The sequence below is a fragment of the Monodelphis domestica genome, chromosome 6 (genome assembly GCF_027887165.1).
Source record: "Monodelphis domestica isolate mMonDom1 chromosome 6, mMonDom1.pri, whole genome shotgun sequence".
Classification (NCBI taxonomy): Eukaryota; Metazoa; Chordata; class Mammalia; order Didelphimorphia; family Didelphidae; genus Monodelphis; species Monodelphis domestica.
Window position 1 is genome coordinate 162490687 of NC_077232.1, and position 72089 is coordinate 162562775.

The following is a 72089-nucleotide window of genomic DNA, read 5'->3' on the forward strand; positions in this document are numbered from 1 at the left end:
CAGCCTTGGAAGTTCAGCAAGGAGCTGCCCAGCCTTGGAAGTTCAGCAAGGAGCTGCCCAGCCTTGGAAGTTCAGCAAGGAGCTGCCCAGCCTTGGAAGTTTAGCTAGGACTATAAAAATGCCAAGGTCCCAGCTACAGTGGGTAACAGATAAAAACTTCGAGGGTGGGAAAACCCTAGTAACATAAAAAATGCCAAGATCCCAGCTTCACTGGGCACCAGATAAGAAAGGGCCAAGAAGACCCAGTAACATAAAAAATGCCAAGGTTCCAAGAATAGTATGTAACAGATAAGGGCTGAAGGGAGCCATACATGCCAGAAACAATGGTAGGGGGGGTTTGGGGGGGGAGGAAGCCTACATGCTGAAAGATACTTAAGGTCCAGCCTTAAGGAGGGAACTCAGAACTCTGATGGCAGAAGTTCCCACTGGTGCATACCAGTTCCATAATAAATGACCCTTTGCCCTTGTCTATGGGTCTTCCTTGGTGGTGGGCGAAATCCTGGACCCCAACAGCAAAAGATATCCTTCCCAAACCCCAGGGGTTCACATCTACACCACACAACAATGAGAAGAATGATTATTTTCTAATTATTAAAGGCTTTCTTTATTATCCTTCTCCTTAAATCACATCAAATTTTAATTCCCTACACTCAACAAGACAATTTTTTAAAAGTGCAATCTCTTTAACTTTGGTATGTCCAAAGTTTCCCCCAATATATTAGAACCTTCTTAAAGTTATCTTTTGTTCTTATTCACTAAATAACTGAAGCAAATGGCTACAAAAATCCCAGAAACAATTTGGTCATTCAGTTCCAAATTCATCTTGTGATATGTTTATTTGTTTTAACAAGCCCAGTGTGACTTGAAACAAAAATGAGTTCAGAGAAGAATAATCACAGAAAATGTCAACTGGTACTTCTGGAGGTGACTCAACAGTAAAAGTGCAGTTCAGATAAATAATCATTATTTACTCCAGGAACTGGAGTTTCTCTGCAGCTGAAACAGGAATGATACTGAGCTTTATACTTAGGATCCACTGCTTACCATGACTTGTCATATATGTGGTAAAGGGAAGGAGATACATTATGATAAAATGGGGAGAGGGTATGTCATGGTATGTGTGTATATTTCTCATGTAAAGTCAAAGCTGACACCTTGTTAGTAAAGCAATCTGGCTTCAACACTTTATGGAAGCATAGGAAAGAAAAGCCCAGAAATCATTTACTAAAAAGTGCTTCATCCAAGTCCCTGCTTCCTATTCTTCCAAGTATTTGGCAAGCTAAACTCTGCAAGCTGTTTTCAATTAATGATAAGCAATCAAAAATCAGTGTGAATATTAATCAGATATCATGTAACCTAGTCAAAGGCATTGCTCCTGATGCTTTAAGTTGATGTATGGGCTTTCTCAAATTCCTTATGGAAAATGCAAAATGACTGTTTGCCCCATCTCTGAAAAGTTTGTTATTTTTTACCTTTTTTCCATTTTACATAGTCAAGTGAAATATCACAGACTATATACTCTATTTGCAAATTTGTGTGTGAGAGACAGAGATAGATATACACAGAGAGAGATCATTTGAATATGTGTGTAAATTAGCAAGTGATAGTACAAAATGTTGGATGTTCACATTTTAAGGGATGTTTATTGAAAAAGAAATACAACTCATTGAGTATTTTCCAAGTATGTAAAAGACTTGGTTTATTTGGAGAGAATATATGATATAGAAACAAGGACAGTGGATTTAGGATTAAGAATTCTGAGTTTGAATCTTTTGCCCTATATCTTCTAGATGTGTAATCTTTAACAAATCTTCAAAACACACCGAGCCTCAGTTTCAACATAAATAAAATGGAACCAAAATTTTGATTTGATAAGATTGCTATGAGGAAACTGCTTAAAAAGTAATGAAGAAGAAACATTTCTTCATGACTTCTTAAACACTGAGAATGCCCATACATTAACTTAAAGCATCAGGAGCAATGCCTTTGACTAGGTTGCATGATACCTGATTAATATTCACACTGAATTTTGATTGCTTATCATTAATTGAAAACAGCTTGCAGAGTTTAGCTTGCCAAATACATGGAAGAATAGGAAGCAGGGGCTTAGAGGAAGCACTTTTTAGTAAATGATTTCTGGGCTTTTCTTTCCTATGCTTCCATAAAGTGTTGAAGTCAGATTATTTTTTTCTAGTCTCTTCACTTAAATATAGGTTATTTAAGTGAAGAGACTAGAAAAAATAATTTTGATTCAAATGGAAATTCACAAAAAACAATATTTTTATGAACATCAAGGAGAACTTTTACTTAGCCCTTCCTTTAAAAAAAGCAAAGAAGGCTTTTAGAGGTAAAATAGGCTGCTGGTTCTCAGGCAAAAACAATGTTAGGAGAGAGATAAACAGAGAGAAAGAGACAAAGACAGATAGATACACACATAGTTCTGGAGATGCAGAGAAACAATGACAGAGAGACAGAAAGCATATGATGATTTACAAAATTCTCTTCACAAGGACCCTTAGAAGTATGTAATATAGATATTATAGCTCATCTTTTTTAGAGGAAAAATCTAGACACAGAGAGACAATTTTCCTTGATCATCCAGCTAGTAATTGGCTTCATCTCCATAGCAAATTTTACAGTGTCTTGTGTTTAGTAGGTTCTTTAAAAATATTAAATAGGGTTATCTTCCACTGCTTGGACATTTCTCACATAATCTCCTTAAACTTAAGCATAAATCAAAGCTAAGGAAATGACTTAATGGGTTTTCTATCTTTTATGCCCAGGAGAACAGAATATGTGTACATATGAAGGAAGAAAAAAACCACCAAAGTAATTTGAAAATACCTATTTACTCCCCAGTCTCTTTGTTGAAATCTGAATCAGAACTGGAATTATGATATTCTATATAAAGCTTCCAGTGCTATTTTTTAACCTTAATTTTTACATATGTCTACAAACCTTATTTTATATTCGTAAAAACAAACTCTCTAATCTATCAGTTATGAGAAGAAACGAAATGGGTTCTATAGTTTGCATACTAATGACTTTCCTTTAAAGGTATGTAGTTAATATCTGTAATAATGAGAAACAAGGATTGCTCCTTGTATAGAGGCTATATTCTGTATGACATACCATTACTATTAGGTCATAGTCCGTTTATCAAGACATGTTTACTTAATAGGTTCATTCTAATCTTGATGTTGTTAAGATAGCTACTAGTTTGAAAGACATTTGGACTCTTTTATAAGCAGCATTTTCCAAACACTGTGGAATTTTCTTAGAATATGACAAAAAGGGAAAATAAACATTGGTGACATGTGGGGAAATTAGAACATTGATATACTGTTAGTGAACCTCTGAAGTGATGCAACCATGGTAGGCAGGAATATGGAACCATGCCCAAAAGGCTATAAAACTATGCATTCCCCATTTTTTTTTGCTTCCAAAATAATGTTTTATTTGTTTCTTCACACATATTTGCTTCTACTTTTTGGCAAGCAAAAACAGTGTTCTGAAATATCATTATTTATAATGTGATAATTAATCTTTTCAAAAAAGTAAATACATTTTTCATAAGTATGACAAACGATGTAAAACTGACCAAGTACTTTTAATGTAGAAAATGCTAACTTAGTAATGCTGATATTTTATGATTTAAGATTTAATCTCACACACTGGTCTAATTACAGTTAAAGAAAATTAAAACCACAGATTCTCTAGTTAAATTATAACACACATGACTTTGTTTAACTTTAATGCATATGAAGTGTGAAATGTGCCTGGATAGAATATAATTAAAATGTTATGAATTTTTTTTCAGATTTTATCTTAATGTTTTAAAGACAGTAATAATAGCTTTTTCCCTTTTAAGAATATTTTAGGACAAAAAAGTTTAGAATTAAGTCTGTTGTTTTCAATATACAATGAATCCATTTTGTACCATATAAATTTTGGAGTGCTTTATTATTTTGGAAGTATGACTGAATCTGTAAACCAGGTAAATTAGTTTATTCAATCTAATACTAGCTAGCATTTATGTACTTTCATATTTGCAAAGCACTTTACAGGTGTTATTTCATTTGATCCTCAACAACCCTATGAGGTAGGTGTTATTATCTCTATTTAACAAATGAGAAAATGGAGGGAGAGGTTATACAAGTTGCTTATGGTCATATAACTAGTATGTGGCTAGACAGGTTTCAAACTCCTGTCTGCCTGTCTTCAAATCCAGCACTTGAATCAGCTATACCAACCACCTAGCTGCCCCTAGAAAAAGGTTTTAAAGGGTATAATAATTCTGTTAATTTACTTATGCATTGGTATAGCTAATTTGTAAAAGCTTCTAATACAAATTCAATTTTCCCTTTACTCTGTATCTTTCTGCAAACCCCATTGTTGTTTTTAAGGAAGGTTTTCTAATACGTTTTTCCACTGCTTTAGAAAATTGTGTTGGGTCAGGTTCACATAAAAAAACCCTGTTACATTATCTACAATAGCTTTCAGAGGTCCAGCTGAATTGACTACAATGGCAGGACACTGCATATACATGGTTTCCAGAGGAACTATACCAAAATGCTCATTGCTTGGTGTGGAAAGCACACAAGCACAATTATGGAGAAGAGAGAGACTGTCTGTGTGTTTGAAAAAGACTTCAGGAATGTAACATGGCGGCTAAGGTTAAATTGGTTAGCTGAATTTTTAAATAGTATTCTACATTTTCCAGGAAGCATTCATCATAACCACCAGCCATTATTAGATGAACCTTTTCCCATTCCTGAAGATCTAATCTCCCATGGAGTACTGCATCTAAAGCTAGAGTTCAGTTTTTCTTTCTTTCATATCTGTTGATTGAACGAAACATAAACTTCTTCCTTTTGGGAATTAAATTTTCAAGATCTGAAGGCACTGTGTTGTCAAAGCTGCTGACATTCAAAGAAGGGTAGAGGACATCTGGATTGATGTGCGCCAGGGACTTGCAAGTATTTAAAAACAAAACAAAAACATTCACAGTAAAGCAGCTGTTGACCACAATGCAGTCCGTCATGCCAGTAGTATATTGGGAGTATTATGTATAGTATAGTATTATGGGAGCTCTATAGAGTCATTTAAGAAAAGAATTTCTCTGAGTGAGAAGTAAATCAGGAAAATGACAGTAAAATAGTATCTTCTTCCAATGTCTGGCCTGTTTAAACACTGATCTCAGGGTTTAAATACAAGCAGATACCTGTTTGCACAGGATTAAGTTCATCTCCTTGCTCCTCAGTAGCAGCATGTAGAGGTTCAGGTAGACCACATGGAGGTAGGCACACAGGGAGGTGCCGCGGCAGCCCCAGCCCAGGCTGTGGGGCAGTCAGTCTTGGGCACAGTGTGCCTGCAGCTGGCGGCTGTTTGAGAAGCAGTGGGCTGGGTCATAGTGTGCCATCCACACCTGGACACCACAGCCAAGAGACTGCCAACCCCGCCTCCAGCACCAGCAGCCTAAGCCAAAGTCTAGGTTTAAGAATATCACTGAGGAAACCCGAGGGCAGCCCTCCAGCCTCCCTTTGCATTCTAGCTCTTTTCATAGTGATTGATATTTATATATTGAGCCTCTTGAACTAGATGAGACATTTAATTAAGAAATGCAAAGGGTTTGGCCTGTTTTTTTTTTTTTTTACTTCAAGACATTCTTATTAAGTACATAGTATGTGCCCAGGTATTGTTATACAATCTTAGGTTACAAAGAAAGACAAAAATAAAGAAATAAACAAAAAGTCAGCATTGCAAGGAGTATATATAAATTGTTGTTCAGTCATTTCAGTAACAACTGATTTTTTGGCACATTTGAAGTTTTCTTGGCAAAGATACTGAAATGGTCTACCATTTCCTTTTGCAGCTGATTTTACAGATGAAAAACTGAGGCAGATAGATAAGTGACTTAGACAGGATCACAAAGCTGGGAAGCATCTAGACAAGAATTCAAATCAGGAAATTGTCTTCCAGACTCCATGTGCAGCAGTGTAACCATTGTGTCACCTAGCTTTGTCAATATGTAAATAACTAGGTATATTTAAGGAATGTGTATAAATCAGTTGAAGTTAATTTGAAATGGGAGGACCTTAGCAACTGGAGGATAACAAATCTCAAGGAAAGTGGAATTTAATCTAAAATTTGAGAAGAAAAGAAAATTGAGAGGTGAAGTTAAAGCACCATATTATTTAGGCATGCTGGCCCCAATGCAAAATCTCAAAGTCAGGAGATGAAGTAATATGTTTGACAAACATCAAGGTGGCCAGTATAACTGTATAGTAGAGTTGGTAGAGAAGACTAAGCAATAAGAAGTTCAGAAAAGTAGGAAAAGGCAAGATTATGAAGAGCTTTATGGACCAAAAAGAGGATTTTGTGTTTTAACCTAGACATAATAAAAAGCCCCTGAAGTTCATGGGGGTACAGGTTAGCTGCTCACACATCAACTTTAGAAAAATCACCTTAGAAGTGAAAATTGTATTAGACAGAGAATACCTGTGAGGCAAGAGATTGATTGCAGCAAATGAGGCAAAAGGTGAAATTTTAAAGAAAGAAACAAACATTCTATTAAAATGCAAAATATTATATTTTTGTAGATAAGGTAACTTCTTCAGTCAGCTAGGTGTTAGGGTGGATAGAACTGTAAGTGTGGGGTCAGGGAAACTTACATTCAAAGAGAGCCTCAGTCACTTACTAACCAAGTCCCTTGATCTCTGTCTTTCTCAGTTTCTGCAACTGTAGCTGAGAATGACTATAGCATGTCCTCCATAGGGTTGTTGTCAAGATAATGTAAGGTAGTATTTATAAGTGCTTGGCACATAGTAGGTGCTATCAATTATTATCATTAGGCATAATCTTGGTTGTGATTGGTAAGAGTCTTCAATATTTCATTTCAGAAATGTAGTTTAGGAGTCAACGAACTCTATTACTCAGTTAAATCTTTCACTTAATATTTGCTTGCCAATATTATTGCCAATATTATATAATTGTCAATATATAAATGCCAATATAAATGCCAATATAAATATATAATGTAATAATATATAAAATATAATTATATAATTTCTTTTATATGATTTCTTATAGTAAGGTAATATTTTGATGAGATCAATCTTTAACAGAGACAATACAAAGTTTCTCTTTGCCTTGCCATCTGTCCTTCTGTCCTCCAACTCTCTACCTATAATAACATATCTGGAGGCACTTCAACATATTTCAGGCCAGCTAAAGTCTAAGTGTAGTCCAAATTTACAGATGGGATAGTTATGAGTATACAAATTACAGCTGTGACTAAATACATCAGTACACACTGTTGATGAGACTCTTTTGTTCAGGCTTGATGATGATATGATGAAACAGGATAGAGATAATGGAATAAAATTATACTCACATATGCCTAATTCAGGAAAATATATCTCTGTAATCAGAAATACCAGAGCAGAAAATGGTCATATTCAAAGGCTACATTAGTTACCAAATGGAAGAATTTGGTCACCAAGGGACTGTACTAGAACTATTGAGTGAAAAAAAAAAAAGATTATTCATAACAATTAGCAAGAATTCATATATCTATATAGATAAGTATGTATCTAGGAACATAGATACATACACTTTCCCTCTACCTATATATGATGTATATATGTGTATGTATATGATATGTTCATATGTATAAGATACATCATATTTAACATATATATCTTCATATTTTACTGTCAGTGTCTTATATTTTGTGTCTTTCTGTGCAGATTAATACCACCATTATTAAGAAACTCCATAAAAAGTTTAATTTTGTCAATTCTTTTTGAAATTCTTCAGATCAATAATATTTGGGAAATTATGAGTTATTTTTATGTAAAATAAAGGATCTTCATCTTTTCTATTTTTGAAATTTTTAATTATTTTATATTTATATATATTTATATTTATATATATTTATATTTATATATATTATAGAAGGAATTCATAATTTTATTTCAAATATATATCCTTTTCTCTCCTATCAACATGACGGTATACCGAAGTCAGGGTTAATAGAGACATAACAATTGGCCCCAAATATCGAGTTTCAAAAAATATATATTTTAACTATAGATGTATAATTTTTATTCTTTATATGAATATGTGCAATATAGCATGAAATTATCATTGATCAATCAAAAAATTTAATATCTATTGGTTTTAAATATTGTATAAATGGATATTACTAGTAAGGTGATGGCATGAGTCTGTGCAGCATCCCTTCAAAACAACACAAAAAATATACAAGGTATAAAATTACACAAATTGTAAGAAAAACATGAAGTATCAAATAATCCCATACAATGTATAGCCTTAACTAAAAGCAAATACTTTAACTATATGTACTATCTCCAGTATGTTGGGGACCCATTCCAGAAAACTTTAACAAGGCTTCTTTTAGAGTAGAGTTTCTTAATCTGGCTCCCTGGACACTATTAAGTTTTCCATGGAGATATCTGAGAGTAAAATAGAGTAAAACAAAGTTCCTAGTCAATTGTTAAAGGTAGTAATCAATACAATATATTTTACCTTATAAAAAGCAGGCTTAAGGAATGTACTTTCCCAGACTATAACAACAGATGGTCAGGGGAACTAGGGGATGTCCCCTCACGGATGGGATAAACCAGGTGCAGGATAAGATATACAAAGGAAGGTTCATCTTCCCAATTTATGGTACATCTAGTCTGTGTCCAAAAAGGCATGATTGCCCTGGTCAGTTTCCTCCAGTCATTAAGGCCTTATTTCACTTATTTTAAACTTAAAGCCATATATCCTTCATTAGCTTTGTATGAGTTCATTTTATCTTTTCACCTTTCTCACACATGTAAACCTATAAAAACTGTAACTTTGCCTCAAGGTGGGTTTCACTAGGAAAGGTGCCCTGGCCAGTTAGGTACATATTATTATTAATCAATATATTAATAAGCAAATATTGGTTCCATTAATTGAACTTCTGGGTGTCCAGACTCAGTTAATGAAGTGCCCCAATTCAAGAGGGCATATGAACTTGGATGGGGAAAATAATCAACTTTATATTCTTTAACTTCTAACTGAATTTTATAATTTTTCAGGCATTTTTAAATATTCTGAAAAAGGAGTCCATGGAACAGATTTCAAAAGTTTCTATGGCATAAAATGTTAAAGAAAAATCATGAAACCCTGTCTTACAGTTTTGACTGTTGTGACATTTATCTGTCACTTCTGGACAATGATTTAGCACCTCTCCTTTTTGCTCCTCATCAAAGAAGTGGCATTATCACATTCATTTTTAGATATCTGTGTGGGGAATATCCAACATTTTAGGACTAAATAAAAGGAGGGGTTCCAAGGCTGAGTGGACAAGAATTATAAATCCATGTTTGCCACTCCCCCTTAATATGACACAAAATGGAGATTTAGCCAACACTTTTCTAAAACTCTTTCCCTTCCCCTCTCCATGTGAAAAGGAGAGTGGAACCATTCATTCTAAGTGGCTTGTTAATGAGAAACCTATAGCAGTGGTTTAAAGAAAAGGCCTCAGGTTATGCAAATGCCTAAAATAATTTTTTTCAAGAATATATGTGAATACAAAGAAAACTGAGAGTGAAACATTAGACATAAAATTCATAGATACATACATACATAGACTGATAGATAAGTACATTGACAGATAAAATATTTTAAGTACTTATTTGCCACAAACTATGCAACAACTTAGGGATAATAATATAACATAAAAATCTTTCCTCAAGCGTCCTAAACTCTTATATGTGAAAACAACATGTAAAAAGAAACTGAATGGGGGAAGGCAACAGGGAGTATTGGACTGATTCAGATTTGAAATTATCTGGCATGGGTACTTCCTGAAAGTATTTATTCTTTTGGAAGAACATACCAGTGTAAAGAGGAAGCTGTATGGGATTGGAATATCCCAAGAGCATGAGGAAATCCCAAATAGCTCCAAAGCAGGGAAGTTTCTAAAAAAAGAGAAGGGAAGTTTGGAACATTAAAAAGTAAAGAAATTGAAAAAAATTAATAGGACAAAATCCTTAAATTAAAAAGATTAGAAAAAGTAACACATCAGTTCTATATTTGTCAAGGGTTTGAACTTAAAGAAAGGACACCAAATGATTTAATGATCCAGGATGATACTAAATTAGTGAGTCTATATGCCAAATTATTACTAACAATAATCTTGGTTATTGAAAACATAGGGAAATTTTTCATTGAAATATGTTATAGAACACCAACATTGAGAAAGTCCAAGCATTTGTTTCAATAAAATGTAATGTATATATTTTAAAATACCAATGTTAGACCAAGAGTATTGCCAAAGATCAATAATTGTCAATGAAATCCAAGTTAAATACCTAATATTAGATACTCAGTTCTGAGAAATGAAATAAAAGGAAATTACAGTTTGACTCAGTGCAAACACACTCTGAGAAATTTGACTATTTACCCAGTGCATACACTCTAAAGGAAACCCTCAACAGAAAGAAAAACCCCCGTGCTTTCAAAATCTGTGGAAACTGGCTGTTGAGAATTGAAATGTAGCTAAATCCACTGCATATGGCACCTTGGAGAAGTCAGGCACAGTATTCCCACTACCCCAAAGATAGAACTGAAACCCAACATATAAACAAAATCATGAAAAGGCCACCACTTCCTCCCTGCCACATGAGGAATAGAGAAAGAAAAGGCCTGACCCCAGAAAGCTATTTCAATTAAATGAAAGATGAAAAATATAAGATCAGAGGAAGACAGCAGTGCCAGAATGGAAATGTGCAAATACTCAAAGGCAAATATGAAAAGATGTCTTGATGAACTCCTAGAAGTGATCTAGAAGAGAATAAAAAAGAAGCTTATCAGAAAAATTAGAAAAGTAAATGAATGATAAGAAAATTCAACAGCTTTCAGCAAAAATTTACTGAAGAAAAGAGTACACACAACTTCTAATAGTGTCATTTCAGACAATCTGAAAGCCTGACAGCCTAGTATAATGTCTTCACAGAAGGTCAGATAACATGATGTTTAAAAGTAATTGACAAGCTAAAGGAAGAGGTGTGGCAGGGTTTGAAAAGTGAGGGCAGGGAATGAAGTCATCTGCTTTGCTTCCCTACCTGTCTCTAGGCTGGTGTTTTGCTTTGAGCTTCTCCTTATCTCATTTGGTCATCTCTGGCATGCCTCAGCCTGAGCCATGTAAATGGAGAATCAGATCTATCCCTAAAGTAAGAAGGGCTGAGATCTCTCTTTCTCTACCCCTGTTGGTTTCTCTCTTTACTAATAAATGCTTATAATCTGGTAATATGTCTTCAGGTCTTTTTTTTTGTTTGTTTCTAACAATGCTCTAGGGGAAGAAACATGCATTTAGTGAAACAGAAGACTTCTAGGTATTCCCCACAAATGACCAGAGGTAAAAAGAAAATTTGATGATCAAATTTTATATTCAAGTAAAGCATAGAAATGTAAAAAGAAAGGAAAAAATCTCAGTAATTCAACAGTAGTAAACAAATCACATTCCTATGTTGGAAAGCATTTACTAGGATACGTAAAATATTATGATATAAGAAATTTTCATGGCATTTAGTATACTTAATATAATCAAAGAGAACAATGGGGTTAAAGTGCTTGCATCATAAGATTAGACTATAATTAATATATTTAAGATATCAAAGATAAAAGAGACAAGACAATCAAGGGATGCAATGAGAATAAACTCATAGAATTATTGGATAAGGTGATAAATAAGATAACTAAGATATTTATGATACGTGAAGTACCTAAGGTACTTAAATCACTTAAGATACTTAAGGCATGAAAATGCTTAAGAACTCTATCACTGTTAGGATAATGAATAGGAGAATAGGAGCATACATAGACAGAGAGCATGGAATAAGTTGAAAAAGATGAGATGATATTGCAAAATGAAAGCAAAACATAATCAAGAGTTTATAAAAAGATATAAACTTGGAGAAGAGAAAAATAGTTAAATTTGAGGGTAAATTATCTCACATAAGTACGCATGTATAAGAATCAATGCAGTAGAATGGAAGATGCAGGTTGGTAGGCAATATTTGAACTTTACTCTCATCAGAATTGACAAAAAGTCCAAATACCTGTATGAACATGGCTAGCTATAGAAATCTATCTTGTATTATATGGAAGTAAGAAGGGGAAGGGGAATAAGAAAAGGATGGGATAGATAAATTGGAGGGTGAACTCAGGGACATGGTAATCAGAAGCAAAATATTTGTGATCAGGGAAAGACTGAAAGGACAGGAGGAGGTGAATAAATAGGAGGAAAATAAGATGGAGTTAAACAAACTAATAACTGTGAGCATGAATGAGATTAACTCACCCAGAGAAAGAAAGAAAGAGGATAGCACAGTGAATTAAAAGTAATAGTACCACATTATGTTGTCTACAAAAAAGGCAGTTAAAAGTAGGAAGACACATATAGAGTTCAGGTATAAAAGCTAGGACAGAATCTATTATTCTTCAGGCAAGATTAAAGAAGCTAGGGTAGCAATTATGATCTCAGACTGGTTATATGGGAATATTATTGTACCATAAGAAATGACAAACAAGATCATCACAAAAAAAGTCTGAAAAGACTTATATGAAATGTTAGGAAGTGAAATGCGGAGAACCAGGAGAATGTTATACATAGTAACAGCAATAAAATATAATGATCAAATGTGAATGATAACAATTATCAGCAATGCAAGGATCTCGTATAAGTCCAAGGGACTCATGATGAAAAAGACATATCAACTGCTCTAGAAAGAAATGATGAAATTAGAATGTACATTGAAGCAGGACATTATTTACTTCATTTGTTCTATGAGTTTCTTCTCAAGTATAGTCAATAGGTGATTTTTTTTTTTACATTATGGCCATGGCACTATGCATTGTATAGTAACACTTATACAACCTATATCATATTTCCTGTCTTCTTCAGGAAGATGAGTGGAGAGAGAACATGAAACTCCAAATGTCAGAAGCCAATCATAGAAAATTATACCAACATATCTAGAGAAAACCTTGGAAATTACTATTGCTAAAAAATCAAAGAAAAGATAAGAATATGAAGTTGAAAAAAATAAATATACTGGAATGCATCTAAGAAATCATGTCCTGAAAAGATCACTTGAATCAACAATGAAAATTCATGTACTTAACAATAAAATAAAACTGTTTTAACAATTTCTCCAAAATAAACCTTTGTCATCCTGGTCAAATCTATTCTGAACTCAGAATTTTTAAACTGCATCTTTTTAAATGCATAAAATGTAATGCACAGGATTAGAATTGGAATCATTTACATTGAAATAGTCTTATTATTTTAAATATCATTTAACCCAAGTAAAAACTTTTAAAATAGAGACATAAGAACATATGACATTAAAGATTTAAAAGATAAATAGGGAGGAAAATGGACCCAGAAAGAACAGCTTAGAAAACATACATTGTAAAAATATTCTTTTAAAATGTATACATTCATATGTTACTCATGTGTAGATATGTAAATGTGTTTATATGTTTATAGACATTGACAGAGAGAAAGTGAGAGGGATGAAAAATAGTGTCTGAAGAAAAATTTAATATTTCCCAGGTGATTCAAAAAAACATTATTTGCAATAATGATTTCAATCATTGTCAAAAGAGATAAGCTGTAGAACATTATTATTAAAGAAACCAGAGAAACAGTATCATTAATATATATTTTGTTTGTGTCCCCTCTAGCATTTAATAGAATGTTCAACTTCAACTCCAAATAATATAGGTATGAATTTTTTAAGAATTTAAGAATCCTGAATATTACCTTCAAGTAATTACTGTTTAAGGATATACTTTTCAAAAACAAGTTTTCCAAATGAACTCTTCAACTGTTTATTACTCAATTACTTTAAAAGAAGTTGCCAACCTATAAGTCCATGTATCTAACAATATTTTCTATTTGATTGGAGTAGGGTTTTCAAGCTTGTGGCTCAAAAACAAAGTTAGAATATATATATATATATATATATATATATATATATATATGTGTGTGTGTGTGTGTATTTCTTCTTCATTTCAAATCAAACCACCTAGGGCAATTCATTTCTGGTTGAGAATAATTAAAAACAGTAAAAAATGAATATGCTCAAAGATCCAAAATTGAAATTGAATTTAGTGGGAACTCTTTCATTTATTCAAAAATCAACATCTCTAACTTGGTATGCTATCTTTTTGAAATAGTGTGTTCAGAATTATTTAAGACCTGTTTATTCAACCAATAAATCTTTATAGAGTGATTATTATATACAAGTACTAGGGATAGAAAAACAAAATTGAGAAGAATTCTTGCCTTCAAGTAGCTTACAGAATAATTTGGAAAGACCACAAGTAGATGTTGTAAAAGGGAATTCTTTGTTTTCTTCATCTATTCAAGTTTACACTTGTGAAAGAGAATCCTTTATTCCCTTTCTCTGTTTTGAGTTAACACTTGTTTAATAATAACTTAAGTACTGCTACTTAATACCTCACCAGATTGTGGACACAGGATTAACTCTCCTTTGTCTAATTTTGAATGCAATCAACAAAAGCTTGAACACCCTATTTAGCACTATGTGGAATAACTCAAAAAACACTTAGTGAATTCATACCCTCAGATTATCAGTCAATCAGGAAACTGTGAACTCTTTTTTGATAAATATTCACCTTTCCAGAAGGTGAGAAGTGATTCCCACCAACTCTGCCCCCCTGGGAAGAACTGGGCAATTTGGAAGCTGTGATTGGCCATTGTGAAGAGGGGAAGAGACCAGGAGCCACTATAAAAGATCCTGAATTTTGGAGGCTAGGGAAATTGACTTCAAGAAGGAGTTGGACATCAAGAAGGAAGTTGACTTCAAGAAGAAGGTTGGCTCTCATGTTAAAGTCTCATGTTAAAGATAGTGTTTTAGCTCATCACTGAAGAAACATAGGAATTATAATATACAGAACTTCATTTTATGATGCCTTCCTCATTATGTTGGACTACTCTTACACATTAGACATTATAATACCAAGTTGTATATTCAAAAACTTTTCCCCTAATTTGGTAAAACTGGAGAATTTGAGTTCTACTACATTAGCTTCCAAAATTCCAAGGACACTTTCATGTTCAGGTGAAGAATATGTTAGTGGAGAACTTAGAGTATATACTAGTCACATTCAATTATGAAGGTACTAATTAAACTTTCTAGACCTAAAGTTGATTCTGTAAGCTACAATAATAACTCATCAAATCTCTCATTAGTCTAACCATTAGGATATTTCAACTATTACCCTAAGAAGTAATATGATTAATAATTTAAACAAGCCTTTTTATACATTTTCAAGATTTTCAAACTCCTCTATCTAATATAATGTGATCATTATATAAATTATGAGTGAAATAAGATGACTGCAATTATAATATTAATCTCATTTTATAAATGAAGATACTGACACTGAGAGGATAAATGACTTCATCAGGATCACACAGGTAGTAAGTGTTGAGATAAAATTTTATCTCAGGTCTTCCATATTTAATGTGCAGCAATCTTATACCATGAACTATCTAGCAGACCATTGAGATAGTGAAGTAGTTAAATAAAAAAGAGATAGGAATCTAAAGAGATGCCTTTGCAAAAACAAAAGATGAGAAGTAGCCATATTAATAAAGATCCTTTGTCAACCTTTATCAATGGGGGTAGAGGGAACAAATGGAAATTATAATAGGACAGTATCACATATCACATATATAAAAAGCAAAAGGTTCAGCAAGTATGAGATGATCAAAAATACCATTAGGTTTGTCAAATATAAACTTTAATGAAAGCAGTTTCCATAAAGTAATATGTTAGCAGCTAGGTAAGGGAGAAAATGAGTAAAGGCTGATTATGCATGGAATGCACTGAATAAACCTAACAGCAAAAAGAAAGGTAGTCACTGAAGCTGAGGAGCATGTTCAGAAAAAAATATATATATATATAAATTAAATAACATAGATTGAAAGGTGAGAGAGGTGAGGATGTTAGCATGAAGAGAATAGGAGATTGTGATGGGAAATAAGAATGGCATTGCCAAAGTCAAACAGCAAAGGTTGTGAAAGAGCAGATGAAGGAAATTCCATTCTATTTAAAGCTTATTAGAAATCAGGTTATAAGATTAGAATGTGAGAGAGATAATTCTAGGAAAGAGTTAATCAGTCACTCAATAACATTCATTAAACGCCTACTATATGCTAGGCACTGTGTGACATGCCAGGAATTCAAACACTAAAAAAAGACAATTTCTATCCTTGATGAATTTATAATCTGAAGAGTTCAGAAACCATATATCTCAAATTAGAAGACACAGGTTCAAATTCTGTCTTTTTTGCTCATTACTTATGCATATGACTATGGATCCCTTCATTTGTCTGGCCAAACTTTTCTTCTCCATTTTAATATAAGGTTGTATTAAATGGTCTTCTGAATTCAAGTGCCATAGTGCTTTCTCATTGAAGGTTGCCTTCCATCTAGTTTACATACATATATACGTATATACGGACATATAGATGTGTGTATGTGTATTTACATATATGTCTGTATATCTGTCTATGTATATGTATACTGTAAAAAATAGACTTGAATACAGGACTACAATCCCCATAAGCCTTTGCTCCACTTCCCCAAAATGCTTTGTAATCTCAGGGAAATTCTCAGGTGGGCCAAGATCGAGAAGGTATTTAACCTAGTGGCAAAGGTTTTTGGGTCTCTTTTTGGACTTCCGTTTTGGAGCAGACATGGCTCTTTCCATAATGTAGGTGAGGTCTTACCTAGGCCTCTGGCCTAGGCATGTTTACTTATCCTGTATTTTCTTTAATCCTTAATCCTTAATAAACCTCTAAAAATTATAATACTCCTTGCAGAGAGAAACTAATTTCTACCTGCCTCAGTCTCCCCTAAATTTTAATCATTACAATACACATATGTATATATGGGTATTTATCTTGTATGCACTGATTTATGTGCATTATGTCTCACATATCAGAAGGTAAGTTCATGAGGGCAAGGAATAATAATGTTTTTTATATTTTTTTACAGAGTCTAGAACCATGCCCTAATTACAGCAAGCACTTCATTAATGCTTATTGATTTATTGGCTGGTCCTCTTTAAACATATAAGTACATAAAAAGGCAAAGAATTGAATCAATATAAATAAATTAATAAACAAAGTAATAACTACAATGTATTATAAGTTCATGGGGGAAAAAGCACAAGTACTGATGGAGGAAACTGAATGTTTCCTCCTGAATGTTATGTAGGAGATAGAATTTAAGTTAATCTTTGAAGGAAACTGAATTCCAAGAGGCAATGGTTAAGTGGAATGCATTCCAATCATCTTGATCAATTGTGAAATGCCAAGGAAATAGGGATGGCATGTTGTGTATTAGTAACAACAAAAGAAACAATATGAGTATATCGTAGAACCCTATAAAGAGGAGTAAAGTATAATGTGCTAAATATAAACATATGGAAATATATCTAAAAAGAGCAAGAAAATAATACTGTTTGACCAGATAGAAGTCTAAATGATGGAAAATGCACAGAATTTATAAGGAAAGAAGATAGATGTCTTTTCAAAGGCATTTAGTTATTCCAGATACAATGTTATTCCACAGAGGAAAATGACCTTAAAGTGAATATGAATGCCATCTGTACAGTATCTATAAATATCCTTAAATAGCTTGCTCAATTTTATTTGACATGGTAGAGTTTTAGGTGTGCATAAATAATATGTATGAATTTATTCCTCATAAGTACCTATGAGCTTTTAAAATATTTATCTCCAAAGATTTTCATTTTATAATCTTGATAACATTTTCTTTTAAAATGTTGAAAATAGATGTTCATTCAAAGCATTTTGAATTATGCCCCATCTGGAAACTATTTAAAATCTATCTTAAGTGTTCTTAACACCAAGAAATATTTACATACATTTGTTATACTGAATAGAATCTGTATTTTACAATTATTTTCCACCTTATGACATTTAGCTTTTTTCCCTTTAATTCATAATATCTATTTGATAATATAAAGCAAATGACTTACAGATCTCTACCACAGAAATATTGCTACTTCAGTCAAACTATTTCTTCTTTCCCCTCTTTTTGTTCACTTTTATTCTGATGCTTGGGGGTGTATGGGGTGCTCAGGGAGGGGTAGTATCTCTGGTATGGAGGCCTTGTCGTGCCCTCCTAGGGCAGCTCTCCGGCCTCTGACCCCCACCTGACACCCAGCTCTCACTTGTGCCTCCCAGTAGCTGCTAGCATGTGGCAGTGGCCACACCCCGGGCAATGGCTTCGCCAGGCCGGCCAAACCTTGTGAGGGTAGCCATCGGGTCATCGACCCATGGTGAACCAGGGCTTTGCTCACCCAGCATGTGAAGACTGCTTCGATTGAACAGATGGAAGAAACCAATAAGAAGGTTCAATGGCTGAGAGGGCGACTTAGTGAAGCACTGTGGAGTGCTTAGGGCGTGTTGGAGCACAAAGGACAACACGGCCATCCACATCAGGACATTACTTGATAGAGAGAACACCCCAAGACCTGAGAGAAGAATAGCTCTAATCGGTAAAGAACTGGCATGATATAACATCGACATCACAGCCTTAAGCGAAACATGCTTACCAGAAGAGGGATCACTCAGCGAACCCACCACTGGATACCCCATCTTCTGGAAAGGTAGAGCCTCAAATGAAGACAGAATCCACAGTGTTGGCCTGGCCATCAAGACCAGTTTGCTCAAACAGCTGCCAGACTTGTCTGTGGGCATCAGCGAGAGGCTCATGAAGATCCTTTTGCCTCTCAGCAAAGACCGATATGCCATCAGCACATATGCCCCAACACTGACCAGCACAAAGGAGACCATCGAGCAGTTCTACTCTGACCTGAGTACCATCCTGCACTCAGTGCCCACCAATGACAAGCTGATACTACTGGGAGACTTCAACGCCTGCATTGGCCAGGACCATGAAAGATGGAAAGGAGGGCTCGGCAAACACGGCGTGGGTAAAATGAACAACAACGGCCTACTGCTACTCAGCAAATGCTCAGAGTTCGAACTCACCATCACGGACACTGTGTTCAGAATGGCGAACAAATATAAAACAACATGGATGCACCCACGATCAAAACAGTGGCATCTCATTGACTACATCATTGTACGCTGGCTAGACATCCAGGATGTACAGATCACCAGAGCCATGAGAGGAGCTGAATGCTGGACAGACCACCGATTGGTTAGAGCAACTCTTCAAATGCGCATTCCACCTCACCATCCAAAACGCACCCAGACAGTTCGTGCATTTTACAACATGAGTTGTCTTACAGGTCCCTCTTATTTGCAAACATTCCAGTCCTGCCTGGACGACAAGTTGTCTGCCAAGGGACCACTCACTGGAAGCTCAACTGAGAAATGGAACCAGTTCAGAGACACAATGAAGGAAACATCAAAGGCAGTTCTAGGCCCCAAACAACGCAACCACCAGGACTGGTTCCACGAGAACAATACTGCTATTGAAGACCTATTGAGCAAGAGGAACAAAGCCTTTATGGAGTGGCAAAATAACCCAAACTCTGCTACTAAAAAGGACAGATTCAAGTCTCTCCTAGCCACGGCGCAGCGTGAGATCAGGAAGATGCAAGACTGATGGTGGGAAAAAAAGGCAGAAGAAATCCAGTGGTTTCCTGATATGAAAAACTACAAAAAATTTTACAGTGCCCTCAAGACTGTCTATGGGCCATTAAAACCCACCACCACTCCCTTGCTATCCTCTGACGGTGACACTCTCATAAAAGATAAAAAAGGCATCAGCAACAGGTGGAAAGAACACTTCAGTCAGCTTCTCAACTGACCCTCTTCAGTCGACCAAAGAGCCCTTGACCAGATCCCCCAAAACCGCTCCATTGAACAACTTGACATCCCTCCTTCAATAGAGGAAGTCTAAAAAGCCATTGAACAAATGAGTGCAGGCAAGGCACCCAGTAAAGACGGGATCCCAACCGAGGTGTACAAGACCTTAAATGGAAATGTGCTCCAGGCATTCCATATAGTGCTAACCAGCATATGGGAAGAGGAAGACATGCCCCCAGAACTCAGAGATGCCTCCATCATAGCCCTATACAAGAACAAAGGCTCACGAGCAGCCTGTGACAACTACAGAGACATTTCACTACTCTGCACTGCAGGAAAGATCCTCGCCCGTGTTATACTCAACAGACTCCTGTCATCTGTTTCAGAGCAGAACCTGCCTGAATCACAATGTGGCTTCTGATCAGATTGCAGCACCATCGACATGGTCTTCACGGTGAAGCAAATGCAGGAAAAATGCCTTGAGCAGAACCTGAGTCTCTACATTGTCTTCATAGACCTGACAAAGGTGTTCAACACAGTGAACAGGGAAACATTGTGGGTGATCCTCAGCAAGCTCGGTTGCCCAGCAAAATTTGTCAAATTGATCCAGCTCTTTCATGTCGACATGACAGGGGAAGTCCTATCTGGTGGAGAGACTTCCGATCGCTTCAACATCTCCAATGGCGTGAAACAAGGCTACGTCCTTGCTCTGGTGCTATTCAACCACCACCTATTTTTCACCCAAGTATTATGACATGCTGTGATGGATCTAGATCTGGGCTTCTACATCAAATACCAACTGGATGGCTCACTATTTGACCTTTGCCCCCTGACTGCAAAAACAAAGACAACAGAGAGACTCATCCTGGAAGCTCTCTTTGCAGGTGACTGTACTCTCATGGCCCATCAAGAAAATCATCTCCAAACCATTGTAGACAGATTCTCCACCGCAACAAAACTGTTTGGCCTGACTATCAGCCTCAGCAAAACAGAGGTGCTATTCCAACCTGCATCAGGGAGGCCAACTAACCAGCTGTGCATTAAAATCGACAGCCCTAAGCTTTCTAATGTCAACACTTTCAAGTACCTGGGCAGCACCATCACCAACGACAGGTCCCTAGACCACGAGATTAATGCCAGGATCCAAAAGGCCAGCCAGGCACTTGGGAGGCTGCAAAGTCCTCCAACACAGAGGTGTAAGCACTGCGACGAAGCTCAAAGTGTATAATGCAGTGGTCCTCAGCTCGCTCCCATACTGTTGTGAAACATGGACACTGTACCAGAAGCACATGAAACAGCTGGAGCAATTGCACCAACGCTCCCTCCGGTCAATCATGAGGATCCAATGGCAGGACCAAATCACCAATCAGGAAGTCCTCGACAGAGCCAACTCCCCCAGCATCGAAGTCATGGTCCTCAAAACTCAGCTACAATGGTCTGGACATGTCATCCGCATGGACCCACAGCGAATACCAAGACAGGTATTCTATGGTCAACTGTCAGCTGGACTCAGGAAACAAGGCCGACCAAAGAAAAGATTCAAGGATCAGCTAAAGTCCAACTTGAAGTGGGCTGGCATTTTACACCAAAGCAACTAGAACTCGCAGCCTCTGACAGAAGCAGCTGGCGAACCATATTAACCATGTCGCCACCACCTTTGAAGATGAGCGACGTCGACATCTTGCCTCTGTGTGTGAACGCCGACACCAGACAACAACCACACCTCCCATAACAACTGGAGTCCCATGCCCCATGTGCCACAAAATTTGCACCTCAGCCTTTGGACTCCAAAGCCACATGAGGGTACACCATAGATGAAACTGCACAAAGACGATAGTCATTCTCGATCACGGAGAGACTACCACTACCATTCTGATGCTTGATATTCTCTTCTTCCCTTTTTCAAGATGAGTTAAATTCTTATTCATTCTTTAATGTCCAATAGTAATTTAAATTGATACTTTCTCCAAGAAGGCTTTTTTGATATCTGTTGTTGCATCTTCCCTTTCAAGTGTCCAACAGAAGTTTGCTTTGGAATTCTCTAACAAATGTACCATGGAATAGTGTGGATCACTATTAAAAAAAGTATAAGATGTATGAGAGCAAATAAGTGAGTGCTTTATCTGAAATTCTTATCTACTGTTAAACTTTAGTTTTATTTAGTGTTATATAGAACAAATGGTTCTAGTTAAGGGAAGGTCTAATTTAATGCTTGTGGAATAAATTCTAATATTAAGGGAATTGTGGATTGGTTTCAAACACTGAATCTATTTTCTTCCTCACAATGGACTCCTATGCTCTAGAGCAGTATTGACAAATGTTTTCAAGATTACATGCCCAAAGTACAACTTCAAGCTGTGAACCTGCCGCATTATCCTAGACAGCAAAGGAAGGAAGTGCTCACATTTGGATGACTGGACAGAGGGATGGAGCATGCAAAAATGTCCTCAGAAATAGTAAAGAGGGGGAATGGAGCAGCCCTCCTCATGTTACCTTGTCGCCCATGCCAGGGCTTCACCAACATGGCTATAGAATCATGATGGTACTCTGGATTGGATTGATCCACAAGCTGCCTGGCCTATTGTGGAAGGAGTTATGCTCTCTTTCCTTATATCATTTGACTAGTTCAGCCCTTGCTTCATCACTCCAGTGGTAAAACATATATAAAACATATTGTTTTGATACATATCATATCCCTATCCAAAAGCAGGGCTATATAAAAAAAAAATACCCATTTTATAATATGAATTCAGAGTGGAAGAGATGTGTTTTCTATACAAAAATGCTAAATCACAAATCTTGTCAGAATGATTTAAGAATTAGTCTTTTAACTTATAATGAATTTTATAATGACTCTGTGAGATCTAACAGTTAGAACTCATGTATGTACATACTATATTTGGCACTTCACTATCCAAACAACCTTTAGGACATGTCTCAATAAAATGGTCTAGACTTTCGCTTGTTATTTTTTTTCCCCAAGGTTTCTTTTTTTGATGCACAAACACATTTTGTTACTAGTAGACTCTGCTCTTTCTACTATATGCCTTTTATTCTCTACAACTCATAATCTTTTTCAAACATTGATATGTACATTTCAAAGATTATGTTATCTACCATAAAAGAGAAAGAAAAAATAGAAAAGACAGTTATACTGTTGTTTTTAAGCAAGATAAACCAAGGGAGAAGCAGTCTTTTTTAATAGTGGAAGGAATAGATACATCAATGAATACAAATTATATATGTATACCCAGATATATGTGTATATACATATATTCACCATTAAAATACATTTTTCTTTAAATTTTACCTTTTTTACTTTCATTAAGTAGATTTTTAAAATCTGCTTTCTCAATTTATGTTTCTTGATATTTTAAAATATTCTTAGATTTTTGTACTTTTTTGATGCTCTATTATGCACCCCCTCTTCAACCCTACCACTATTTTGTAGAGTGATGTATGGAGAGAGAAAAGGAACCACTAAGATTTTTTCACATATTATTGAAATGCAAATTTTTTTACATCCTCTGAGTTACCACATGTGCAGAAGTAATCATAATTATCAAGGACTACCACAGACAATTTTTATAACTTTTGTAGATGTGAATAAGGAAAAATATATATGCATATATACACATACATGTTATATTTGTGTATATGTAAATATTAACCCCTTCCAATTCTCCATAAAACATTTTACCTCAGATTTGCCTCTCTCAGATTCTAGCATTTTGTCAATTTTTTCTTCACCATCTTCAAATTCAATTAATATTAAGCATGGAAGGTATATTCCCCAAAGGACAAGAAAGAGGTGAAACTAACGACTTGGTTAATTCATCGATTGGATAATCACTATGGATTAAATCAAAACCTTTACCTTTCCTTTCTGCATTAAAGTCACACGATAGATCATAGGGGACTTTAGGCTCTAGAAATTTATGCCAGTGGAGTAAAAGCTTTGGCACATTCTTTCCAGTTGGAAAGGCTTGAAATTCAGGCACAGAGATAAACTTTGTTTCTTATCCAAGGATCAACCTAACTAAATAAAAAAATCATCTTTAGAAATCTGGGCAGCAGATGTATTTTTTCCCTTCTAGAGCAACACATGTAGAACATCTATAAAGGCAATGAGTATGCTGAGTTGAATTGGTGTAGGGAAAACTAATGATGATGTTGCAAAAGTATTGACATGTATCATCACTTTTTTTATTTAAAAGCATGCTATAATTAGACAATATACCTAAAAATGTATCTGACGAATTGATACTTCAATGCTATGACAGGCTTAGAAAATAGATATTGGTTAAACAACTTTAAAAGATATAATATTACACAGATAATTTAATTTTCTGTTCTAAGATACTTCATTTTTAGAGATCTGTTAATCAACAGTCAATCAACAAGTATTTATTAAGCACTTATGTGTCAAGAACAGTTACAGATTGTCTGTCAGTTTCCATCTATAATTTGCCAACATTTCTGGGCAGACACGTATATCTATTCAGCTGTCTATCCAAATGTGGTCCTCAATATAATTCATTCACTCAAGCTCTCTGGTCATTCTGGAACAGTTTCTTGAATGTACTAGGGATTATATTAATAGCCTGTCCTTTTACAGAGGTGGTCTTCACCTATCTTGTATAGATGTCATACCCTTAGCCAGGATTAATAGAGTTAATGTAGCTATTGGAAACTTGATTAAATATTTAACAACACTGGGAAAGTTTATATTTTAATATGTATAATTTTAAAAGATTATTATAAAAGAAGCCAGGACTGCCAGTATACTGCCCAAGTTTAGCTTTCTTTCCAGATGGATGTTTCAGTAACTGGACTACATGACAAAAAATGCCATTTGGCATCATTGCAGAGAGTTGGCATCAGGTTGACTCAGGGTTGGATTAAAAGATGGAAATCATCAAGGATTTAGCTAAACCACTAGGCAGGAATCTCATATTTTTTCTCCTTTTTTGTCATTATGCAATGGGTAGTCTGACCCTTATATAAATCATCTGCAAAGATAAGAAAGAAAAATCTTTGGGATAATTTTTAAGTTATTACTTTATAAAATCAGCCTATGCTTATTGGACATTTACTCTATAAGAAGCCCAATCATAGGCACAAATTAACCAGATAAAAATTTCCCTTTTGTTATCAACTCATTGGTAACACTAATAACCAATGTACTTGGTCATCACTTTCAAAAATATAGCACACCAAATATATTGTACAAGTTAAAGCATCCTATAATTTTACCCTTTGGAATTAATTCTCATTACATCATTAATGACTTTGATTCCTTTCACCCTTCACCTAATTCTAGATTTTTGCAGAAGTTTCTTAGAAGGTTAATTTGTCTTCTTTCTCTATGACTCTCTTTCGATCTATATTATTATACCATGGCCACTCTGGCCTCTTTCTTGCTTAGGGATGATCATTTCATCACATACCCAAAAAGACCTCCAATGAAGAGTTCTGTCTGCTAAATTAATGGAAAGCATTTTATTCTCATTTAAAAAAACCTCCACAACATGAATATAAGTCACTTTTTAAATATTTTGCTCAGCCCAATCACCTCATGTCTTCCATGTAGTAGTCAGACTGAATTTCATTTACAATCCTTTGTTGTTCTGACTTTGTATTGTTTCTCATGCACTATGTTATCCAGTCTTCTTGTCAATCTTTATAACCACAAACTACCTTCTTCATAAGGTCTTCCAAGAAGTTTTATCTAAAAAACTGCTATTCTAACATGCAAAATGTTTTTGTTATCTGATATCATTATGTTTATTTTCTTCTTATCCATTCATCACATCCAAATTACATCATATTTATCTGTTTTATATTGTTATTTGCACCAGAGAAAAGACATCATATATTTTTACATTTATATTTTATACAGATGTAATATAGTAAGAAAGTAACAGAATATTTGTAGAATGGATTAGGGATTGGATAGGAGAGAATGGAAAAGACATTTTTTTGGCCCCAAATGTCTGCTTTATAATGAAAGAATTCCCCAAAGTGCCAGTTTTAATGTATTTGGATGAAATACAAGTATATGCCATTGGTGGCAAGAACCCAAGTCAATATGCTTCTAAATCTGTTTTGATTTCATTAAAGAATGACTAGGCACATATTTAAGAAGAAGAAATATTATTAAGCTCCTACTATGTGCCAGGTACTATGCTAATATGATAATCTTATTTGATATTCTATTTAAGGCTTATCAAAATATTTATTTTGGTTTGTCATTAAATTCAAAAATTTTATGTGAGCTGAAAATAATGGATTTATCTTTTTCTGAGAGGTTGGATTTCCATATTTTTCTTGTTTGGGGGATAGTTAATGATAAAGGGGAAAATGTTTTATATTTCCTTATAAGGATCTTTTAACAGTATTTCTATAACTGGATGTAGTTGTGAGCCTAGTTTAAAAAATATTTAAGAAGAATTGATTGTCACTGGAACCCATGGTTGGATAACTAAGCTAGTCTTATGAAAGACATATAAGAACCATTTTCTGATGAAGTTTATTGGCAGATGCTAATTCCTTCAAATGGCAGGTGAAGCTTTCCAGAGAAACAGCAAGCAATATCTGTGGAGGTAGAGAACAACAACAGTATAAAAAATGGTGAGGGGGACATCTGGGTGTCTCAGTGGATTGAGAGTCAGGCCTAGAAATGGGAGGTCCTAGGTTCAAATCTGACCTCAGACACTTCCCAGCTGTGTGACCCTGGGGAAGTTACTTAACCCTCATTGCCTAGCCCTTAATACTCTTTTACCTTGGAGTCAATACATAGTATTGACTCTAAGATAGAAGGTAAGGGTTTTTTAAAAATAGTGAGAAATAATCAGGTGTTGGAAATGCAGGTCCATCTGTGATAGAACCCAGAGAGAGTTTTTCCTTTTCTTTTTGAGACGGTGTTCCCCAGAATTTTGTAAATAATAATAATAATTTGATAATAATTAATATATTTAACATTTAGATAGTGTTCACTACTTGTTAGATGGTACACTAATTGCTTTACAATTATTATTTTATCTGATCATCCCAATCACCCTGGGAGATAGGTTATTATCCCAACTTTATCAGTGGCAAAACTGAGACTCATTGACATGCCCAGGATCACATAGCTACTACATGTATAAAACATGTTTTGAACTAACATCTTCCAGAATTCAGGCTCAAGGCTCTATTGATCACTCCATATAATATTTTAAATATATATTTATTAATATTAGCATTCACTGGGTTATTATATATAATTATTTAATTTATATATATACATGCATATATACACATACATACATAGATACATAACTACTTGATTGCCTCTTGTTTAATTTGCTCTACTGACCTGATTAAAATATATTTGATGTATGTTTTCTTCACAATGTATTGTTAGAAGATGCACTGGATAAGGTCTTACATCATATTTGCCTAACTATGATTAACCAAAATACTATATACTGGAAATGCTATATTGTGTCTATCAAGTTCCAGAGTCATATAATAGCAATACTGATAATAGGAAAGCATGGTGGAAAGAACACTGGTTGAAGAGTTAGAAGGCAGCAGTATCACATCATGCCAATAAAACTGGTTAACATGATTAAAATGATAAATGTTGGAAAAGATATAGAAAAATTGGGACATCAATACACTATTGGTGGAAATGTAAAACTAATATACCCTTTCTGGAATGTAATCTGGAACTAAGACCAAAAGTCATAAAAATGTGCATGTCCTATAACAAAGAAATACCACTACTAGATCTGTATCCCCCCCCAAAATAATTCAAAGATAGGAGAAAAAGACCTATTGATGCAAAAATATTTATAACACAATTATTATGGTGGCAAAGACATGGAAAAGGAAGGTACATCCATCAATTGGGAGATGATGGAACAAATTATGGTATATGCTTTTGTTATCCTATTGTGCCATAAGAAATGAGAAACAAGATGATCACAAAAACCTGAAAAGATTTATATGTAGTTATAAGAAGTGAAGTGAGCAGAACCAGGAGAGCATTTTACACAGAAATAACACTATATGGTGATCAACTGTTAATGACAGCTATTATCACCAAGGAAAGGGGAGGATCAAAAATAACTCCAAGAAATTCATGATGAAAAAGACCATCCAGCACCACAGAAGGAATTGACAGCATCTAAATGCATATTGAAATATATCATTCATCACTTTATTTCCTTCATTACTTTTTTCCTCTAAGCTAAGCAATATGGATCTTGTTTCACATTATGATGAACATAGAAATATGTATTCCATGATAACATATATTTAGTGTATATCGTATTACTTGCCTTCTTGTAGAGGAAGAATAGGAGTAGGACAGAAAAACCATGGATTGCAAAATGTCAGAAAATCATTGTTAGAATTATATCATTATGTAAAAATAAGTTACAAGATTTAAATTCTAATCTCATTTCTTCAAGTGTGGGTTTTGGGGAAAAATTAATTTCACTAAGCTTCAATTCCCTGAACTAAAAAATTAAAATGTTAGAAAGTTGGCCTCTGAATTTCCAAGCTATATTTCAGTTGTTCATTTTTTTAAATTGTCATGCTTATTTTTGATTATATACTGCTCTTATTATCAGTGTAGTAGTGTCATCTGGATGCCACGTGAATACAGTTGGTTCAAATTATGAAATATAAATTAAAAGTAATGTTATAAAATATGAATTTTAAAGAATCCAATACAACATAGTATGTGCAAGATATATTGATATTAAGTCTACATTCAATCAAAATAGAAATAATTTTAATATGACACCTAAATATATATATATATATATATATATCCATATGTAGGTATAAGATGTTGTTGATTTATCTTTAAATTGACTTTCTTCTTGCTTTCCACTTCTTTGTGCCTTTAAACAAAACATATCAGTGTAATCGTCAATTTGGCCCATCACCATCCACTTGAAGCAATGGACAGATTAATGAAGGCCAGATTTCTGTCTTCTTTAGTGGAGAATATAAAACTTTGAAGGGAAAATTTAGTTGCTATTCACTTCATTTTTCTTTTATGCAATAGAAATTCTCTTCCACCACTATTATTAAACCTAATTCTATTGAATTCAACAAACATTTACTATTTGCATGCAATTAATACCTTTAAATAGGTTCAACACACACACACACACACACACACACACACATATATATATATATATATATATATATATATATGCAGCATGCAAATGAGGTATGATAGACTTTCCTCCAAAACTCTTTTTCTTGACTTGGTCTTAACTTATGCCAAACGATCCCATCCTGGAAGATAAGGGTAAATCAAAGGGGCAGTCATGTGGCTTTAAGTTCCCCTCAGATTCCTCCTTAATGTAGAGATCCAGCTCATACAAATATTTCTCTTGTGGGTTTGAATCACCTATGGAGGAAAGCTGGAACCTGGAAAGCAAAGGGCTAAGATTAGACTAGAGAAAATCAGACATAAAAGGAACAGAGAAGGAACATGGGGACAAAATTTTAGTGTGGTCTCAGCATATCAGAAAGTCAGCTCTTCCTCTTCATATATATATATATATATATATATAAATATATATATATATATATATATATATATATATATATATATGAGAGAGAGAGAGAGAGAGAGAGAGAGAGAGAGAGAGAGAGAGAGAGAGAGACTGAGCCGAACTGATTTTATTGAGGTTTGTAGAAATGGGAGCTGCAGGATGTCAGTCAAAAATAGTCGGCACATCAGAAGTGTGAACATAGAAATGACAAGCAAATGTAACAGATGTCCAGGATAGTATAGCCAGGTACTCAAGTAAGAAGCACAAGTGAAATTCTCTCCTTTCCAACACATTTGCACCAGCTTATGCATATGTAAGTCTTTGATATTACAAAGGACATATAGAACTGGTCTGCTAGGTTTCAGACTGCAGATCATAGTAAAGGCTTGATTTCTAAGTTCCAAAAAATTTAAGACACAACCAATTTAAGGATTCAGAAATGAATCATGTGAAATATTAGAAATATATTCATACGTCTGGTCCATTAGCACTTTGCCCATTAGAGTCAGCTTTTGAATACATCTTTAATGCCTTCATGATTCATTATATTTGAAACCCTACACTTAAAGAGGAATAACCTTAATTTCAAAAGGCATATGGTCTACTACTTACTATTGCCATTCAGGAGTACCATCAATGAGTTCTTTAATCATCCCAACTGATATAATTAATTTTAATATGACATTTTTACTAAACAAAAATAATCATAATAATACTTACTGGTGCATTTGTAAATCTGAGCTGCATTTTCCCATAAAATGTCATATGGAATGGTGGGTAGAAACATAAATAAACATAGAAGTGAGCATCCAAGTAGAGAAATAGTAGTTTCTTTAATGTTTCCTACCTAAAATATGTAAAAATAATGACTCAATGAATTGATTATGGATATAAAATAGATACTCTGCTTGCTGTGCTTACAAAGTATTTTCAGTTTATATAAGTGAAGTGAAGCTTATAAGTGAGTTTCTCTTCAGGGTCAGGCACAAGGATACTAAGGAGACTCTTGTTATAAAAAATAAACTATTTATTGAGAATATAAGGATATAAAAGGATTTCTAACTCTAAAGGATTTTAATTCCTCTCAAAATAAAAACTCCCTGGTTTTGCAAGGCAACACTTCTCCTGTTTCCATAGGCTACAGTGATCCTTCCTGATCTGACTAACCCAAATTTTCCCTATTCTACAATAAACTAACACTATTATCCTTATAAGAAATATATAATTCTTAAGTTTGTCTCCAAGTTATAAAATAACAAAGGCCAGCTGGCTTAGCATCATCAAGAACCAAGTTAGGACTCTGAGTCTGCAACCAAAGACCAAGTTTTTCTTAGGTCTTCTCAGAGATAAAACAATCTTTGAAACAGCAATAGATAGTCACTCGTGTTGCTAAGTTGGAAAGGAAATCACTTAGCTGCTTCAGGTTTTTCCCTCCTTTCCTTCTACCTTCAGTTAGTGAGGAGAGAGAGAAAATATGATGTCACCTGCTCCCAGCACTCACAGAGAGAACAACTCCCTCTCTGAGAGAGCAATTGCCACAGAAAAAAATGTAATACCTCCCTTACACACTGTTAACATTTGAAATTGACACTCTGTCTCAGACCTGTTTCAAACTCCAATTCTTTCTCAAGTCAGCTTCTCCACTTTTTTTTCTCTAAAATAATGTAACATGATTTAATTTCTAATACCATCCTTATAATATCTGGGAAATTCATGAATTTAAAAGACTAAGTGTCATTCCCCATACATGAGTGGTCAAAAATATGACTAGGAAAATATCAAAGAAAGATAAACTATCAACAACCATATGAGACAAATTCTCAAATCAATCATAACAAGAATAAACCATTTCTGCCATATATTTAAATTATCACATTGAAAAAGATTACAAAAGGAACATATAACAAATATTGATATGACAGTGAAAAAAACAAATAATTATGCACTATTGGTAGAGTTGTGAATCAGTCTAGCCATTCCATAAAGCAATTTGAGAATATTATAAAAATTAAACTAAATGTTAGATGTCCCTTGTCACAGCTATATAAGTATTAGTCTTAATCCTGTGTTCAAAGAAAAAAGAAAAATGTCCATATGTGAATAAAAAAAAAGTTTATAGTTCTTTTTGTAGTCACCAAACAATGAATACTAAAGAGATATCTGCTTACATGAGAACGCTAAATGAATTGTGTTGTACTAATTTAATGAATCATTATCCTGCCATGAGACAAAATGAACGAAACTTCTAAGAAAGCAATAAAGACCTCTATAAACTGATGTAGAGTGAAGTGAGAAGCAGGCAAATAACTTGCACAAAAGCAAAAATATAAATTTTGAAATAGAGTACAATAAAGCAATGATAAAAAGAGTCCAGAGGAATGATAATGAAAGCTTTGATTTCATCTACCAGACAGTCATTAGACATAATACCAAATGAAACATACATTTTTGGACATGAATGTAGTAGGAATTAAAGGATAACTATGTAGCACAATGGATATATGGTTGGCATGAAGTCAGGAAGACTCATCTTTGTGTTATCCTGGGCAAGCTACTTAACCCTGTTTGCCTCAGTTTCCTCATCTATAAAATGAACTGGAGAAGGAAATGGCAAACCACTCTAGTATCTTTGCCAAGAAAATCCCAAATGGAGTCATAGGCAGATATGACTGAACAACAACAATGAGGGAATTGTGCTTCATGGGCTATGCTGATTTGTTATACTTATTTTATTTTTGCTGTTTAAATAAAAAAGTGTGAAAATATTAGTGAGAATAGAAAAGATAGTATGCAAAATCTGCTAGATAAGATGGGAGAGTGTGAGATCAGGAGTTCATTCTGGTTCAACTTCCCAGATAAAATTTATTTAATATAAACATAAAGGAAGAGAGTTATTCATTTATTTATTGAATAAGCATTCTTTAAGCACCTATTTTGGGCCCAGCTCTATGCAAAGTGTTGGGGAGAAATTATCTAAGTTGTGTGAAATGAGAAGGGGAAAAACATGACCTCGAAGCAAATGACTGAATAATTTTTCCCCCATCAAAATTAAGTAAAGTCCTTAGCTGACAGTATTGTGAGAGGGATGTCACTGAATAGAGTTAAAAGGAACACTATGATTTAGAATAGCTGCTTTGATGAATAGGATAAGAAATTATTTAAAGAGGATTTCTTTGCTGCTATGAGGACTTAGTTGAGGTAAAAGATACAGGTAAAGCGCTCAATCAGAACCTTCCTATCATTAGGAGAAAATAAGGGAGCATTTCAGCTAATTGCCTATCCTAAAACAAACCTGGCATCACAAGTGCAAGAGCAACACAGAAGTGATGAGTATTGATCCATAATCACACTGACTTGAAGTTTTAGAACATGAACATTTTCTAAAACTTCAAGTCAGTGTGATTATGGAATTATTTGTTTATTTTGAGATGTAAAAGCTGGGGAGCAAAGATGTAACCTTATTATTTTATCACCTGGGGAAACTTGGCTGAGGAAATTGTGCCTCATTTGACCACATGATGCATTATATAAAAAAGTAGATAAAAGCAAAGAAGTCTGGAGAAATTGAAATTCATGTATATAGGAACTGTCTTCAAGTTTTTGAAGAATTCACTTTTGGAAGAGGGGTTACATTATGTTTTGTTTGACCCTGAGAGGAAAACTTAGAATAATGAGTAAATGTTTCAGCTTAATGAAAATTTCATTTCCTAACAAATAAAGCTATCATTCTATGGTTCCATGAGTCACTTAAGCTCCTGACATGCAATTTTCATATATTTATTAACAATAACTAATTCTTGCACTACTCTCCTCAAAAGGCTATTGTGAATAGTTTGTGAATTACACAAGGTTTTAATTAATTTTTTTATAAAACCCTTACCTTCCATCTTGGAATCAATACTGTGTATTGGTTTCAAGGCAGAGGAGTAGTAAGGGCTAGGCAATGGGGGTTAAGTGACTTTCCCAGGGTCACACAGCTGGGAAGTATCTGAGACACAATTTGAACCAGGACCTCCCATCTCTAGGCCTGGCTCTCAATTCACTATGCTCCCTAGCTGCCCCCAAAAGTCTTTATTCTTGTATATAATACTATGTATACAAACATAAATTCATGTATATTGTTACATAAACAGTATTATCTATCATATAGCTTATATCATAATTACTACTATATAATTTGTACATTGTATTTTATATTTAATAAGAAAATATAATTCTTCATAAATATAAATATATGTTATTGATATGTGTGTTTGTTATATAGATAAAATGTAATATAAATTCATTTATATTTTTATCCCTCTCATTATTTCATTTTTGGATAAAAAGTTGCTAATGTACTATATCCTGCACACAGGAAGTAACTAAGCCAGTTAGTCATTGGAAATCCATGTTGAAAGAATGAATAAATGAATAAAGATACTTGAAAGCAAGGTTTGACACAAATGGGGGTGGAAAAAACAAAAATGAGGGGTTAACAGTGGACTTCAGTCCTCATTTCCTTTTCTATAATATGCAGGGTATATGCTAGATAATATCTATTTAACGTTCTTTTTAAGTATAAACTTCAATGATGATTAATCTTCAGTTTTCTTCTAACTAGTTGTTTTATGCTTCATAACTGATGGAACACTATGTAATCCTGAAATAATTATTCTATTAAATGATTCAACTTGTATTGAAAACTCTTAAGAGGGAAAAAGTAAAATGTGTTTGCTTTAGTACATAGTGAGAAATATCTGATTTTTAAGAACAACAGAAAATGTCTTCTTTTATCATGAACAACAGGATGAATCACATTTATTTAGGAAACCTATTATATAAGTATTGGAAATAAAATGTCCTTCACATAAATATATTCAATTTGTGCCTATATTTCAGTTGTGTATTATGCCTCTGTAGCAGAAACATTGAGGCTATTTTCATATGCTAATAAGTTTAAAGAGAAAAGAAATATCATTGTATATTTTAAAAGCCTTAAAATGCTGGAAATAACATTTAAGGTAGCTTCCAAAGCATCTTTCTTTCAATAAAACATTTAAAATTCCCCCATGAGTACAAAAACCTGAAGTTAACACACTTAAATTTTGATGCTTTTATCATTTTATGACCTCTGCTTTGGTTAATATATTGTATTAAATTTTTGTGGGACTGAAATTTAATTTCCTTACTAAAAATTGTGACTTCCATGACAATGGAGTCTGCATCAGAGGAAACATGCACACAAATGAACAGTTTAAGATCATTTAGATCTCTGTTAGCTGAATGTATAGATTTAAAGTCTATAAGTTGGCAAAATCATTTCATCCTTTTCTAGATAATGATATAAGAATAATAGATACTTGAGTATGAAATACAGAACTATAATTCAAATGAGGGAAATTCTTCTGAAATTATGGTAATAATGATGAAGGCAAAGATAGTTTTTTTATCACTAGATAGTCAAAGATGAAATGTTCTTGCATGAAATTTTTAGGAAATAGATCCTTCCCTTATTTCTGTTAGGTGATCTATTGTCATAATCATAACTTCTCATCTTTCATTCATTCATTCATCATGTCATGTCTATATCATGATACTAATTTGTGTTTTTCTATATGAATTTCCTTATTATCCAGTGTAGATTACTTATAATAGCCTTTATTCTTCATATGTCTGCTCTGTTAAATATTTTGGGGGTGTTTTTCTATATTTTTCTCATTAGAAATATATTTTCCATACTAAAAAATTAATTTTAAAAATAAATGATCTCTGTAACATTCATATTACCAGTGATGAAAACATTTTCATGAAATTAATTAATAATAGAAGTTTTTAGCTGAGCATAATATTTCCATGGAGTGGGTAAGTTATTCTCCTTTACTAAATATCAGTTCTTTATTAAATGTTCCATTCATCATCATTATTAGCACCAATTGTAGCAAGAATATTTATTAACTGCTTATCTGTGTAATGCCTCAAGAGATGAATAAAGGAAAATAATTTTCCCTAACTTGAAAAAACTAGTGTAAAGCTTTTGATAGGAGGATTCCAAAAAGAAAAGAAAGAAACAGGAATATGTGTGTGCATCTACATATATAGCTATATGGCCATATGCCCTTGTGTTTGTATATATGTTTATATACATACTAATACATACACAAATGTACATGTATAATGGGAGAGAAAATCCCCCTACTCCCTCATATGAACATTAGATTTTAATATTATCAGTAGTCTTGAAATAATCATAATTGTAATTCTAAGATCGTTATAACTTTAGCATGCTTTTGTGAATATCATGGCATGAATATTAAGGTTTTGGATTAAGTAAATAACTGCTTTTGAATAACTTTAGTGTTAGCCCCACCTTTCAGTGTTGCTATACAAAGCTTCCTAACTTGTGATCCGTTATATTTCCGGATGCCTGACCTTTAATTTAGAATCTGGTACCACTCATCACCACCCACTCTTAGTCCAGGTATCACTACTTCCCCCCTTTCCATCAAGTGATTCTTAAATCATGGTCAAAAGATTTCTTTTACCAAATAAAGGGTGCTTTTTAGTTGACATCACCTATGGAAAAATAAGAAGAGTGTCCTAACTGACCTAGCCAATGAATACTGTTTCTGGGTGTCTCTATCCTTTGAAAGGTATGACTATTATTCTCATACTATTTTTGTACTTGTATGGAAAACTTGGGTATTCTTTTAAGTTATAAAAGAAGGCCTCTCACAATGCTTGGGGTCCTCTGGTCATGACCAGGGATCCAGCTTTGTTGTGGGACCAACCCTCCCATAATAAACCTATCTTTCTTCACTCCTGGGATATTTTGCTTATTATTTGTGTACCTGTGAGAATATGTGAACATTTATAGATGTAAAATAGCTTAAAACTTTATTCTTATTAAATGTAAAATGATTTAAAAAATTCTTTACAAAACTTTTTGATTTCCAAATTCTGTCTCTAACCATTCCACCACATTGAGGGGACAAACAATTTGATACACATTATATCTGTGCAGTAATGCAGAATACATTTCCATATTAGTTATCCTAAAAAGAAAACACAGACCAAAAAAGTCTGAAAAATGTATTAAAAGTACTATGCCTATATGTATCTATATGCATCCAGACACCATCAATTCCTATTCAGGAGAAAAATATATTTTTTAATCATAAGTCCTTAGGAATTGTCTTGGATATCTGTATTGCTGATAATAGTTCATTGACAGTTCATCCTTGTATAATATTTTTCTTTCTGTGTAAAATGTTTTCCTGTTTCTACTCACTTAACTTTGCATCAGTTCATTTATATCTCTCCAGGTTTCTTTTTAAAGCATCCTGCTCATCATTTCTTATAGCACAATATTATTCCATTGCAATGACATACAACAATTTGTTTAGCCATCCCCAATTGATCAACATCCCCTCAATTTCCAATTCTTTGCCACCTATCTACCTAGGATAGGTAAATTTATTTTTGTGACTGTCCATGTTTCTTGTCAGTCATTTTTGCAGAAGTGCCAACTTTTCTTGTTTATCAGAGATCAGCAATCATAAAGGAAGCAAAATAAAATGTGTGATAGGCTTTATTTGACTGAATCTTCTGCTGTTTTCTAATTAGTTTTTGGATGGGTTTTTACGTGCCTAAAGTGAGAGGTGAAAAATAAATAAGAATGCATTTTTAAAGATGAGAAAGGGAAATCAAAAACATATGAAATGGGCATAAAAGGGCAGGGATAAGTATTTTTAATTAATAAACCACAAACTCTATTCTTTTATTTTCAGATTTCATTAATATACATTTCAAATGGAAAAAGTTCAGGTGACTCCAAGGTGAGTGATATTCAGGAACCTCTAAGAGGCTTTCATGATCAAGTAAATGAAGAAAGAATACACAAAATGTTATGCTATCAATTAAAATTCATAAGTCTTATATTTCCATCAAGGAGGATTATTTTTGGATGACATTAATATATATTTAATAATATATATTTTTTGTTTTAAAGAATTAAAAAAAATCCTCCCATTCATTGGTTAGAAATTATATGGAATTCTACCACAGCCAGTTTGAATTTTGGGAAGTTTTTTTTAATCCCATGACTGTTTAAACAAAGGTTTTCTTTTTATTCATTTGAAATGTTAAAATATAACTGGAAGTTCATATTTAAGAGGAACATCACTAGGGACAATATTCATAGTCTTATATAGGATCAGAGTTTTAGAGCTAGAAAGGAATTTAAAGGTCATTTAATCTATCATTATAATTTTACAGATAAGGAAGCTGAGATGCCCCTTGTTACTCTAAAATAGTATATGAAGGATTACCAAATATATGAAATTCAAGATAACAAAATAAAGCACACATGAAAATGGATAAACATATAAGATTTATTACCCTTATTATCCTCTCTTCTTTCAAGAGGGGAGGAAGTTAGAAAGACTTTTTATTAGAAACTTTAAGTAAGAGTTACTGTTCTATGTTTATTATTATTATTATATTAAATATATATTTAGATAACATTAACTGTACTAGAGAAGGGTTTAAAAATATGTGGTTTAATGTAATCAGAAGTATACCTGTGGCAAATTTCCTGAAAGATTTTGTACATTCAGAGATGGAGAGGCAATAATATATATCACATATACATATATATATATATATATATACATATAATTATATATTATACCCTTGCAAATCAATTTGCTACTCATTGACAGATTGCTTTGCCTCTTCCTCTCTGCTTTAAAGAAAAGTTCCCTGTCCCTAAAGGTCAGGTTAAGTGCCAGTTCCTATGCATATCCTACTTTAATTTCTCTCCTGTTGTGTTCACAATCATATAATAATTTAATACTCATTTATCTGATTACATATTGTTTCCCTTTTTAAAAAATACAGGGTATTGGAAAGTACTGATGACAGTTTAAGCAGTAACTGCTTAAAATTGTTATAAAACATTCAAATCTACTCTCATAGACTGCTTGAAAGCAGGGACAATTTTATTTCCCAACTTTTAATTTCTAGCCCCTAGCATAAGTCTTGACAAATATTTGTCTCTTCATAAGTATTTATTGAAAAATTTAATAGGTCTTATTTTACTGTGTACACAAAGTACTACACAGTACTAGACAAACTCTAAAAGGCTTTAAAAGCCAAATAGACCTTTCAGACAAGATGGCAGCCAGAGCTCTCATATATCATCTCCAGGAAAAACCTAGAAACATGAAATCCAATGAAAAACTTCTTTCACTAAAGAAATTACACATATAATGGGTAAAATGAAATGAATTAAAAATGAAATATAAATTCTTGAGGAAAGAATTGGATGAAGAATGAGTAGCTTAAAAGAGACCATTGTAAACCCTATTGCAAAATGTAATCTATGAAAACTGAATTGACCAAACGGTAATTAATAACATGAAAAAGCAGAAAACATTTAATTTAAAAAAGAAGAAGCTATAAGGAATAGAAATGTGAAAAACTGACCCTAACAGCAAGTCAAGTGATAACTGAACTTCCATAATTCCAATATTTTTAAAAATCCCACATATATAATTTCATGAAATATAAGAAAACTATAAATATAATTTAGGACAAAAGACCAAAATGAAAATAGAAATAGTGCATTTCGCTGTCCAAAAGTAAATACAAAAAGAAAATTCCTGAGAATGTCATAGCCAAAATATAAATGTTCCTAATAATTTAAAGGAAATACTAAAAACATCAAAAAGCCAGTTCTGTACCAAAGAATCATAGTATAGAATAAACTAGACCTGGCAGATTCTACAGAGTTGATCTTGAAATAAAATATTTTAAAAGGGAAAAACAAGATGGATTTACAATGAAGAGTAACTTATTCTGCAAAAGTTAACTTAATCCTACAGTGCAAAAAAAAGAAAAGAAAGGGAAAAGCACCTCTACAGGGATAGATTTTTAAGCACCTCTGATGAAAATATCAGAACTATTGAGTAGTTTGATGAATTTGAAATTGATAATTTTGTATCCAATACTCATTTTATGTTCTGCAGAGTAAACAGAATCACTTTTTCTACTAATTTCAGAATTTTAAAAAAGCCAATATATTTTCATGTATCTGAGGACCAAGAGTGAGTCAATGGAATTTCTTGAGAATAGAAAAATGGTTATACCTAATCTTTAAAAACACTAATTTAAAATAAGTCTCTACCTCTTTGAAGCAGGGACAAGAGGCTGGTGCAGGACCCTGATCCCTATCCATCCCTTCCTCATAGAGGCCTATTATTTGGGGAGAAGGCCTGACTGAGGGCAATGGGCTAGACATAGGTTCTTCCCACTTATTTTTTGTTGTGGAACCTCTTGGGCCCTGGGTACATTTAGGGTACTAAAAGCATCATGGTTATGAAGCAGCTGCTCCTATCCCTGTCTAACAGAGGAGTGCCTCACTCTATTATTCTCTGATACAGCTTGCGGGGACTTATTAGAATCCAGAAAACAAAACTAATTGTAGCAAAGTCAGATAAATTCAGTGGAGGTTGGTTGGAGATGTCATTAGGTTCTTTGAGAGAGGAAGGTTCCTATGCCCAAAGGGTGCTAAAAAAAACTGTCTGCCCTTTGATCTAGCCATAGCACTGATGGGTTTCTACCAATGAGATAATAAGGAAAAAAGAGTTGTACAAAAATATTTATAGCCACTCTGAACTGGCAAAATATTGGAAAATGAGGAATGCTCTCCAATTAGGGAATGGCTAAACAAATTGTGGTATATGCTGGTGATGGAATACTATTATGCTCAAAGGATTAATAAACTGGCGGAATTCCATGTGAACTGGAAAGACCTCCAGGAATTGATGCAAAGTGAAAGGAGCAGAATCAGTAGAACATTATACACAGAGATTGATGCACTGTGATATAATTGAATGTAATGGACTGTGTTAATTTAGAATCTTTAACCCTAGAGACTACATTTCCCACAATCCACTTCTCCTTTTCTTGTTTGTGTGTCTCCATATGTGGGAGGAGTTTTGAGTGCCTTTTCTGCCAAAGTGGGTCTCTTGGGTTCCATGGCGGGAGAGAGAGGAGCTGCTTTGTAGTTTTTGCTAGCCTTACTTCCTTATACTTCAAGATAAATATTTAATGAATATTATTAAATATAATACTTGGAGTACTGGATATTAATTTTAATCTTAACAATTTTGGCAACCATGAATGGACTCTATAACTCAGCTTTTCTTTATCCTTTTCTTTAAATCTGGCAGCTCAGTTATACTCGAGCAACTTGGCAGTTTAAAACTGCTACTGGTTTGCAACCAAAGGTTCTTTTCCACTGGTAGTTTTCACACCCCTCTCCAGCCACTCAGCTGCCTTAATTTAGGGGACATGGTGGAGAAGATGGTCCCCACCCACAACCTGGAAAGCAGCCCAATCAGCCTGATTAACCATTCTTTCCCACAGTTTGGCCAAATCCCAGCTAAGCAGGCTCCCAGGCTGCCTCAAACTAGTACCTGAGCCAGGGCACCCAGGGCCCACCACAGTGCTGCACTGTCCTCCAGCTGCTGAAGCCTAGTCACACCTGACTTGGCTTCTCCAACCTGTGGCTTTAAAGCCGCTGTTGGCTCTTTTTTTCTCAGCCAAAGGTAGTTCCAGTCTGGCCCCCACCCCCACATTGCTGCCATTTCTGCCACTTCAGCTGCCACTTCTGCTGCTTCTGCTACCCTGATCTCCATTACAGATGGTGAGTATAAGCTTCCTAGGCTCCATCAGGCTCTTTGCCTTGACTGGGAGAATCCTAGCCCTCTCTTTTTTTTAACCACCCCATCCATGCCCCTAATGCCTCCCAGTTGTAGTTCTGACTCTGGGCCACTAGAGGTCAATATTCAGCACTGATTTTTTCCTTTCCTTTTCTTTTTCCTTTTTTTTTCTTTCTTTCTCTTCTCTTTTCCTGCTTAGCTATAGTGTTTTGTTTTGTTTTTGCTGCCAGTAGATGGCAACACTAAATAAATAAATAAATAAATGACTAAATTTTTTTCCACTTAAAAAAAACACAACAAAAATCCAATAAAATTGTAAAAAATCAAATAAGTTAAATAACCTCACCTTCTACCCCACCCCTTATAATAATAATTAAAAAAATAAATCAATTAAAATTTTTATTTTTTTTCCTTTTTTGACCAAACTGCTACCATGTATGAAAGCCTTTTGCTTTTTGCTCAATTAGAAGCATGTAAAATTCCAAATTACCTCCTCCTCCTCATAATTCTAGGACATTTTATTTTTTGGATTTTCATTCATGAGGCAAAATTTCTTCTATATGAGTGATTAAAAGAGCAATGCAAGCTGATATGAAAATTCAATAAAAATATTCAAAAACTTACATGATCCAATGAAAAATATTGATCCTATCCAAAACAAGTCTGAATTTTGTGAGCTTGTGCCTGAACCACAAGTAGAGGATGATCCTTTTTCTCCTGAAATGGAGATGAGACACCCTTCTCATGTATATCAGGTGCAGACCCTTCTCCTTCATACTCTGCAAAATCTCTCTCATGCTTTGCAATTTCTGGCTGGTCCAATATTATTTTAAGACGAATTGCCCACGGTGGCCTCATATGGACCTTGAAGAATAGCAAAACATTGCTTCTTATGTATTTTAAGGCCTAAAGGAAAAACAAGAAGAGGTCAATAATATCACAGAAACCTTGAGAAAACATATCCAAATTTGGAGGAAAAGACTGATAAACAAAAGAAAGCACATGATGATCAACTAATGGTGCTAGCCCCTCTCCATGAATCTATCAGTCCCTTACCTGCCAATTCTGTCATAAGAAGGGCCATATAATGATGAAGTGTAGGAATTTTCCTCAGGTAATGATGAACTATACCACCCAGAGAAATTCTTATAGGAACAATTGGAGGAATGATAATTATAATGGTGATTTCAGGAATCATAATTTTAGGACTGATAATAATCCTAGGGAGATAAATGAGGGACCTGGCAACTCATACCAAATGACCACACAACAGTATGTTTTGAGTGGAGCTTGCCCCTGAACTTCCCAGGGAGTTACTGCCCTTCAGGAGGGAGCCCAAGGTACTACCCAAAGATGAGTAAGGTTTATGGCAGGGTGAGGATGGGGCACAGGAATCAGATGATACAACCTTTGATTTTGCAGACCCTGATGTTTTACTACCTGTTGTCCCTATACACTGACCCCCCCCATACTAATGAGCCCCATGTAACATTAAAGGTTGGTAACACCTATTATTATTGCCTTTTGGAAACTGGAGCTTCCCGGTCTGTATTGAAGAGAACACCTGATTCAGTTTGAAGTTCCATTGGCTCAGTTAATGTTGGGGGGGGTATCAGGGACACATCTAAAGGTTCCCAAGCTTTCCCCTAGAATAGTGTCCATATGACCCCTTAGTGTGGAACACTCTTTCATCTTAATACCTGGCTCCCTTTTAAATTTTCTGCAGAGAGACCTTCTGTGAAAGCTTGCTCTCCAGATGGCTCTATGACACTGGAACTGCCTGATGAATCCTTAACTTTACTCCCTGTAATTCTTTCAGATACTCAAGAAACAAAGGAGACATCTAATTTTGAGATCCCAACTGATATACCTGAGTCTCTCTGGGTCACATCATCTTCTAATGTTGGCTTACTTAAATTGGCTGTCCCTGTCCAAATTCAAACAAAATCTAGCCCACCTCCTTCCATTCCTTAGTACCCTCTTTCAAAGGAGGCAATTGATGGTATTACACCAGTAATAAATTCCCTAATTGACCAAGGCAACATAATTCCCTGTAAATCTGAATACAATACTCCCACCCTGCCTGTTAAAAAGCCTAAACTGAGGCCTAATGACAAGCATCTCTATCCCTTTGTCCAGGATTTTAGAGTTGTAAACAATCATGTTATAAAGAGACATCCTGTAGTTTCCAACATAAATACTCTTATTTCTTCTATTCCTAGCACAGCTACATCCTTTGCAGTATTAGACTTGTGCTCAGCTTTTTTCTCTATATTCGTACATGAGAACTCCAGGAATATCTTTGCTTTCACCTGGAAGGGCTCTCAGTGGACCTGGGCTCATCTGCCCCTAGATTTTGTGGACAGCCCTACTCTGTTCACCCAATTCATAACTGCTGATACAGATGCCATAAAACTTAAATACATGTGTTTAATTAAGTATATGGATGATTTATTCTTGGCCTCACCAAACAGTGAAGCATGCCAAGTGGATAGCAAACACCTCTTCTTAGAGCTACATAAGAGAGGCCACAAGGTCTCCAAGGACAAAATTCAGTGATATCTCCCCAAGGTATAATATTTAAGCTTTATTTTAACTACTGGGTCTTATTTAATTTCTCCCAAACATATTGAAAATATCCAAAAGTTATGTGCTCCTACCATTAAAAAGCAATTGAGAGGTATTCTTGGAGCAACATGATTTTGTCAGCAGTGGATCCCTTGCTATGGGGCAATCACTAAGCCCTTTGTAGCACTCACAAAATACTCAATCCCTGAACCACTTAAATTGGAAACAGAATACCTAACATCTCTTTCAAATTTAAAATAAGCTATCATGCCTGCCCATGCTCTAGGCATACCAAATTATGATAAACCATTTACCTTATATGTCCATGAACAAAAAGGTGAAGCTTCAGGTGTTCTAACTCAACTTTTGGTACCTGCTCAATGCCAAGTAGTCTATTATTCAGCCCAAAATGACACAGTACCTTCCAGAATACAACATTTGTATATAACATTTGTATATACTTTTAGTTAAAGTTATGTTATTTGTGTTTTCATGATACATTGGGGAGACTGGTCTCCCAAAGGATCACAGGGCAGATTGTGTTGATTTAGAATCTTGAACCCTATAGACTACATTTCTAACAATCCCCTTATCCTTTTGTTGTTTGTGAGTCGCTGTACATGGGAGGAGTTTTGAGTGCCTTTTCTGCCCACATGGGTCTCTCGGGTTCCATGGCAGGAGAGGTAGGAGAAACTTTGTAGCTTTGAAGTAAACTAGCCTTACTTCCTTATACTTCAAGATAAATCTTTAATAAATATTATTAAATATAATACTTGGAGTACTGGATATTAATTTTAATCTTTATAGGACTTCTCCATTAGTTGATCATATGGGTCAATGGGGATATGATTGAGCATGTAGACTCTAAATGACCACCCTAGTGCAAATATCACTAACTTGAAAATAGGTTTTGATCAAGGACACATGTAGAACCCAGTGGAATTGCATGGGAATTGGTAGGGGTGGGGGTAGGAGAGGGAAAGAAGATGATTCTTGTAACCAAGGAAAATATTGTAAATTGACTAATTAAATAAAATTTAAAAAAAAGAGGGAGGAAGTTTCAAGCTATTGGGCATAAAGCTACTACAGGTCCCAGAAAAAGTCCTTGCTAAGCTTTACGATGACCTGAAGAAGAAACCTTTCTATCCAAACTTGATCAAGTATACAAGCTCTGGTCTTGTGGTTGCCATGGTCTGGGAAGTTTACAATGTGGTCTGTACCTCTAGGGCTATGGTAGGAAACACTGATTCAACAGTCACTGCTGCTGCCTCTGAGGAGATTTCAGCATTCACATCCACAGGAATATTGTCCATGTCAGCAACTCTGTGGAAGTGGCCCAGAGAGAGATCAGCCTGTGGTTTCATAGCAGTGAGGTAGTGGATTGTGACTGCTGCAGTCACAACACCCTGTGGCATGTGTAAGGAAGCGTCTCAGCCCAACTCTCACCCACACTGATCATGGACCCACAGAGCAACTACTTCTGCCATTGGGAATGTTCTTCCCTTCCTTCTGCCCCTGTACAAGCTCCTTTCCATCTCCCTGTCTTGTCTCCCTTTCCCCACTGCAGTCTAGAGACCTCTATGATGCCAAATATATGCCTTTTCACTCCTCCCCAAGCCATTAAAGGATTGAATCTGATCCTTCCTCTAATTACAATGCTAGTCAGTCAACCTTGAGAACAATTGCCTGTAATCGGAGATGATCTTAAAGGAGATGCATTAAAATTCAATCTGTTACTTGGCAAAAAATTAATAATATATTAATTAATTTAAAATCTGTGTGTAGAATGAATTGAAGAAGGGAAACTGAATTCAGAGAGAGCAACTAAGAAACATATACAACAGTTCAGAAGAGAGATGTTAATGGCAGAGAGTAATCTTTGTAGTATGAGCATGAAGAAGAAAGATGTAAAACCTTGGTCCTACCACATTCATGGACAACTTGAAGACATTTAGAAGAGGAGCTCCAATAAATGAAGATTAATGAAGCAATTTCTCTTGAGAGAGAGGGTTCTACTGGAACTCATAGTGGTCTCTTCTTAATCTATTTCTTTTGAATATTTTTAGTGATTTGCATAAAAACATCTACACTATTTTTATCAAAAAATTTAGAGAAAATGGTAATATATCAGGTAAGAAAATTGGATCAAAAAAGATTTTTAAACTACTGGAAAGATGAATTCACTCCAATAAGATAAAAATTGAATAAAAGTCAAATTAAAATGCTCATTTTATTAAAAAAAAGACTCAACTGCATAAAATTAAGATGTCAATGAAGCCAATGAGTTCCAAATCTCTTTAGTCATGTAGTACCACATCAGGACCCACATCCTCATTCAAAACATATACATATTCCCATATTTTTTTCAAATATCATGGTAATCATAATCCACATCACATACAGGAAAAAATAAAAGAAAGAGATAAATATACTAAGGATAGGTTTGGAATATGCCTCATAAAATACTGTAAACCTTAAGATTTCTTAGACTTATGAATGTTGGAAATTTCCCCATTGGGAAATTTCATACTGGAAAAAATTTCCTACTGATAGTAAGAACTCTATTGGAATGTGAAACCCTTTGGTGTGGGAGGATCCTTCTCCTCCCTACTTAAGACTACTTTAGGACAGAGACCTTTTGCTAAACAATGGAAAGGGTTTTGACCTATGCTTAAGCATAGAACAGGAAGTTCTTTGAGTCATGATTGATTTTAGAATTGATACAATAGAGATACTTGGAATGACAGAACCAGGTCTTGGAAAATACAATCTCCACCCTACTTAGAGTAACAGAATTTAGGAAGGGCTGCAGCAAAGATCAAGATTTAATTATTTGAGAATGTGACCTTCAACAGACATGTGCAAAGCCACAGACCTCTGGGAGGTCCTGGATTAAACTAGAGCCACCATTGGCACAGGGGAGACATCGACAGTGATTGGTAGATGTGAGAACTGAGGGGAGGGAACTTAGATGGTTGACTTAAAGATAGCGGGGGCTGAGGACAGAGGAGGAGGTTTTGCTCTGAGCGAGGTGGCTCTGAAGGAGGACTGAGGAGGTTGCTCTGTGGGAGGACCAGGAGAGAAGGCTGGCTCTGAAGGAGGAGAATTCTCTGGAAACATTTCTTGAAAGGAGGCTCTCTTGAAGGTGGAGCCTGAGGTTGGCATGAGAAGCCTTACCTAGAGAGATCTTGGGTGAGTGATAAAACCAACTGACTGATTTATTCATTCTTATTCCTTTCTTACTTTCTCTCTTTTTCTATTTATTAATCAGTGTATTATAAATTAAATTTCTCTATAAAACCCAGTTGGCTTGGGCATATTCATAAATTGGGAATATATTCCCTGGCGACCATCTTATATTTATATAAAACCAAGACACAGTAGAAAACATATTTCAGCAGTCATAATTGATATATATATATATATTTCCCTTGCTCCCAAACATTTTAATTATCACAATACTGAGCCTTTACTTAGGCTAATTTAATGAGAACATCTCAAGACCATATATTTTAGTACTTTGGGATGATGGAGCAATTCTTTTTTAGAGAAATGCAGGAAGCACTGTTGACTCAGTGGATCTTTAGTATGAAGTGACTTGTCAACTGCTGTTCTCTTCTCCTTTAGTCTGTCAGTCATAGTAGACATCTCTAATATTCCTGAAGTAGGCAGGTTGAGAAAAGCTTTGTCATTTCTCTTTATTATGGTAAAAAATGGCAGATTCTAAGCACCTGGCAGCTGAAACACAAGTATGGTTTAGATGAGCTGGAGCCAAAATTTTGAAGCACTAGGTTTTCTGTGCGTTTCAGGTCTTTCCTGAGAATAGATTGATCAGAAATTGTGAGAGAAATATAATCAGCCTTGGAGGCAACACATTGAATGTAAGAATCCTGAACATCTTGAGTTGAGAGGAATAAATGCTTAACTGTACTCCTAAAAGTTATATGTCTCCAGTCGTAAACCTAATCCCATGTTTATATGAATTCAGAACTAATAGGGATCTCTTAGTGGAAACTGAAAAAGCATAGTACTCAGCATTCTTTTCCCAATGGCCATTATTATTCAATATGGAATATTTTAATAATATGTATTAATGATTAAAACTTTCTTATTTTTAAATAAAATAAAATTAATAAATTTAGTTTTTTTGATGTCAATAATATTTAACATTGTAATCATTTTCAAAAATAATGTTTTAATATTCTGTGATACAATTATAGCAATGTTTAGTTCTTATACCTGCTAAATATACTAATTAATTATAAATAATTCTATAGCTGAAAATAATGCCACATAAAACCATATCAATTCAAATGGAAAACGGCATTATTCTTTGTGTTTACAAAATTATTTTCCAATCTAATCCAAAATTATGCAAAGATTTATTTTGTGGAAATTGAGCTCTTAAATTTATTTTTTTATCAATGAATCAGTAGGTGTTGCATTTTTAATTGAAATAATTTAGAATCTCTGAGGCCATTCATTTGAAATATTTTAAACAGTTAAATAAATTGTTCCCCTGGGCTTACTTTTTATTTTATTTTTAGAGATATGAAATTCTTTATAGTTGAAATATATCATTTTCAGTATATCACATATAAACTCAATGCTGTCAATAATTCAGCTTCCACATACCTGGAAAGTTGGGTTCCTAAGCATCTGCTATTTCTCCTGACATTAGGGTTTAAAAGCATAAGTTTGATATTTTGAAGAGTTTCTCTCTACTATTTTCACTCATGAGCCATTATATACTGTTCTCCATTTAAGTGACTATCAATGCCCCAGTAGATCAGATTTTTCCAGCTGCGTCATCATATTCCTTATCTTTTTTATTCCACAAATATCATGACTCCACATAAGGAGACCCCAATGCATCACTTTTCAGGTTCCTTTTGTAATCTCCTTGAGATTAGTGACTTTGTTTTTCTGTATTCTATCTTAACATAGTATCTTGTATATAGTAAATGCTTAATAAAGTTTATTGACTATTATGGTTAATCCTTTTACCAATGGTTACTGTCTCAATATAATTTTGATATGTTGATATCTCTACAGTAACAAATGGATAATCAATTAGCATCAGTTAGCTTTTTCAAAAATACATGGAATGAAGAAATATAGTGAGGACCAATATATTAAAATACCTCTCAAAATCCACATGATAAGAATGGATTCATCCCTAAAGCTGTTGCTTCAACCATTTCTCTCATTAAATCCACTTCTAGGAGAGGTTATGGAAAATTCACTCCCTAGCTTGTAAGACATGATAATACAGCTGTCAGGTTGATTTCCTGCTGTGCCTGGTCAATTGAGTCATCTTCAAAGCTGGCTCCTCACCAGCTCTCATCATTAGCAAAGACTGTAATGGATTTCCAGTTGTTTCACCTTGGGTAATTTTGACCTTTTGGGAGTTCACAAGGTGAGGGAATGATGGGAGAGGTACTAAGAAGGAACACAAGAGCTCAAAGAATCATGAGTCACACATTTTTATTATTCACAGGCATGCACAAGCAACAGCTCAAACATAGAATGGAATGGATTTACCCCAGTTGAGAATCTGTCCTAAGAATTGATTATTATTGCTGGGCAGATACACAGAGGCCAAGCAAAAGGACCCTTTGTTAGAATCAAATCATGAGTGTTCTTGACTATGTCAATGTTACTAACCACAAAGACATAGAGATTAGAACAAAACTTAAAAGCTTACATACTAGATGAAGTTTGTTAAATAGATTATGATTAGCAAAACTCTATATTTCTTTCCTAGATATGGTGGGCTAAACAAATATTGAGTTCCTAGGAACTTTCAGTTAATAGGAGGGACAATTAGAAATGGAGTGGTCAATCCTGACAAAAAAGATCAGAGAAGAATGAACAAAACAGAGGCAGAAGAAATAATAGTGTCATATTACTGGTGCCATATGGCTATGAAGTAAGGAGAGAACACAGAGATGCTTATACCATACCTTCTTCTTTAGTGAAAGCTACCAAAGGATTTTCTAGGTACACTCAAGTCTGTCTCACAAACCATTTAAAAAGGTTTTCATTACCCCAAAGTAAGTAAAAAGGAAGCATACATGTTCCAAATCAGGAGGTAGACTTCCTTCATAATGAATGATCATAAATTTCTGAAAGCATATTCACCAAGCTTAGATAATTTCTACTTCTTCTGAATGAATAGAGTATTTCATAGATTATTCATTTTTCTTTTACATATTTCTTAGTTCTCTATTAGTCTCTCTGTGTGCCATTTAAAGCTGAAAGTATAGGAAGGTAATGATCAACATTGTCATTATGATTGGCATTAAAGTTTTCAAAGCATTCATATATATCTTTGTTATTCATAATACCACAGTAATAATTATACTCATTTTATAAATGAGGGCACTGAGAGTTTAAGATAGTAGCCCAGAGTTACTCAGCTTATAATTCTGTGATGCTATATAATTTTAGTAAGAATAAAGTAATAACAAAAATCATGTATTCCGACCACCTTATTTTACAACAGAGAAGTAATCCAGAGAAGTAATATGACTTACTCATGGTACATATGGTAAAAGTAACAAACTAGGGGTGAAAATGTCAACTGACATGGATCTAAATCATGTGGCTAGGTTGTGAGCTTCACTATGCCACACTCTTCCTTCTTTTCTGTTCCATAGCTATTAATAAAATCTCTTGTACCTAGTTGCAACTCAATAAATGTTTGTGCAATTGAAACAAATGGAATTCTGTTTTGGGGAGCAATGTGCATGATGACTTGAAAGAGGATTTAAGTAAAACATATTAAAAGACTGATAATTAAAAAAAAATAAAAGTAAAAGGAGATCCAAGAAAAGTCTTGGTAGTCTATTACATTATTTGAATTCATGAAATGTCACAAAAGATATCAAGCACATGCATATTTATAAAAAAGAGGTGGCCTGACCTTATTGCAAAAGGAAGTGACAAGCCAGTACCCAATAATTAGACTATTAAGAATGAAATGTTTATAAAACTAGAAAAGCCTGAAATATGTTGGATTAATTCTCTGTGGGCAATTTATTAGAGGACATTGAAAAGAATCATATATGCCAAAAAATCAAAAACAGTGGCTTGTCCAATGTCCAACAGGTAGTAAACACTGGAGGTGAGATTGTAACCCAGGTACCATGTCTCCAGGGTCAGTGATTTTTCTTTTATATATGATATGTCAATACCAAAAGTACTCTTAATACCACTGATCATGTCTGAATGTCTGGGTGTGTTTGCATGCACACATGTGTGTTGGGGATGGCAGATAAATGGTATACATTACCAATATCATGCTGACTGTTGTATACCAAAAATTAGTTTTTGACTTATCTGAACAACTTATATTATATTATTTTTTATTTACTCTCTTGAAGAGAGTGATAGCCCTTTTTCTTAGTCATACAGAAAATCACAGTAAAACAAAAGACATGGTAAGAGTTAATTGGATAAATTTATTTTTAAAAGATGTGTGGTGACATAAGCACAGTAAACTCTGCCCAAAGATGTTCTAGATTGAAATGTGTGAGCATCATTTTGAAGAAGGAACAAAATTATTCTATTTTATTGTAGTATTTTAAAATGAGAAGTGATTAGAAGCTGAAAAGAAAAAGAATCTCAGGTCTGATGTGGAGGAAAATCTTCTAAACATTAATCCTATAAAAAATTTCAAGTGATTTCATCAGTAAGTATGCTTTTCCTCAGAGCAGGTGTTGCACAACCCTCCTTAGGTGTGTAGCTCCTAGTATTACTTTTTGGTTTGGACTGGACTAAATGGCTGCTAAGAAAATTTCCAAATATGAATATTTAAAACATGTTCTTATATGGACATTTTATTTACTGACATTACAGAAATAAGAGATTTTATGTGAAACTCAGAGAAAAATGATTCAAAGGAATTGCAAAGAATTTACTGAATATCTGGGCAAAAGCAGACCCTCAGATTGAAGTAAAGAGAAAACTTGAATGAAAGCAGCACAGAGGGAAAGCAGACACATGCTAGAGATGGTTGGAGTATAGTGATTCACAGCCAGTAAATTGAATATGTCTCTTTTCAGGTGTTTCTTGCTGGAAAATTCTAAAACAAATGCTTTAAGTGCTATTGGTCTGTAACATATCATCGATTTTTGTCATATTTAACAAAAATATGGATTTGGAGTTACTTAAATTAAATATGGGTCACTACCCACAAAGAGAACTTGATATTAAGGCTAGAGAACCAATAGGAAACCAGATAAAATGATACAAATTCAACATCTGAAAAGACTAAATGCAAAAGAGACCATTCTAGAGAATTGGTTGAAACTGTCTACCAAAACCAAGACATGAGAAAACAACTCAATAATAATCTTAACTTAGAAGGCAAGGATCATAAAAGGTATAAGAGGCTTAACATAACTGACAGAGAGGCTCTTTTGATGATGAGTAGAGCAAATCTTATGGGAAGAGAGCTCTGCTGTTTGAAAGATGTGATTTAAGGAAGGGGAATCAACTGCTGCATGTGAAAAATGTATGGAGCAAATTCAACCTTTGAAATTTAGTTATTTATTAGCTATTTAGTGCCATCTCTAGTTCAAGAGAGACAAAGCTTTCAATAGTTTACCTACATTGCACTTTATTTGGATTAAGAGAAGAATGGCCCCCAAAATCCATAGATAGAATACTTAAATATCTTTTTCTGATGATTTTAAAGGGGTTATCATGTTGTTCTAGTACCCAGCCAAGGAAGAAGTGATGGGACTCTAAAAACTCCAAATCTTAATAGCTCACCATGGATTCAGCAACTGAAAGTATTCAGACATTGATTTATCTAACAGGAGAGCAGAGATACTCAGAAGACAAGTGCTTGATATGAGATATGATGAAGATTTTGTGCCTCCCTGTTTGTTCTTGTCCCCTGCCCATTCTCATCTGATACTTCAATAATGGAGAGGAAGTATAACTCAGATTTGTACTCTTGTCTCTTAATTTTCTTTTATGTTTCACATTAAGAATTAATGTTATCATTATGAATAATTTTCCAGAATCATAATATTATAGTTCCCCCCACTTAATGTTAGCCCTATACTTATGACAATAATTTCTTGTGATGTCACTGGGGCTGGACTCTCCTTTTGTAAAACTCTTCCCCCATCCCATTCAAATCCCTACTTGATCTGCCAGCATAAATTCAAGATGGGCAGAGAAATTCAGAAGTCAGGAGGGACAGAGACAGAGACAGAGAGAGACAGAAAAAGAAAGAGATAGAGACAAAGAGAGAGAGATATCTAAGTCATATTTTCTATGGTGTTATATGTCTGAAAAATATCTGAGAACCATTATTATACAAATGTATAGGTTCCACAATGCTTCCTCTCATTGAATTTTACCACTCATGTAGCTTTGTGAAGGTTGAGGGATCTTTGCAGGAGCTAAACAGGCAATATTTTGTCACCATGATATCAAGAAAGTTGACAGACAGAGTGCCAGTAGAGCTTTGACATATATTATTTGAATGTGTAATTGTGAATTCAGGTCAATACATTATCTAAAAGGGTAGCAGTATATAAAAAGCAGGACTTTGGGGATCCATTTGGAAAGCTTTTTATTTTGCCTCTTTGTTTTTATACAAATGATGTGTCAAACTAAAGGTCTTATGATGACATCTAACTCTATGATGATGAAGGTAAATGTTAACAAAAATAAGGTCAATAGATTTTCTTAAAAGCAGAATGTTGGTAGACTTGTAATGCATAAGGCCTATTTTGGAACAACTGATTCATTGAGATGTTTGGAAATTCAATAAAACTCTGTTTGGATAGAGTTAAATTGATGTAAAAGAAGAGACTAAAATTACAGTCCCTTTGAATCTTCATATTCATAGTAATGCTGATTCTTCCAGAGTCCTATGATCTCACCATGATGTGCTGGTAAGTGTATAATAGCCAGGTTTCTTAGGGGGAAAATTTATGTATGATACACTTTTAAGTGTGCTTTCATTTTTAATACTTTCTCCATCCATTTTTAATTATAGAAAATTAACAAAACAATAAATCAAGCCCATATTTGTATCATTTGATGATTTGAGGGTGTGAATGCTCAAAAATTTAACAAGCAGCTCCTGTGAACTGGCATCAACTGACTCCAGAACACTTATATAATCTGGGCACTTGTTCTTGCAACTAATGACTATTTTTTAACAAATTAATAATTACCAAAGAAGAGGTATAGCCAAAAAAGACAAATCTGAAGGTATATCATTCTAGAAAGAATAGAGAACTTTTCTCACTTTGGTTATCTTTCTTGGTATATTTGTTTTGCTACTGAAATGTGATTTCTTCAGCAGTTAACTCTTGGTGATGAAATTCCTACCCTGCCTGGAGCAATGAAAGTTTAAGTGATCTGGACTTCTTCATGAAGTTAATATGTACAGGAAAAACTAGAATTCAGATTTTCTTGGCTGCAAAGTAATACTCTATCAAGTATGTAACACTATCTCTCTAATTGCTTTTTCAAAGTGAATTAACAGTGACCACAGAGAGAATGATAGAGTGGGGAAAAAAAGGAAAAACAAAACAAAACTATGGGATGTGGAGCCAAAGGATCTTTGTTCATACCCTAAACTTGGTTTATATTGTACCTATGGCCCTTATTAGTATCTCTGAGACCTTGGCTATATCATTTAATCTCACCAATTTCAATTTCCTCACCTGTAAAAAGAAAAATTGGGTAATATAACTAGATATGATATTTTATAACTCTAAGACTACCATTCTATGAAAAACAAGGTATATTTCTATATTTCTACATAGTGCTCTATACATTATATATATGTATATGTACATATATATATATATATATGTTCTTACAAAGATGTAGTAGGTAGGTAGTACAAATATCTTTATTTACTTTTTTTTATAGTTCAATATACTGAGACTCAGAAAATGTAAAGATTGCCCAAGTATTAATATGAAGACTTGTTTATTCTTAATCCATGTCCACAGATTAGACTGTATATCAAGCTGAATCTAAAATAAATGCAATTTATTTATCTCATTCATTTCAATAAGCATTTATTAGGGACCTTCCCTAGTCAAGGGATTATATTGATGTTATATGAAGAAGGATGAAAACAATCAAAACTTCTGCTATCAATTAACTTTCATTATATTAATGGGATTATTTAGAACTTGGAAACAAGAAATAGAGATTTGGGGGGGGTCGATGGAGAAAACCACATTCAGTTTTATAAAAAAAAATCTGAAAAGGTAGAAAGAATGTTCAACTGAAAAAAATCAGAAAATATTTCACGTAAGAGGTGGAAAATGAGTTGAGACTGAAAAAAAGGAGAAAAGGATTTTGAAAGGAAAATATATTCATTTCAGAAATGAGAAACAGAAGATGTTATAAAGATATGGATTCAGTTCCCCAATTGATAAATGGGCAAAGGACACGAAAAGGCAATTTTCAGTTAAAGAAATCAAAACTATTTATAAGAACAAGAAAAAATGTTCTAAATCTATTATAATCAAAGAAACAACTCTGAGGTATCTCTTAACACCTAACAGATTGGCTAACATGACAGCTATGGAAAGAGTAGTGAATGCTGGAGGGGATGTGGCAAAGTTGGGACATTAATTCATTGCTGGTGGAGTTGTGAATTGATCCAATCATTCTGGAAGACAATTTGTAACTATCCCCAAAGGGCTCTAAAAGACTTCCAGCTCTTTGATCCAGCCATAGCACTGCTGGGTTTGTACCCCAAAGAGATAATAAGGAAAAAATACTTGTACAAGAATATTCATAGCCATGCTGTTTGTGGTGGCAATGAATTTGATAATGAAGGGATGCCCTTCAATTGAGGACTGGCTGAACAAATTGTGGTATATGCTGGTAATGCAATAGTATTGTGTTCAAAGGAAAAATAAACTTGAGGAATTCCATGTGAACTGGAACATCCTACAGGAATTGATGCAGAGTGAAAGGGGAAGAACCAGGAGAACATTGTACACAGAGACTGATACACTGTGGTAAAATCAAATGTAATCAACTTCTCTACTAGTAGCAATGCAATGATCCATAAATATTCAAAGGGACTTATGAGATAGAACTCTATACACATTCAGAGAAAGAACTGTGGGAAAAGAAACACAGAAGAAAAGCAACTCCTTGTTCACTTTGTTTGATGGGGCTATGACTGGGAAAGTAGACTCTAAATGATCACCCTAGTGCAAATATTAATTATATGGAAATGAGTCTTGATCAATGACACATGTTAAACCTAGTGGAGTTGTGCATCAAATATGGGAAGGGTATGGAGGGAGGGGAGGGAAAGAACATGAGTCTTTTAACCATGGAAAAATATTCTAAATCATTTAATTAAATAAAAAAAGTAAAAAATAAAAAATGAACAACCACAAAAAATATGGATTCAGGAGACATTGGACAAAGGGAAGGAAAATGACTAATTTGACAGGATCATTGACTGCATCTTAGAGAATATTAAATATATAAGACTAGACAGGTGATCCTAGACATAGGATGGTAAGTCTAACATAACATATTAAATTATTATTATTAGTTAAATGAAACATTTTGGGTGACCTTATTTTGGACTTCAGGTTTTTAATAGATAAGTACTCTTTTCTTCCTCTTAACAGAAATGTTGATTACATAAAATCTTAGAACAATAATTGGATGTATCTTTAAGATAACCTATTCCAATACTGACATTTTGTTGAACAAGTCAGTGTTTTTAGTTCTACTTGCATTATATTTCTTGGATATAATCACTTTCTCTTCATTTATATGACAAACTCTCTAGTTTAAACTTAATCTCCTTTTGCCTGGACTACTAAAATAGATTCATATTTATCCTCCCAATTCTAATTTTTTCTCCTTTCCAATTTATCTTCCATATGGCTATTCAGATACAATTACAAATACAGAAATCTGAACTTGTCATTTCTAAAGAATCCTTTATGGGTCCTTTTTTAATTCTACCAATATTTATATTCTATATTATATCATGGTTATTATAATTATAAAATACAAACTTGTAGATTCATAGATCCAGAGCTGAAGCTATTTTATTTTTTATGAATCATAACCATGGCATTTTATAAATAGGGAAACTAAGGTTTAATAAGTTTGGGAATCCGATCAGAAAAATTAATAATAATTGTCTGGAAAGAAAGAGAATTCAAACCAATATCTTCTGACTTGAAAGTCACTACTCTTTCTAATTTACAACATTGCCTTCATCTTACCTAGCTCTAAATACTAAAGTGTTTTCGGACCGTGACAGTGAACCTATGACACAGGTGTCTAAAAGGGCACAAAGAACCCTCTATCTGGGTATGCCTGCAGTTGCTCTGAAGAGTTCGTTACTAGAAAGCCAGAGGGACTCAGGGCAGAACTATTCCCCTCCTCTCCATGCACTAATGTGATTCCAAATTTCCCCCACCCCTCTGCCCAGCACCCCAGTGGCATCCCCTGCCTGGATTAATGTACTGAGTACGAAGTATATGTGACACTCAATGAGGGACACGGCATAGCACAAGGTCTCTGGGTGGGGTGGGGGAAGGGAACAAAGCAGTCTCTAAAAGGTTTGTCAACACTGTTTTGTTATTTAAATCCTAAACAAATTGATTCTAAGTTCCTTTTCCAAATGTATGAAATGATACTTTATAATTCTACATTCCTGCTAAATTGGCCTTCTTGACCTTCCCCTTATATGTCTTACCATTTTCTTCAATTGTTCTATTTTTTCAGCCTGTCTTATGCTTAAAATTATATCCCTAAGGATATAGCTAGTGGGAGACCTGAACTTACAACTATCAAATTTAGATGAATGAAATAAAAAATAAATAAGAAAGAGTTAAAAGTGAAGGAACTCTTAGAAAAATTAAAGGGAATTGATATATGGAGAAAAATAAATATGGACGAAAAGGAATACACCTTTTCATCAGCACATGGTACATTCACAAAGATTGACAATGTACTTGGGCATAAAAACATGGTAAACAAATGCAGAAAAGCAGAAATAATAAATGCAACCTTTTCAGATCATAATGCAATAAAAATAATAATCAGTAAGGGTACATGGAGAGCCAAATCAAAATTAATTGGAAATTAAATATGATTCTCTAAAATTGGTTAATTAGAGAATAAATCAGAGAAACAATTAATAATTTCATTGAAGAAAATTATAATGATGAGACATCCTTTCAAAATCTATGAAATTCAGTCAAATCCGAACTCAAGGGGAAATTTATATCCTTCAGTGCATATATTAACAAATTAGGGAGGGCAGAGATCAATGAATTTGACATGTAAATCAAAAAACTTGAAAGTGAACAAATCAAAAATCCCCAGATGAAAACTAAATTAAAGATCCTAAAAATTAAGGGAGAAATTAATAAAATCAAATGTGAAAGAACTACTGAATAAGATTAGAAGCTGGTATTTGAAAAATAAAACAAATAAAATAGACAAAGTACTGGTCAATATAATAAAAAAAAGGAAAGCAGGAAAACAAATTAACAGTATCACAGATGAAAAGGGAGACCTAGCCTCCAAGCAAGAGGAAATTAAGGCAATCATTAAAAACTATTTTGTCTAATTATATGACAACAAATATGGCAATGTAGGTGATATGGATGAATATTTACAAAAATATAAATTGCCTAAGTTAACAGATGAAATAGAATTCTTAAATAATCCCATATCAGAAAAAGAAATTGAACAAGCCATCAAAAAACTTCCTAAGAAAAAATCACCAGGGCCTGATGAATTCACAAGTGAATTCTATCAAACATTCAAAGCACAACTAATCAAAACATTTACAAACTATTTGACGTAATAAGCAAAGAGAGAGTTCTTCCAAATTCCTTTTATGACACAAATATGTTACTGATTCCAAAGCCAGGCAGGTCAAAAATAGAGAAAGATAACTATAGGCCAATCTCCTTAATGAACATAGACACAAAAATCTTAAACAGAATATTAGCAAAAAGACTCCAGAAAATGATCAAGAGGGTTATTCATTATGATCAGGTGGGATATATACCAGGAATGCAAGAATGGTTCAATATTAGGAAAACTATCCACATAATTGACCATATCAACATGCAAACCAACAAAAATCACATGATTATCTCAATAGACACAGAAAAAGCCTTTGAGAAAATATAACATTTATTCCCATTGAAAACATTATAAAGTATAGAAATCAAAAGTCCTTTCCTAAAAATAAAAAAAAAACAGAATTTATCTAAAACCATCAGCAAACATCATCTGCAATGGAGATAAACTAGATGCATTCCAATTAAAATCAAGAGTCAAGCAAGGATGCTCATTATCACCTCTATTATGTAACATTGTACTAGAAACACTAGCAGTAGCAATTAGAGAAGAAAAACAAATTGAAAGTATTAAAATTGTCAATGAGGAGACCAAGCTAGCACTCTTTGCAAAAGATATGATGGTCTACTTCAAGAATCCTAGAGAATCAACTAAAAAGCTAGTGGAAATAATCAACAACTTTAGCAAAGTTGCAGGATACAAAATAAACGCACATAAGTCATCAGCATTTCTATATATCTCCAACACATCTCAGCAGGAAGAATTAGAAAGAGAAATTCTATTTAAAATCACCCTAGACAATATAAAATACTGAGGTATCTATCTCCTGAGACAAACACAGGAACTATATGAGCACAACTACAAAACACTTTCCACAAAATTAAAACTAGATCTAAACAATTGGAAAAACATTAACTGCTCATGGGTAGGACAGGCTAACCTAATAAAAAGACATCCTACCTGAACTTATTTACTTATTTAGTGTCATAGCCATCGAACTACCAAAAAACTTTTTTAATGAATTAGATAAAACCATAACAAAGTTCATTTTGAAGAACAAAAGATCAAGAATATTTAGGGAAAACATGAAAAAAATGCAGTATCAGATCTCAAACTATACTATAAAGCAGTGGTCATCAAAACAATATGGTACTGACTAAGACACAGAAAGGAGGATCAGTGGAATAGCCTTGGGGTAAGTGACCTCAGCAAGACAGTCTACGATAGACTCAAAAATCCCAGTTTTGGGGACCAAAATCCACTATTTGATAAAAACTGCTGGGAAAATTGGAAGACAGCATGGGAGAGATTAAGTTTGGATCAACATCTCACAACCTACACCAAGATAAACTCAGAATGGGTGAATGTGTTGAAAACAAAGAAGGAAACTAGTAAAGTAAATTAGGTGAACACAGAGTAGTATGCGTGTCAGATCTTTGGGAAAGGAAAGATTTTAAGACCAAGCAAGAGTTTAAAAAAAAATCACAAAAAGTAAAATAAATAATTTTGATTGCATCAAATTAAAAAGGTTTTATACAAACAAAACCAATGCAACCAAAATTAGAAGGGAAGTAACAAATTGGGAAAAAAATCTTCAAAACAAAAACCTCTGACAAAGGTCTAATTACTCAAATTTATAAAGAGCTAAATCAATTGTGTAAAAAAACAAGCCATTCTCCAAATGATAAATGGGCAAGGGACAGGAAAAGGCAATTTTCAGTTAAAGAAATCAAAACTATTAATAAGCACAAGAAAAAGTGTTCTAAATCTTTTATAATCAGAGAAATGCAAATGAAAACAACTCTGAGGTACCACCTCACACCTAGAAGATTGTCTAACATGACAGGAACAGAAAGTAATGAATGCTGGAGGGGATGTGGCAAAGTTAGGTCATTAATGCATTGCTGGTGGAGTTGTGAATTGATCTAACCATTCTGGAGGGCAATTTGGAACTATGGCCAAAGGACACTAAAAGACTGTCTGCCCTTTGACCGAGCCGTAGCACTGCTGGGTTTGTACCCCAAAGAGATAGTAAGAAAAAATATGTGTACAGGAATATTCATAGTTGCACTCTTTGTGGTGGCAAAAAATAAAAAAAAATTGGAAAATGGGTGGATGCCCTTCAATTGAAGAATTGCTGAACAAATTGTGGTATATGTTGGTCATGGAATACTATTGTGCTCAATGAAATAATAAACTGGAGTAACTTCCAGGAAGTGATTCAGAATGAAAGGAGGAGAACCAGGAGAATATTATACACAGAGACTGACACACTGTGGTATAATCGAATGTAATAGACTTTTCCATTAGTTGCAGTGCAGTGATGCTGAACAACTTGGAGGGATCTATGAGAAAGAACACTATCCAAATTCAGAGGAAAAACTGTCAGTGTAGAAACACAGAAGAAAAAAAACAAAACAACTGCTTGATCACATGGGTCGAGGGGATATGACTGGAGATATAGACTCTAAATAAAAATCCTAGTGCAAACATCAAAAACGTGGAAATAGGTTCTGATCAAGGACACATGTAATATCCATTGGAATTGTGTGTGGGCTACTGGATGGTCATGCATAGGGGAGGGAGGAATAGAATATGATTCTTTTATCCAAGGAATAATGTTCTAAATTGACTATATTAAATAAAAATACATAACAATAAAATTAAAAAGATTGTCCAATTACAGTAAGAAAAATACATATCCCTGCCTAATTAATGCTTCCATTAATTCTTAACATTCTTCATGTTTATTATCAGATTTTACCTTCTGTAGGAAGTTTTTTGTGATCTCTTTTGATATTACTGTTCTTTTCTTTTTCAAACCAATCAATAAGGCTTTATTAACTACCTAGTCTGTGTCAGGCACTATGCTAGGCACTGGGGACTTAAAGATAAAAATGAAATTGTTCTTGCCCTCATGAAGCATAGATTTGGTTAAAGGAAAATCAATTTATATGCAGGTATAAAATGTATTTTAAATGCAGTTATTTCAAGGAATGCACTAAGTCTTTCTTGTAATTACTTGTTTGGCTTAAATGTCATTTTCCTCCAAGTAGAATATAGATTAATTGTGGGTTTAGGGACAGTTTTCCATTTTGTCACTATATCCTTAACACTTAGGAAATTTCTTGGCAGGCAATATGGACATTAAATATTGTTGAGTTGAACCAAATAATGAAACTGAAATCCAGCTGGGCTTAGTAATGAGTTAAAATTTGATAGCTTGAGAGAGGCACTGGATAGAGCATTGGACCTGGAGTCAAGAAGACATGTTCTCCAAAACCATTTCCCTTAGTTTCCTTATCTGTAAAATTATCTGGAGAAGGAAATGTCAAAAACTCCAGTACCATTGCCAAGAAAACACCAAATGGCATGATGACATCTCAGATATAACTGAAAAATGATATAACAAGAGCAAAGCTGGACAACCAACTAAAGTCAAAACTAGGATGAGAATATATATCTTATGAGTTATAGATCAGGGCTTTTGCCATGTATTCTTAAACTGGTAGTTTACTGGAACATTTGCATATCTTCTCAGAATATATATTTTTTCTTAATTTGTAAAATATATAGGACTACAAATAAACCATTAGTGTTGAAATGTATTTAATCTATCTTTCTATCGTCCTCTTTACCTCTGTCTGATATTAAATATAGATAGATAATTAGGTATAGATATATGGATATCCAAAGAGGTTCATGGGCCCTACTTTAAGAAGTCCTATATGATTACCTTTGTTACTTTTCCATGTTATTGAGTATTTTCTTTCATGCTGTGATAAGACATTCTTGGTTTACTTTGTCTATTCTGAGTTTATCTTTTTGCCTAGTTGAATTTAAAACTTTGTTTAATAATAACTTAAGTATTCTTATTTAGTACCTTACTAGATTGTGAGGACAGGATTAACTCTCCTTTGTCTACTTTTGAATTAATCAACAAAAGCTAATACACCCATGCTTAACCCTAAAATAAGGGAAGTCCAAAAACTCTTACTACAGGAGTTTACACCTCCAAAAGGAAGATACCCCTACTTAACCTTAAGTGGAGGGAGGTCTACAACTCATGTACTAAACTGGGTGACAACTCAGAAACCTGTGAATCCTAGGAGGAGAATTAACACTGTTAGAAGTGAGAAGTTAATCCCACAGACATTGCCCCTGGCCAGTGCTGGACAATTTGGTAACTGTGATTGGCCCCTGGAAAGAGGGGCAGGGACAGGAAACCACCATAAAGGGAACAAAATCCTTATACTGGGGCAGTCTCCTGAAGTTGAGTTTCATGTAGAGTGTCTCCTGGAGATAGTCTTTGAGGAAACTTCACTGGAGAATGAGACTTGGATAGGATCTTCAACTTAGACTCTGACTCCTGGACTATTTCATTGGGTGAATGAAAAGGCTGACTCCCTTCCTCCTTTCCAAAGATACTAGATTCCATTTTGGAGGAGGCCATGTGGTTATTCACTGCCAGCCCTCCTGGCTGAGAACTAGTATAGGTATTTTTTTAACCTCTTTCACATTTCTCTATTTTATTGTTTCTCCTCTATTTAGGTAAATATACTTCTGACTTGAGATGTAATAATTTCTGCAACCACACTATTTCATATAATTGAAGTTCAGCCATTAAATTTAATGTTTACAATGAATAACAACTATCTTTCCATAATCATAGGGGAGCATTTTGAGTATAATTGTAACTAAAGAATTGAGGGGGGCAGCTGGGTAGCTCAGTGGATTGAGAGCCAGGCCTAGAGATGGGAGGTCCTAGGTTCAAATCTGGCCTCAGACACTTCCCAGTTGTGTGACCCTGGGCAAGTCACTTGATCCCCATTGCCTAGCCTTTACCACTCCTCTGCCTTGGAGCCAATACACAGTATTGACTCTAAGATGGAAGGTAAGGGTTTTTTAAAAAAAAGAATTGAGAATGTTTTCTTTGGGCCAAATTGGTTCATATTCTAGGAAGCATTTTATCAAAATCTTTTTTTGTTTAAAAGACCAAAACTGTAACTGAAAGTTTTTCTGCCATCATATTTTAATTATTGACCCTAGTCTTAGAGTTCATTTAAAAGAAAGAGAATGACACAACCAGTGGAATAAATGGTGGATAGTTAAGACATGAGAATAAGCAAATAAGTAATTAATCAACAAAACATTCATTAAGTGCCTACTATGTGCTATTCACTGTGCTAAATTCTGGGAGTATAAAAAATAATTTAAAGACAGTCCTTAGCTTCAGGGAGTTTCCAAACTAATGAAGGAGATGACTTGCACACAAATATATACAAACAAGCTATATACAAGATAAATAGCAAATATATGCAAATATGCTATGCACAAGATAAATAGCAACTAATTAACAAAGGCAAGGCAGCAGAATTAAAAAGGGCTAAAAGTCTACTTATTAAAGATGGGATTGGGGGAGGCATCAAGGGAATTCAAGGGTATCAGAGGAAGTGTTGAGGGGAAAGAAATTATTCCAATCATGGAGGATGGCCAGAGAAAATGCCCAGACCCAAGAGATGTAGTGACTTATTTGTTAAACAAGTCAAATTGTTTCTACATAATTATTTCCATGTAATAATTTGAAAACAATTTAAATTCAATCACTAAGTTCTCCACTGTATTTTCAACCGTTGCTGTGTTTAGGTCTCTTATAATCCAGGTTGTCCTCCTCTGGCTACATTCCATCTTGTCAATATCTTTCTTTATATATGGTATCTGGAAATGAGTAAAGTATATTAAATGTAGAGTCTCATCAGGAGTAGGAATGTTATCTTTTTTTTTTCTAAACTCTGTGGTTCTCTTAATGCAGCCTAATGTCAGCAAAATATAATGGAATAAACATGAACTAAGTAGCAAAAATACCTGGATACCAAATATATTTTGGCTAATAAAGAAGATGAGAAGGATGATGATGAAAAGTTAGCATGATCCTCGTTATTAGAATTCATTTAGTATAATCTGTTGCTCTCTAAGCAGATATTTGTTTATCCAGAATCTCAAATCTCCAATAATATATATTGTTTTATTTTTCTTTCCCATTCCCATATCACTGTCCTTGATGTGGAAAGCAAAATGAGTTGAGTAAATTTACCCTCTTCTCTTCACCTTATACCTTTTACAATTCTAAAATCATTTTCTTGTTATGAAATTATTACCTTCCCTTCTATAATTCCTCAAAGTTTAGCCTGGTCTTTGAGCTTCTGACATGGAGCCGTGCCTTCTTCTTTGTGATGGTATCAAATACCTAATAGTCCCTATATATCCTGCAATTCACTCTAGCCAGTATGTATTTCTCTTCTTCTCTGGGAACAATAATCAAATTCATGTATGTGTACACGCACATTCTGTGTGTGTGTATGTGTGTGTGTGTAATAGAGTCCCCCCCCACTAATGTGGAGTCTATAGGCTTTGCTTGAAGAGACCCAGGAAAGATTAAATAATCCTTTATCTAGGCAAGCCATTGGAATGTTATTTTGTGCTACCTTCAGGTTATGTGTGTGATTGCATGTAGGATTAGATGAAGTATCTCATTCTTCTGGGGGAGGATTGTGAGGTTTTCCTAAAGGGCCCTCCATCAACTTCTGTCCTTCTCATGCACCATTATTTTATTTTGATTGTAAATACTTGTGCCCAAAAGGGGAAATGTCCCCTTATAGTCCCCTTGTCAGTGTGTCTATTAATCATTTTTAAAATATGTTAATAAGTAGCCAATGGTAGTTAGACCCTCCATCAAATATATAATATCTTTAGGCCCTTATACACCCTGGTGAGACAATCTTGAAATGTATGGATATTATATATGGGATGAATCATTGGGATGCCTAATATGTTAAGTTCCCAAAGAATTGGGGAGGGTGAACCTGTAAACATAATATAAATGTGTAGCCCTCTGTTCTTTCAGAAAGGAAAAGTTTGAAAATCCAGTTAATTGGTCTCTGTCCCACCTTTTGCCAATTGTTGGAGGATACCAAAGGCCTCTTTTCTCCTTGTGACTCCTGGAATCCAGACTATCTTCTGATGCAGACTGAGGTTGTCTATCCAACAAGGGAAACCCTGACAGAGTAACCTATTTGAGGTGATGAATTAGAGATCAAGGAAGCAGCAAGTGCCGCTCAGTCTAAAGACTTGCTTGATGATGCAGCTCATGCATGGTCTCTGGGCTAGGAAACAACACACTAGCTTTTGAGTTCTCCTGGAGGGGCAGCTCATGTGCAGTCTCCTGGCTAGCAAATGGAGACATGAGATAAGTCTCAAATTCAGATTAGATATGTAAGGCCATGTGACCACATGTTTTTTCTAAAACTCACTTTCACTATCTAATAAATAATTATAAATGATCTCCTGACAACCTTCTTAACAAGGCAGAGATAGTGAGTGGAATCATAGGTAAATACATTATTATATCTTTTCTTATAGTAATTATAATATTGATTTGATTATTGTTTCCTGAAAAAGAAGTGCAAGGAAGGAGAAATAAGAGACATAAGAAGAATAGATATAAATGATAAGATAAAATTCTGGCCAGGTCCTGGTACATGATTAGATGAAATTAAATTAATTTTGGGTTCTGATTGCCTCTAATTCTTATTAGAATATAAGCTCCTTGAGGACAATGGCTTTTAATTTTTTTTCTTTATATCCTCAGTATTTAGCACATTGATAACATTTCACAAATGTTCATCAGTTGATTGAATGCTATACCCCCAAATTTAGAGGATTTAATTAAACCAAATTAATTAAATGAAGACTATAACTGTTCCATCTTCTCTCTGAAATTTCTTGGAATATGAAATAAATAGAACTGGTCTTATCCTAAATGGGCTCTCCTTGAGCCTAGAATTGTTCCTGTATGTAGATTTCATAAATATATGCCATCATTTTGCTTAAGGCATTTTGTTAATGAATTTTTGGACTTCTGCTTTGGTGCGGTATATCTTGTCTTAGGTTTGCATTGTTGCATTTGGTGCAATATATCTCATCTTAGGTTTGGTTAATTAGTAAAAGGCACTGTAACCTTCCAAGCTGAATTCTAGGACACTCTGTTACAGAGTGGTTGTCCTCTCATTTAAGAACTCTGTCTATTTCTATCTTAGCTCATTTACCTGCTGTCAGATGCTAAATCAAGTAAAAAAATCAGTAATGCCCTTGTGATAAGAAAGCATGGACAGCATTCTTAAGCATCTTATTTCTGGAGGTTGTTTTCTATATTATACATTGGAAAATAAAAAGGACTTAAAGCCATTTGAAAAGCTTGATATTGTCAAATGCAGGATAAGATCAAGAAGCATTGTAATTTACATTAGATAGACTGGGTTCAAATCAAAGATTTGTTCCTTCCTACCACTGTGAGTTAGGAAAATAATTTCACTTGGCTACAGTTCATTTTCCTCATTTGTGAAATGAGAGAATTCCCTTTTCACTTCTTAAGCTATAATCCTTTGGTTTCTCTAATCTCTTCACAGTTTTGCTTACTTATATTTGGCTGTTGACTGTTCCCCATTTAAAAATTTCCTCTGGATCCCCTTCTAAGTAAAGCTCTGCCATGGTTTCCCATTGAGTTCTCACCATGTATCTATAGGAATTCATGGCTGAGCATTCACCACATCAGCCCCACTGAGAAAATCCCCTATAGTTGCCTAGAAAGTCAAAGTTCACATATCAAAGAGGAGAACTACACAGTTCAATGATTGGGAGGTAATCATGAAATGCTTCTGTCTAGGACTGGTGATTAGCCCCAGACCTGGTAAACGAATAGGAAACGGTCGTCTAAAGTTTCCTCAATTTTGTTAATGCCACTGGGAAATATAAAAAAAAAAAAAGTCTAGTCCTTAGCTGGTAGATCAACATTCTATAACCAAACCTATAAATAAATCCTTTCTAGTTCAAGAAGACATGGCAGAGTTTATACTCTTAATGTCATAACCTTCAAAGTTTCAATTTTAATATAATACCATAATGAGGCACTGAATTTGATTCTACTAGATTTGGGATGGTGCACTTATGGCTACCATGCCAAAAATGACATGCAGAAATGCCTCTGTGAGCACTCCTGCCCTGGGCCCAACAGTTGCTCACTCCCCCCTCTACCATGCCCCACCACTCCCCTGCATCTCCCAACCCCCTATGCTTACTCCCTTCCCCAAATAGAACACTCGGACCATTCCCCTCCTTTTTTTCCTCCCCTTTCTGGGAGTAGGAACTGCAGGGAGTGACTGGGGGGAAGGTCTCCTCTCCAGCTACCCAGTCCAGCCCCACTCCCTAAAAGATCTCCACTTTCTTCATTCATTCCCAGCCAGCCACCAGTGGAGGGGGGGTGACACTACACTCCAAAGACTAACAGCACTCCTTCTGTCTCCTGCTCTGATTCCCACATGGGGGACACAATTCAATAGGCAGTCCTGAGGAGGCTGGATGTAGGAGGGCTCCCCATGACTGCAGGAGGTGACTTCTTCCAGGGTGGGTGAGCCAGTCAGGAGTTGACCCTACATCCCCAACACAGAGAGAGTGGCATTCAGTCTCTGAGCCAACCAACCTTTTTCCTCCACCTTCCCAGCTGATGTAAACCATTCATCACCCTCCTCCTTTGACCAGTCAGCAGGGAGGCTGGATACAAGGGTGAGTCCCTGTGACTGCAGAAGCCAACTTTCCCAGGGCAGGTTTGAGCCAGCTGGGAGCCTGGTCCCTGTCCCAGAACTCAGGGGAGTGGCACATGGTCTCTGAGACACCTCCCCCTAGGTTTCTTAGGCAGCAGACCCTTTACTATACCCCTGCCAAGTGGCTGGGTGCAGAGGAGGTCCCTTGACTGTAGAAGATGTCTGGGGCTGGGGGGCTGGAAGCCTGGCACCACCCCACCAACATAGAACACACAGTGGGGGAGTTAGGGCATGGCACAAAGTCTGGGGGGTTGAGATGGGGCCCAGCAGAGAGTCCCTAAAAAGTTCTAAAAATTTCACCATCACTACTAGACTGAAAACAAAATGATTTTCCAAACAACATAATATAATTTCAAACAGAAAATAACTTTATTTAATAATCTTTATAAGTAAAAAAAATCTCTCTGAATTATACAGAGATTAAATGACTCTCTAGAGTTACATAGTATCAAATGCCTATGGTAGAATTTGAATGAAGATGATCCATCTCTATTAACAGTACTTTATATATTGTTTATATAACCTCCTCCAGTTACATATTGATATTTTCGTGGGTGGACACCTGAGAAGGAGATTGGAAACTGAGGGAAATTGGATAGAGAAGAGAAAGAGAGATTGAGAGAGAGAAAAAGGAATAAAGACTCAGAGCCAAGGAATTAAAAATATAGGTTCCATCATGCTTGTCCCTCTAATGGAATTGAGAAAGGGCTTTACACATGTCCTCAAACTTTTATTGGAGAGTTTAGGAATGTGGTGTGGGTTTTGGGGCTGTCAGTCTCCCCTCTTGGAGCTTTGTCAGATCTCTTGGTACAGTCTCTAGGGGAGGAATGTTAGCTTCTCTGTCCTCTGGAGGCTTTTGATTGGATTAAGTTCAACTGGCTTGGGCTGTATGTGTTCTGAGGCGGAAGACTCCTGGAAGGCTGGGCCACCTAGGCTCTCTCCAGTTCTTTCCAGCTGTTTCTCCTCTGTCCACAAGGTTCCCCAGTGCCTTTGCCAGCCAGGAGGTTTCTGTCCTTGCTGGAGGCCCTGCACTCTAAGTGTGTGTGTGTGTGGGGTCTTGGCCTCCCTGAGCTCTGAGGAGTCCTGATGGGATTATGTTCAACTGGATTGGTCTGGAAGTGCCCCGAGGCAAAAACTTCCAGGTGAGACTGGAGCCAGATGGAAGGACCCAGCCATGGCCCTGGTCTCTCCCTGGCTTCCTTCCCTGATGTCCACACTGGACTCTTTGAGCCCTGTGCCCCGCAGCTCACAAGGTAGACCCTCCAAACCATCACCTTTGCCCGCCCAGAGGTTCCCGCTGTGGCTGGGGGCTCAGCCCTCTGGGTTGGGGGGGAGGGGTCCTGGGACCTTCCCTCTGCCTTCCCCTTAGACCCAGGTGTTCTCAGATTCTGGCTTTTTGGGGGGGTGTACCTTTTGATTTGAGTCCAGAAGGAGGATTCCCCACCTCTGTCCTGTTGTTAAATTTGAATTTCAGTCCCCTAGGAGCATTCAATTTGTGAACGGTATGGAAGGATTTTCAGAGGTCTGAACATTTGTCTTGACTCTGCCCCCCCACACCCCCCTGGGAATGTGGTGTGGGAAGTAGCTGATGAAGATGTGACATGGCATGTATTTTAACATTGGCTCAATTGACAATCACATAATCAAAGAGGAGGAGGTTAATCAAACATTTAACTTGGTAAGGAATGTTGTCTAACAGGTGTGAGGTAGGACCCTGTGACAAATATTGTCCTGCTCAGGAATTCTTTTGTCCTTTGGACTGAAGATTTGGCAATACCATTATCAATAACTAATACAACCATGAGTCTGGTATATGGACACATAAGATACAATATCAATACACCAATCATACCTTCAATATGCTAATATAACAGGTATGCTACAGTTTCTAAAAGATTAGTGCTTTACACTATTTAGGAATGGATGAGTGCTATTTGTCCAAGAAACTATTTTGAAGGGTCACATGATTTTAATCACTCTAACATTATTCAAAAAACTCTTGAACAACTTAAGGAATTATCTTTAGAGATGGCTTCATTGCTTTATATTTTACTTAGTATAATGAAAATCATTCCAATATTTTGTTGTTGGTGGTGGTGCTTCATAGAAGATAGAATGATGGTTTTGCAATCAGGAAGATGTGATTCATAGTCTTCCATTTTATAGCAAATATATGACTATAAGGATGTAACTAATACTTATGGGGAAATAAATTAATACTTACTATTTATCTACTGGGCTTTAGAGAGTTTGACATCTGCAGTTAATTGGTGATAGCAATTCCTTCATCAAGGAAATTGTGGCTCTTTAATCTAGAAAAGGTTTATATTAAAAACAAATATGTGTATGTGTTCTTCAGTTGTTACATCTTCAATTTGGGCTTTAGAAATCTGTCCTTACTAGTTTTGTCATTATACTAGAGATACTAGCTTTCTTTTATTTTACATGAACTGAGATGACATCTGCTTTTAAGAAACTGAAAATAGAAATGTTTTGATTGAATGGGAGAGAACAAATTGTATCTACCTCATTAGATCCAATATAACAGAAATTTGTTTAACAATAAACATTGTAGCAATGATATATTTTTACTAACATTGAGATACTGTGTATCATCTTCAGTTTAAGATGAGCATTACTCATTTTTCCTACCATGTATTTCATATGAACTTAGACCAATCAAATACACTCATAAAAATGAATTCACCATTCACCTTCTTTGCATAGAAAATTAAATTTAATCAGAGGCTACAATATACATTCCTTAAAGGAAAGGACGTTTTTATACTGCCCTATCATTACCAAAACTCTAGATCAGAAACTCATATCTAAGAGACAATAAATATTTGTTGGACCAAATTAAATTGAATTGAATTGAAAATTGCCCAGAGTAGATTAAAAAAAAGAATAGTCATCACAATATTCCCTATGAATCAACAACAATAAATAATAATGTTGCCATTTCAAGTGAAGATTATTCCTTGGGAAATTAAAGTTTTCAAATTGCATTTGTTGAAAGGAGGTAAAAAAGATATATAATTACCTTAATGTAAAGTAATTTTTTTTTGCACAAAATCCAGCATCATTTTCTAAATAGCTGTCTTTTCTAAGAAGGTGATTTCCCTCTCCACCAGTTGTAATAATTAGCTATAAAGTCAATTGAAAAGGAATATATGGAATATGATAATATCTCCTCCCTTGACTCCAGGACAAAATATACCTTCTTATTTGATATTTGCCTCAGCTTTTTAGTACCATGGCTTTCCTGATGGGTTATCATGGATGCTGTTACCTATGAGAAACTTTCTATGTAAATTTAAAAAATCCTAGACATCATACTAATAGAAATTATCAAAAACATATGCCCTAATATTCTTGAACAAGAAGGTAAAATAGAAATGATAATAATCCACATATCACTTCCTGCAATAATTCGACAAAAGACAATTCCCAGAAATATTATAGACAAGTTCAACTGCTCACAGGTCAAGGAGAAAATACTACAAATAGATAGAAAGAAACAATTTAAATATCATGGAGCCTAAGGCAGGATTACAAAGGATTTGGGAGCTTCCATGTTGAAGAATCAGAAGACTTGGAATTTCATATCATAGAAAACAGGGGAACTGGGTTTACAACCAAAAATCACTTTTCCATCAAAACTAACTATCTTTTTTGAGGGGAAAAATATCGCTATTTAATAAAATAAAAAACTTTCAAGCATTCCTGAAAAAAAAGACTAGATTTAAACAGACAATTTGAAGTCCAAATACAAAATTCAAGACAAATTTAAAAAAGATGAATAAGAAAGAGGGGAAAA

The 72089-nt window shown here is 34.7% G+C and overlaps 1 pseudogene; it reads right to left on the minus strand.

Moving 5' to 3' along the window:
- Nucleotides 1–4256: 4256 nt before the first annotated feature.
- LOC100617595 (alpha-1,3/1,6-mannosyltransferase ALG2-like) lies at nt 4257–41165 on the minus strand (annotated as a pseudogene).
- Between the last annotated feature and the right edge of the window lie 30924 nt (nt 41166–72089).